Raw genomic sequence first — 60,948 nt, forward strand, 5'->3', positions numbered from 1 at the left:
ACGGTTGTAGTATTTTTACGATGTCTGGATATGATTTTACAAGTAGTCAAACATTCAGGGAAAGTAATATCGTTTATTGGTAATGGGCGGTGTATGAAGCAACGTGAGTGTAGCGCCATCCAGTGGTGGAATAAAGCAATACCCGTGCTTGTGTCAAACCACTGCAGTAATTCCGTTTCTTTAAATAAATCACTTTATGACGTTGTGGCGTGTGTTACCCCAATCAGAATATATTTCTTTATTTGCCATTGGTATTTTCAATGCAGCGGATACACTTTTGGGAAAAAGAGTGCTAACAGAGATAACAGAGATTTCAGAGATATCACATTAAATGACAAAGGTGCCAGGTGCCTTATATCAGCTACAGTGATCCAATAAAATCCCTTACCAGGCAAGATCACGGGATAGACAACTGTGGAAACATTCACCTTCAGTAATATTCACGGTAATTTACACATCAATGTAAAAGTCAAAAAACAGTTACTGTGTGACATGTACTGTCTTCAGTGCAGACCAATGCAAACATTTGACTGCAAACCCCAATGGACCCTTTCACCGCGGTGTCATGGTAGAATAAACACAGGTGTGGCTCACACCCCTCATTATGGATCTGCTCCTTTTATGTCCTAGCACACAGGTGGTAGACCTATCTGCACTAAATGACTCTTCTAATTGGGCCCTGGCAAATAAAGGTAGCAGAGCCATTAGGAGTGCTAGGAGCCTCACCTGTGTGACTCATAAGGACACCTCTGGGAATTGGGGCTCTGCAGAGGGTTTAGACAAAACAACGGATTCCCTGGAAGCTCGCTATCATCAAGATAGGTGAAAAGCGGGGGCCTTTTTTACCTGGACTGGATTTTCTTATCTTTTTAGGATCAAGGGACTGGTATGGGCAGATATTTTTTTAATGTGTCCAGTATTGAGCAAGAACGTAATCTTAAGACACAGAAACAGACAATGTAATGTTTTGGGCGGTTTCTCCCCGCCAATGTGTGCCTTCTGAAAGGGCTTATTTTTGCTACTGAACGGCTCACACCACCTTATATCATACGGAATGAACCCCTACAGAGAAATAAAAGTTGTTGATTCATTTTGGCTTGATCACGGTCTGTTTGTTCTTGTGGGTTGGATGGACACGTGGGTGAGAGCCGGAGAGAACGGTGATTGTTGTGTTGGACTACAGAAAGTATAGCTTAGTGTATCTAAAAGGTCTGATCGAAGTTGACAGTTGAGATTGTTAAAAACAATAGGGAAATATCCTTCAACAATGCAACATGATTTCAGAGACTCCTTGAGCCAGAATGGGTCGGATACAATAACAAACAGACCATATCCAGCAAAAGGTAAAGAAACTATTTATTTTCATTATGATAGATTATAATCTGAGCCGGTCAGTGGCAAATGGGGGATGAATCAAGACCATATAGTCAGGAAACAATATATTTTTTGCTATACATAACATCTACAGACCTATTCATGAAAGTGTGTTACACAATGTAAACACTGAGAAATAGACAGACAGTGAACCTTTGTGGTTGTTGAAGTGCTGGTCAATAACAGTGATGTCACTATGGCTTGCTTGCTCGGGTATACTGAGGTACTACTAAATCGTTTTAATAGACACAAGTATCCCAAATGACTTGCAGTAGTTTTCCATTAAAGCTAAGGTTGGCAATTTATTATAGAAACATTTGTATAATATTTGTAAATTGTCTTCACATAATAACGGCAACCAAATCAAATACTGACAAAAAAAAAGAAAAATCTTGTATCTGGTGCTGTCGCGGGCCTGTTAAAAGCCTGTCCCATCATTTTAGTGTCCCATCATAGTGGGGTGAGAGTCAAACACCCCTAGACTAGATTGCAGATAAAAAGCAAGAGCTCCACTCTTAACTATGGCAGTAACCACTAAAACCCCTTCTGAGTTCATTTTAATAAGTTCCCCAAACATGCAAGCCAGTGGCAACACTTTAAACTTTGTCTATCCTTTTACAAAACTCTGAGCCTTTGGATCATGTGTTTGAACGCAATTGCTATTTCTTTCGGTAAAGAGTCGCTGTATGGGAGTCCCCTTAACAAAAGTGCCCATTTGTGCAGTTAAAAGTGATTATTGCGTAATAAGTGATTAACCATGGTCATGAAACCAAAGTTGACTACTCTGATCAATACCGGGCATTATTGCAATGAAGTATTAAAATATGCGAATGAAATATACAGTGGCATTTGTTATTGAACATTAGATTAAGACACAAAGAAATATTAAGAAATAATTGATTTCCTCATTCAGGGTGACCTCATAGACACTAAAATGTTTAAATTATCTTGGTAATAAAATGCCTGAAGGGGATACCAATCAGTGTAGTGAGTAGAAGTCAGTTAGATGAAACCCTGTATGATTGGCAGTGTAATCTGAACCATTCCATTTTAGTGAAAAGAGCTCCCCGGTGCCTACGTACTGATGACCAATTTTGAAAGAAGTGCACGGATCTGCGGAAGTGGTATTAAAAAACCAAGCAAAAAAATAAACGGTATTTCTCGTACCAAAGAGTAGAAGACGAAGGGGTACTGCATTATAAACTTGACAATACCTCAGTAGTGAACGGTGTGTACAAGAGATGGATCAAATCGCTGCTTGGTGCAAAGGCAGTTGTGAATGGAGGGTGTGTTGTTGTGAGGCCTACACTGTGAGATTGAGATCACCTGTAGAAACCATTCAAATCAATATGCACAAAGAGTTTTTTGACATTCTGAACCAGTATAAGTGCACATGTAGAGATTTTGGCCTTTAAATTGCGGAATTCAAGCACCACACCATTTGTATAGATTATATTTCAGAAAGTACAGTGAGTTGTATGGCTTTCGGTATGCCATAAAAAAACAAGCCCTTGACAAGGACTCAAGTTATGTTAGTTTCCATATCACCTGCCAAGTTCAGTCCACAAAAATCTAACGTATCTACGATTCAGTTTCCTTAAAAAAGACAGGAGGCAGAGAGAAAGGTTTTAAATTGTGTCCAGTAGAGTGCAAAATTTAGAAAAAGACAAAAAAAAAGTACGTACAGTTTATAAAAGCCTCTATATATTACAAAATGTTTCAATTGTTGTTTTCTCTTTTTTATGTTTGGTAATAATTACAGTTTTTTATACAAATGTTTCACCCCAGTCCAGCTGTAAAGCGTTTCCTCGTTTTGACATACTTCCATCAAGTCATAAAGTCAAAGCTGTCTATGAAATGATAATTTGCTCTTTTAAAACAATCCACATAGCCGCCCATATACCCGGATAAAGAAGAAGAGAGAAGCCCTCATCATCAAAAGCGTATTCATCAAGTTCCCCTTGCGGCCTTTCTCAATGCACTTTCCTTGTCGCTCTTCCCTTCCACCTCCAGTCCACCAGAGGGCGCTATCCCCTTACCCTTCTCATGGCCCACACAGCCCTCCAGGCCCGCGTATACAGCCACAGAGGTTCGTCTGAAACAAAGACGGGAGGGGTCCGACCACTAGCAACCTCCCCACCCACCTCCTCCTTTCCTGGGTTTGGAAAGGTAGAAGAAGAAGAAGAAAAAACCCAACATGGAGGAAGGCTTAGCGAGGATTATGGGTTCGCCACCGGTTCCCTGTTTTCCCCTCCTCCATCTCCTTCTTCTTCTTCTTCTTCTTTCAGAAGGGCACGGCCCATCCAGCAGGTCTTGTTCTGCTGCAGGAGGTCCATCATGGTGTGGCTGAGCGGGCTGGGCTCGGTGAAGCGGCACCACTCCTCAAACAAGGGCTCCACGATGTAGGAGATGAAGCCTGAGGAGAGGGCAGGGAGGAATCCAATGAGGGCCCCGTCCCCAGAGAAGAAGGGCCCCCCACCACCAAGTGGGCACGTCTGACCACAACAGGCTTATATACACACACACACACACACACACACACACACACACACACACACACACACACACACACACACACACACACACACACACACACACACACAGCCTACCTATCTGGATGGAGGGGACAGAGTCTTCCTGCTGATTGCACAGAGGGCTGACCTCGAAGGCAAATTTCTTCTCGATGTCACCTGACAATACAATGGTGTTGTTCAACATGGGGGGTTCATTCAGCTCTGTGTGTATTATATTACATATTGTTCACACAGATTTAAATGCAGGTTTGGATGTTTCAGTGTGGGGACCCACCTTGCCGGTAGAACTCCTCACACACCCTCTCACTCCACTGTCTGCTGAGGTTCCAATCCCGACACGGGTTGCACACATCTGCACACTTCAGAGCAATCTGAGAACCATGGCAATTTACAAAAAACACATTGGTTTTCCAAAGCCTTGGTTGGTTTTGTGTGTATATCGTTGTCAGTGTATGAATTGGATATACTTATGTACCTCTGTGTGTGTGTGTGTGTGTGTGTGTGTGTGTGTGTGTGTGTGTGTGTGTGTGTGTGTGTGTGTTTGTGTATATAGCCCTGTGGATGGTATACCTGCAGTATAAAGTGCCTGTGTGGGGCTTGATGGAGGTCCAGGCTCTGGTGGTTCAGGTGTTCTCTGAAGGTGGACAGGAACTCATTCTGTCTGCTGATGTCTGTGGCCAGGATGAGGGAGCCCAGCTGCTGCTCCATGTCCTGCCTGGGGGGGCAGCACTGAGTCATGAAACCCACCCACAACAACACCTGCAGTGTCTATTTCATCAGATTGTGTGTGTGTGTGTGTGTGTGTGTGTGTGTGTGTGTGTGTGTGTGTGTGTGTGTGTGTGTGTGTGTGTGTGTGTGTGTGCGCTTTCTGGACCTCATGCTGAGCGGCAGGTGTGACAGCAGGCCTGACTCTCGGAGCATGCCCACCGTGGACCGCCAGTGGTGGCTCTCCAGCACCGAGGTGTTCTGTGGGGCGGGGGCATGTGTCAATTAGTTACCATGGCAACAGAGGATTTTATGGTCGTGTCCGCCACCAACAAACAAAAGGGTTTTCAAAAGTTAAAACAAAAAGGTCCATAAAATGCACATATAAACAGGTACAAATATATTAATCAAAACGACAACCAAAAAAAGTGGTCAAATACAATTCATGCCAACAACCGTCCAACGCGGAGGGAGGAGCCCCAGGGTGCACCTGGTAGAGCGAGGCCAGGTGGTGGCCCGTCTTGATGAGGAAGGGCTGGTTGACCCCGGGGTGGTCCACGTCGTGGGCCGCCGCCGCCAGCAGACCCAGGAACACGTCGGTGGGAGTCAGCAGCTCTGCAAGCTGCACACAGGGACACAGTGACACAGTGAGGCAGGGACACAGTGACACAGGGACACAGTGAGGCAGGGACACAGGGACACAGTGACACAGTGACACAGGGACACAGGGACACAGGGACACAGTGAGGCAGGGACACAGGGACACACTGAGGCAGGGACACAGGGACACAGGGACACAGTGAGGCAGGGACACAGGGACACACTGAGGCAGGGACACAGTGAGGCAGGGACACAGGGACAGAGGGACACAGGGACACACTGAGGCAGGAACACAGGGACACAGGGACACAGGGACGCCTTGTTCACACTACATGCATCCGTCGGCGGATGGCCGACGGACGGATAGTTGAACATTTCTCAACTTTTTGACACAGGCCACGGAGCCAAACGGACGGACGGACCCACAATGCATTTGGCGAGCGCCCCATGCAAAGTCAATGAGATCCGTCGACGGACAGAGGTAGTGTGAACAAGCCCTGGCAAAGTGACACAGTGACACAGTGACACAGTGACACACTGAGGCAGTGACAGTGAGTACTGTTCACTACGCTGCTACTACTGCCTCTGGCAATTGAGGTACGCAAATTTAAAAGGCTTAGCTGAAGAACAACGTTTGTGTTCTCTATGTGATCAAATAGTAGCTATCAAACAAAGCTGATATTAACATGCCGAGAATGACGTGGTTGAATTTGAATAGTTTTGAATCCTAATGGGTTATTTTCTAGAATCCCTGTGTGTGTATGTGTATTCAGGTGTGTGTGTTTGTATCAAAGAACCTTTGATTCCTTCAGGTAACAGTACATGGCTTGTGTGACATCTGCAGCATGGAGAGCATTGTGATAGGGATTGTGGGAGTGGTAGTCGTCTTGCACCATGCCTGTTAAAAAAAGTTAAATACTTTTTTTTAAATCAAATCAATCCCATTTAATTTTGTCTTTAGCATCAAAATATTCTTTGGGATACTGAAGATGAAGCAAATGGTTTAGTCCTCTAAAAAAATGGACAAAGTATGCGAGGATTACACATTTACACATTTGAAGGATTACTTCAACACATAACACAGATTACCCAACCAATAGTCGAAGATGTTCGGCTGTCAAAAGAATCACAAGGATAGGATAGCCATACTGCTCGACAGAAAAGATTCAAAGTAAGACACCAGTGTTCAAAGTAGAGGTGACCAAAGGGGCGTTGAGCTGTGGAAAGTTAAAACCTACCCAGAAACCTGAGCAGTTTGACCATGTCCAGGTGGAAGTGCTGGATCAGATCATAGACGTTCAACAGGTGACACATCAGAGTGACCAGACTGTAACCTGTAATATGTGCACGCGCACACACACACACACACACACACACACACACACACACACACACACACACACACACACACACACACACACACACACACACACTGAAGTAAGTTCACTGTGTGGGGTTCTGCCTGAGAACTGAATTATTACAGTACTCATTAAGATCTCCTGGATGAGATGGAAATGCATTGTAAAGGAGCGTGATTAACAGCAACAGATTAAAGGTTTAGGTATTCCATCAATCCATTGATCATCAACATTAACCCGGTCATACAAATTATAACCACAAAGGTTTGGTGATCATATTTCACTCCTTCACTCAATGGGACTACTTGGCTCTGAGCAGTAAAGAAATAGCAGGTCTTCTGCCGTTGGAGCTGTCCTCTATCTAGGGTGAATGGCTGTTGGCTGTTGTTGTTCTCACCGTTGGTGAGACGCTCAAACAGGAAAATGTCAAAGTTCCAAGTGCCCACCTTGGAAAGCATGTGCTGTAAGAGAAACAAAACATTATGCACTTACACAGTGTAGCAGCTATATAACATGTGCATAAGAATGTGTGATTCTGTTAATAAATTTTGAGTCGACCAAATACTACTAAGTATATTCATCCAAATATTCTACTCTAGTCATATGCTCAATAGCGGTATGTAATGATTATTCAGCAATAATAGTGTGTGCACGTGTGTGTGTGCGCGCGCACACACACGCGCACACACTATAGATTATGGTGTGCAGGTACATAAATGTGCATATATGTTTATATGTATGTGTGTGTGCTTGTTTGTATGTGCATTTGTGTGAATGTGTGAGTATGTGCGTGTCTGTATGGATGTTTGTGTGTCAGAGTGTGTGTTTACCGTTGCCTGTCCCAGGTAGTTGTGGTCCAGCAGGTGCAGGGACCCCAGGGCACGGGGAACCTGCCCCCTCAGCAACCGTGAGGCGTGACAGTACCTCTGGAAGCTCAGCTGACGCTTCACACTCCTCCTGGAGCCCGCCTCCAGCTCCCCCTGTTGGACATTGGCTGGAACGACACACCAGTTACACACACGCTATGGACTTAACACCAATATGAAAACAGACTTCAGAATTAGGAAAACGATGGAAACATATGGAGCTCGGTATATTACAGATGTGTTTAAGAGTGTATTAACGGTTTATGTTCTATGTTAAATATCCCACAGAGTTAAAAACCCAAGTCAGCCAACAGGTGTTGAGAGAAACCACCCAAGCTCATGACACAACTAATCCACCAGATGGCCCTAACGAGGAGCGAGTCTCTAGAACGAAGCAAGCCTGTGGTAGAACTGAAAGTACTGAAGAATGATAATTTGCTCAAACGGCCAGAGACTATAAATTGGGGACTTACTGTTGAGGATGCGCAGGTCAATCAGTGGGTAGGAGCCTCTTCTCTCAGCCAGAAACACACCTGCATGATCTCTGGCCAATATGCCATCAGCTGGAGGGGGGAGAGAGAGATGGGCAGCATTTTATGGTGCAATGGGTTTTCAGACCAGCAAAGGCGATACATTACGGACCTTCTTGCTATATCAATTTTTAATACATCATCAATCAATTCATATATACAGGGATGTGGGTGAGAGATTGACCCAAGATGGAAGCAAGTGAAACTAGGGAAAACAAACAGTTCCACTGTCAGGCTGGCAGACCCTTAAAGGCAGATTAAGAGTCCTACCCACTAAAAGCCCCAAAGAAACAAGGGACCTTTGACACCGCCTGATCACCAGAGAGCATCATGACGCTCATCTGAGCCAGGCTGAAGAGAATGGACTTCCTGTGCTTGTGAGTGTGTGTGTTGTACTATGACCGAAACATAATCGACCCACAGTCTGAAGCAATGTCTTGAAATGTCTTCAATTATCCCTAAAAATAAACTCACATACAGATAAAGAAACAAATGGTATCATGTTCTAAAAAGCTGTGTGTAGGTTTCAAAGAGTTTGACACATTTTAAAAAAAAATGAATGGAGAGTGAACGTGTGTGTGTGTGTGTGTGTGTGTGTGTGTGTGTGTGTGTGTGTGTGTGTGTGTGTGTGTGTGTGTGTGTGTGTGTGTGTGTGTGTCTCTCTCCTTGAAGGTGAGCTGTGTGCGGGCTGTCCGTCTGTCCGGTGGACAGCGTGGAGGTCATGCTGACCCACTGCGCTAAAGACTGACATTGCATCAAGGCCTGTGACCATGGACACAGCACGCCCGTCTCCAAGGGCCCACACTTACATGTACTGTATACACAGATATGCGTAAATGTATCACAGGATAACAAGTGAATAAACACACACAGTCAATGAAGCCCATCAACAAAAGGAATGTTTAATACACACACACACACACACACACACGCACGTTTCCCAGCATACGCACCAGACACACACACACACACGTTTCCCAGCATACGCACCAGACACACACACACACACACACACACACACCTTTAACCAGTCGTACTTAATAATTTACTAAAATAAGACGAGAAGAATTGGAACGTGTCAACTCACATGGAGGCTGGTCCTTCAAGACATTCTCAGCTCCCTAACCCTTTATAAAGATCCTATGGGATGGGCCCCCAATAACCCGGGCCGTATACTCTGCATAACTCCTTATACATGTCAGTGACTGCATGTGAAGGGATTTTAGAAGTGCGTGTGTATGTGAAGGATTATCCAGGTCAGGAAGCCATGCATTAAACATAGCCAGGAGATGGGGAGAGTAGAAACAACATGCACACAAAGAAGGCCGTGCACTCCTATATACTGCATTTTAACTGACCGACGACACAAGTGGGTGAACAGGCATTTCTAAGAGTGCACAGAAAAACGGGGAAAACCGTGTTGCATTGTGGGACTCGTCGGCAACCAGGCAGAGAGAGGGAAGCAAAACACCAAGAGGATGAGAAGATCTGGCGACGAGTGCAACCCAAAATACCCCCGCTGACTAAAGTGCAGTGGGCAGGCATGCGTGTGTGTGTATACACACACACACACACACACACACACACTTCTGAGCATTGCCAAACTCTCCTTTGTACACAGGGACAAGCTAGACAGACACACACACAACTGCCACCTCAGTACATTCTCCCATCTTCTTTCCACCATCATTCCTTCCTTTCCTCTTCTCTTCCTCTTACTTCTCTCCACCTCCTCTACTTCTCCATGAGCCAATCTCTCCTTGTCTCCCCCGCTCTCTCTTTCTCCTCCATCAAGCTCACCCCCCCCCTCTCCCCCCCCTCCCCTCTCCCACATCTTGGCCCAGCACTATCGCCTGCTCTTTATCCTCTTGTGACCATCTTTCCTCTCCTCTTCATCTGCCTCCTTCTCCTCCACCGCGAGAGGAGAAACTGGGTCAGTGTCTGCAGCGTGAGCCCAGCCAGAAGTGGGTCGTATGGAACGTGAGTCAGCCGACGTGCAAGTGGTTAAAGAAGCAGCGGTGTGCACACCCCCCTTGTCATCCCACCTCTCCATGCACACACACTCAAACACACACATGCATGCCCACACACACACACACACACACACACACACACACACACACACACACACAAGAATATTTGCACATACATACAGACAGGAAAATTCGGTCAAATCACCAACATAAAAACAATATGTTAATGTTAGAAATAAACCCACAATATTTCCGCCCGTCGAATCCATAGCTTCAACCCATCTCCCACACATGACACATGCTCTCCACACACACACACACACACACACACACACACACACACACACACACAGGAATGCTAACAGGAAGCAATAGAAATGGATAGGATGCACGCCTTCAGCGTTCTGGAACAGGGATTGTTTACGCAACACACACGCACACTGGGTGGGTGGGAGGGTTCTCTCGGAGACAGGAACACTGAGCAGAGCCACGCCGCTCTCCAGCAGAGGCAGACCACATCCGGTACACAGCGGAAGAGGGCGCACAGGAAATCCAACTCACAGCGAGATCACACCGCAGTTTACTGTCTTTATTGGGATTTTATGTGGTTGGCTCCTTGTTACTTTCAATGTATTTGTGTTTTGGTTTAGTGTCACATGTTCAAGGGGGGAGGGATATGATAGGCATGTTCATTGTTTTGTATCAACAAATCATTTTTACATATATATTTTTTAAAAAGAGTATAAGCTACAGCACTCATCTCAGTGGCTTGCATAGGATGACAGCCACAGCTTGGCAGAATACCCTGAATGAGCTCATCCAGTGAGAATGATGGCAATATTGACTCCGCCCTGGGCAGTGAGGGCTGCCTTGTAGTCTGAGGTCCCTATCTGTTGATCTACACGGCCGGCGGGAATAAGGTTAGCTCAGTACACTCTGGAATAACCATCTATCTGCCTAACCCAGGAATCTTTTTACATGCACTTTCAATGAAGTATAAATAATAATTTATTATCGGTTTTATTTATTAATCAATGTTGTTAAGGTGCCTTAAACTACCATCACATCGCTACTTATATTTGAGAAGTAACTCAAATATTGACATATCTTCCATATGCACCTATCGAGAGACTTGTGAGGTAGGGGTGTGTGTGTGTGTGTGTGTGTGTGTGTGTGTGTGTGTGTGTGTGTGTGTGTGTGTGTGTGTGTGTGTGTGTGTGTGTTTAGTAGAGAGGTGAGAGCATGGATTGATTCAGGTCTTCTCTGAGGAACCCGTTGAACCGTTATCACAGGTCAACGGGTTCAGTCATTCAGTCGGGGAAACTCCCACTGATCTACTAAAATACAAATCCGGAAACGTCTGCAAGACGCCATCATCACGCATTCAACCAATCTGTTTGGCAAGTATGTATTGACTACCTTTAAGATGCAACAGCTCAAGTCAACGCTAACGACGGTGCACATGCGTGCAAGGGTTAAAACGCACGAGTGGGACACATAATCGTTGGTACACTTTTTTTTATTACCACGTAAAAAATAAGTTGAATCATCCACTACAGTTTTGTGTGACGGTGTGCTTAATGAGAATATACTGATACACAGTCCAGTTTACCACTACCGCATCCTCCACTGAATCTCTAGCACCAAATAAAAACATGTTGCTGTTATCCACGGGCACGTGCGTTCTGACTTGGCAGCCACACAAGAAAAACCTATGTATATTCATTTAACTAGAAGAAAGAGGCAATTTTAATAAAAAATGGATCATGTGGATCATCATCTGTTATCTTTTTGGATAACTCTTTGTAGTTCACAGTGGATCCTAACAAAGTTTAAACTTTCTTTTTTGCCCTTTCCCACTTACCTCTATCTCTAACAAATCGGGCACAGGAGCTTTCATTGTAACCCCTCTTGTATTGAATTTTCAATATCCAACTAACGGTCCCGATCACATTATCCAAAGAGTCCCTCAACCAATCTGCTGGCTCTCTGCTCCTATGTTACAGGGAAGCAATATGAGTTGATAGCCATTGTGCACACCAGACATCCCCAGTGGTGTACACCAGACATCCCCAGAGCAGGCTGTCACAAGCAGCATGCAGGATGCTAGCATTAGGCTCCCTTTCCCAGCGCGTGTGTGCTCTGTACACACACACACACACACACACACACACACACACACACACACCCACCCACCCACCCACAGGGTAAACCATGAGCAGAAATTGCTTTTTTGTGTAAAGTCAAAAAGTCAATGACAAAGAACCTTGTGACAGTCCCAACACCATAGTAACATACCGGTAAATGGGATTCAAAGCCATCTCTGAAAGACATGCTCAGGTATTCCACATACTCAAACATACCACACACACAATTCACACTGAAAATGATCACCTATCGCCAAGAACAAATTGGGTATTTAGAATTGTTTTCCTGAGTCACATCAATAACCTTGTTGTGTTACTGTAAACTACCACCACTACTAATAACAATGATAATAATATAACGTGTCACTGTTACCTGCCCGCTGTGCACCCTTCTCTTCTGCGTCCCGCTCCAGCTCTTCCACCTCCATCCTCCAAGCTCCGGGTGTCTGACGTTGCTCGGGCCCCTGGGGGCCCCCTCGGCGGGCCCTCCAGGCGGCCCTCAGCTGCCGTAGGAGTGCGGGCAGTTCCAGCGCCACGGACAGGGCGCCGCAGGAGACTGGCGAGGAGCCCAGGGGCCCCCACACCGGGGAAGGAGGGCCCTCGTCCTCCTCGTTGGAGGTGATGCCAGCCGTACCCTCGGCCCCCACCCCTTGGCCGGGGTCTCGCAGACCCAGGTCTTGAGCCCACAGGCCCCCAAGGACCGGCATGCCTGGCCCCTCGCTGGGAGATGGGCAACGCAGGATGAGAGAGAGAGACCAAAATATTGAGCGAGAGAGAGCAAGAGCGAGACAAAGACAGTGAGAGAGAAAGAGAGAAAGACAGTGAGGCAGAGACAGAGGAACGTCAGGAGACGGTAGGAGATGTCCTAAGTGTGGGAAAGGAAAGACGTGCAGAAGAAGAGATAAGTCAGATAAAAGCAGGGGAGAGGACGGAGAAAGACCATTGAAGGAGGTGGAGATGGAGAAGAGGCGGAGCAGCAGCAGGTATGGAGCGCCAAGAGAAAGTGGTCCTAGACCAGCAGGAGGCACAGGGAAGAGCCGCGCACAACGCAAAGGAATGTCAGGCAGAGGAGAGGAGAAAATGAGCGTGGCTTCACTCTGCTCCACTCCACTCCGCAACTGATGCTCAGCCTGCTACTGCCGCATTCTCCCACTCTCTCTCCCTCTCTCTCTCTCTGTGTTGTTGACTCTTAAGCCCTGCCTCTGTTATTCTATCGCCAGCACTACCACTACCACCATGTCTGTGTCTTTCTCACACACACACCAGCACGCACGCACGCACACACACAGAAAAAATAAAGAAAAGAAAACAAACAAGTGATAACAGAGTAAGCAGGTGGAGAGGTGGGTTCATGGTCATGTTTTCTGTCTGAACGACTAGTAGGAGCACAGCCTGCGCCTTCGTGCGTGCCCACACACACACACACACACACACACACACACACACACACACACACACACACACACACACAGGAAGATAGTTGGTTAGATCAGTGTGGGAGATCAGAAAATGATAAAACACATTGTCCTTGAAAGACACACACACACACACACACACACACACACACACACACACACACACACACAAATAGGGCCACTTACATCTTAACATTGATTCCCATTCATGAAAATTATTAACAGTAATGGTATATTAGGATTAAGCTCATACAAAAATCCTGATATCAAAGATTCAATTAGCTTCCCTATGATACACCTAACGTGACAAACAAACGTGACAAGAATTCCAGAGACTTCAAACTAATTGACTATACAACCCACTGTCTCCTTCACTCTGAGCTCACAGGCAGGGATCATCCCATCCACCCTCTAACCCTTCCTGTATCCACTGAAGATCTGGCTTTGATTTACCAAACTCAAAGTCTTGGGGGGGGGGAAAAACATCCTCCGGGATGGAAAAACATGTTTTGTGTCAAAGCATAAGCACAAAGAAAAATATCTAAACATAGAGTGAGTGATACTCTCTGGAACACATAAAAAAGAAAGAAAAAAGGAAACACCTGATGCGCGCGCGCGCACACACACACACACACACACACTTGAATCTCTCATATCAGAAACAATATGGTGTGTCTGTGCCTTTATGGAAAACATAAAATGATTCTCTCTGGTGTGGAAACGAAGACAAGGTTCACGTGAGAACGAGGACACATTCAATGAGACTTTCTTCTGTTTACCTTGATGCTTCTGAAGGCACTTTTACTTGAAAAAGAATAAAGATCTTTTTTACATGTTATAAGGAATGGCATGAACTCTTTCTATGTGTGTGTGTGTACGTGTGTGTGTGTGTGTGTGTACGTGTGTGTGTGTGTGTGTTAATACAAGTCATGTTTTAGTGGTTTTCTTAGCTTAGTAAAGGACCAAACACTGTGTTCCTGTGACCCAGGGCAAGGCTTGAAGCTAGTTATCAATTTCCCACAAAGAAAAAACTGTTTTCCATCCCAGTAAAGTCTATTATATAATAAAACAGTTTTGTATTATGTATTGAACCCTTTGTTGCTCATCCCCACTTGGCCTGAACTTCTATTTTGCCCAATGTGCAGTATGTGAATGCTCTATTAGTCTGACCAAACATTTACCGATATAAAAGGGCCTGGAAAGAACATTCAGTCTGACTCCAGAACATGCCACGTGAGAGGTTGAGAGCAGTATTGTCAGTATTGGCTCTTACCTAGCGTATCACTTAAAGGGGCATTGTGGTTCGGCCTTCAGAATAAAAGTCCTCCACACCTCTGTGAGATAACACTTTTAATGGAAAAATACTTATCAAAGATCTTCCAAAGGTAGGCTGACGAGAACTTTTAGAACACAACATTGTGACATTTCAATGTGTGCCCAAATAAAAATAGTTAATATGTAAGATACAGAAACAGATCGTTTAAAAGCCTTTTCACAGAGGTGTCATCATACAAGGGCACGCTTTGTAGAGGATCTTGACTAGTTAAGTGCACTACACTCTGCCGAGCTTCAGTGAAACGGGATATTAGCAGTTTAAAGGGGACTGTGGCAACCCGTTGCCCCGAATGTCAATGCCCGGTAGGAACCACACAGGAATCGAGGTTTAAAGCCGTAGTCTGCGTTTATTTTGAGGCCGTACGACACTCTAAGAACAATTATGGCTGAGCTAGGGTCTCCGCGAGCCTCGTAGTCTCTGGCGCTCTCGTGTCGTCCTTGTCTCCGTTCTCCTTGTGTCAGTCCACCGCTCCCCTTTTAGAGGTCTGTGTCCACGTGTCCTCCCTCTGGCCAGGTGTCCCTCATCCGGCTGATTGGGTGGAGGGTTGTGCTGCTCTCTGTCGCCGGCTGGTGGATGGCGGTGGTATACGCCCTCCACCACAAACCCCCGGACCCTCCCGGTCGGGGTCGGGATGCCACAGGACATATTATGAAATCAACACTTTTCCTGGGATGTGGGGTGTTGTTTTGGGTCTCTGGTGCTCCCACAAGCATACAAACTTTGAAAAAGTCTGCAGATCATTTTTTGAGCGAGATATGCATTTCTGAAAGTACCCCGCCTACAGTTTCCAAACGAGTGACGCAGCTTGCCCACAGCATCCGTCCGTCAACGGACGACGGAAGGCGTGTCTGACGGATAGAGGAGTGGTATTTGCCGACGGAGCCAGACGCAGCCACGATCTGATTGCCTGACGGATCCGTCGCAGCCTGAAAAGTTAAAATTTTCTCAACTTCTGAACGCGAGAGACGGAGCCGACGGAACAGACGGACCCACAATGCATTTGGGGATCGCCCCATGCAAAGTCAATGAGATCCGTCAACGGACGGATGCAGTGGGCAAGGGGTGTGAGTCAGATTCAGCGCCCCCTCCTACGTAGGAAGGGGCACATTTGAATATTACCTCCCACTTCCCCACCCCCCTCAGAGCATGGCTAAGATTTTGTGGACGAGCGCTGGGCGGAGATGTTCACACTTTTCAGAAGCAGGGTTATTCCATACAAAAATAGATGTCTAATTTGTCAGTTTGCCATGCGACTGCCTGGCAGGGAGTCCGGTGGAGCTGCCGGAATGCCGCCGAAGCTCTGGCTGCAGTCCGGCAGCTCAGCTCCGGGAGTACAATCCATTTCTCCGCCGGAGCCGCCGGGCCTCCCCCCGGCGGCTCCGGCAGATATTTTTTCCTAAAAGCTATTTACAGCAAACATAAGAACAACACATACTTCAAAAACATTTCTTCTGGAACTCATCTACTATGTTTGCTTGTTGGGAGAACACCATAATATGTCTCCTTTAATATGGTTAATTATGTGACAGCGCAGAGCAAGCAAGCAACCTAAAAACACAAAATACATTGGCTAGCACACCTGGTATTATATTCAGTTTGTATCAGGTGTACTACTGACATCGGACTATGCAGAATACTGGGCCACAGAAGGCAGGTTGAGAGGGCACCTCTACAGTAGGACTCCATTCGTTTCCTGTTAGAGATTCTCCTTGTGTGCCACCCCTGACCTTTACAGACATCAAGTAGCGATCCACGCTCACACCTACTGTTAAGTTGGACAATGGCAGGGCTCATTGATATTCTCAATGACTGCAAGATGCAAGGAGGTAGCTTGTGGGTGCTGACCGAATAGCTAATGACTGCTATCCAATAGCTGGGCTGGATTCAAACACTTGTGCCTGGCATAGAGTACCCATTCATCCCACATCAGTCAACTGCTGATGGAAAATGCCCTTTGAGCCAAGGTACTCTATTCCGAGTACCCCTGTTTTGTTGATCCGGTCACTAGGGTCAGGGGAGGGTAACAGACTACATTTCCCAGCAGTCCCCTCCAATCTTCAATATTGATAGAAATCTTCAAGTCTTTTTATTCTAAGCAACGTTGAATTATAATTGCACAAAGAGCTTGTTTTGAGAAAATGTTCACAAATCCAAGACAGACGTCCAAACACACTCGTTCATGTTGTCATTCCAGAGACCAACTTGACAGACCCTTATGACCGCGTACTGGAGAAATACAGCGGATGGGTAGGTCATCAAAGTGCTTCATCGTAAAAAGAAGGAGGATTAATCACCAAGCATATAAAGGCTTTAACTAAATGTTGGAAACAGAGCAACCATGGGGAGCGGTTAAAATCACTCAGTCCAGGTGGTCATGGCATGTTTAAAACTGCTTACTGGAAGTCCCAATTTTATCTTTGTTTTTTTTCTGAGACAGAGCAGACGTACTCCATTTAATCTGAATCACCGATAATCCATTGAGGTGACTGATATGCCGATTCATTAGGCATATTATTTTAAATCGATGGACAAAATATTAAGAACAATATATAAAGTTAAGGTGTTTTAAATGTTTGAGTTTGGCTAATATTGTATGTCCTTTTCAATTACAGGTTTATAACTAGGCCTATATACACTTCTCTAAACATTAACAAATAGTAAACAAACTGAAAAGAAACCAAGCTGTCAATACACTGAGCAGGTGTCATAGCAGAAACAGCCTTCATAGAACTATACAGCAATCTTTTTCACATGCCTTAAGTGACTTTATTTTTAATCTGCCTTGTTTCATTTAATTTTTACAGCGAGTTCAAATAAAATGTAAAAAATAATGCGATCAACCGTCTGACACTGATACATTTTCCTTGACCTAGAATTCCGTCTCAAAAAACAATATTCACATGCACGGTAACCAGCACAATGTTTACGTGAGGTCTAACACCTTTATACTTTATTATAAAATCTGGAATATTCCAGTGGTATTCCGGTTGACTATTCCAGTGACAGCACAAACGGAAACACGCGCTTGTGTAGTGAATCGATCAGGGAAATTGTCCTATGGCATCTTATCCGGTGGATATTTAACACTGGTGTCTGGCTATTCTCTTAAAACTTGTGTGTTTATGTGCCTGTTGTGCTTTGAGTATTTACACTTCAATGAAACGTGAAATAACACTTTTGTATATATTATGAGTGGGAGAGATGGGTTCCAGAATACTCTTTGAGGTTGTTCTTACTGTAAATATGCGTGTGCATGTGCGTGTGTGTTTAAAGACAAATAAAGTGTAAGAGTGAAGAATTTACAGAAAAATATTAGGGTAAGAAGAGTAATTATGTATAAAAGAAGTCTATTTTCTCTAAGGTCAGGAAAATGCCACAATATGACTTGGTTTGGTAATGTCTGTGTTGGCATATAGAAAAGTTATTAAATTGCCTTGATGGTATAAGACAGTAACCAAAGTATACACTTTAGTTATAGTTCCACCTTGTGGCTAGTCAGTGTAAATGTTGAGTATAACTCCCTACCTTTAGCCTTGATAAATGCCAAATCTATATCGTCTAGTGATACGTTAACCAAGTATTCGCAAGGTTAAAAGCACATGAGAATGATGCCACAATGACCATGTTATGTTAACGTGGCATACATTAAACCAGAGAGAGGGAAATACAGAGAGACAAAGCCAGAGTGAGCCAGAGACAGAGATACCTGCTATCGGTCTATGTGGCAGCTTCTCCAGGTTCCTGATGGCCTCGCGTTGCTTCTTGGTCCGTTCTCCAGATCAGTGTGTAACTGGCACCACCATGGAGCATGCCAGCTGGGCCTGAAGCATCTCATAGCTCGTTTCTGCCCTGGGTGGACCCTTCAGGTATGGCCGTTCAAAACATTTGTATTTCTTATGAATCATAACATAAAGAATTCTCAGCTTGTAGGGAAACATATGAAGCATAACATTTTAAGAGGTCTCAGCAATAAAAGGCGATACTGTAACAGGTTAAGTGCCTGTCTACGACAGCTCTAGATCTACTTTAAGAGGGGCTTCAATAGAGAGCACTACGAATGATGGCCTATGCATTATATGTGGCTAAAGCTAATACAATGTGTGTGGTGTTTGTCAATGTTTTTCTTTCATTAGTCTATCCTATTCACATACTTTGCATTGCTCTTTCCATGGTTTCCTTCTACAAAACATGTTTGCGTTGTTTGTTGTTTTGCCAGTTAGGAGAGGGACACATAACTAATGTGGATGAATCAACAATTCATTTATGTACATGTAAACATAAAAATTATCCAGACGCTAGCATTTGCATAGAATAAATCCATATCTTTAGAAGCCTCAACTCACATAACCAACATAAAAAATATAAAAAAATAAAATACAGCCATATACAATCTGACATCATTAAAGCACTGCTTCAATAACAATATTACATGTTTCATTCAAACCGTAAGCCGCACACAACATAAAACCAAACAAAAATTTGCATGGCAGGAAAGAAGATCCCATTATAAAAACAACTTTCTCCAGACATTGAGTGAATCGAACAATAAGCCAACATTCAAACTTTCCTTACAAAACAAAAGTACCTTGTTAAAAGACACACCTCATAAACATGGTTGGTGGGGGACATCTGTATCTGTGTCTGTGTCTAATGTCTGTGTGCTGCTGTGACCGTTTGATGATCATCTAAAATCAGTAGTAAGATAATAACCATTTCACAAGTTTAGAGGTGGAGGCGCCCCCGACTCCGTCTGCTTGGCTGAATGACCTAAAATAAATATTAAAAAGTATCTTGTAAGAAAACACTAGCCACAACAACAAAATACGCACTCTATGATGAGCATACCTTTGCTAAAATGGTAGAACTACTGTGACTAGTAAGCACATTTACCACATTAGCAAAAGCTAATTAAAAAGACATGTTCATAACGTTCCTCTTTTTAAGGAATGTTTTAGTGTCATTTTGTCCTACTTGAAGCATGAGGAGGGGGAGGAGGAAGCACAAACTCGTGGGAACTCACCCGAGGGGATTCTGGGCTGCCGAAAGGCGAGCTCTCCATTGAGTTCTCTTTGTCGGAGGAGGTGTTGTGGAGGTGGTGGGCAAACTTCTTCCTCAGCGCCTCGGCGATGAGGGAGGCAGGGTCGCTGGGCAAGGCGAGGCTTTTACCTCCGCTGCGTCTGGGTTTCACCGGCCTACCTCCTGGGGACCTGGGAGCACACCAGAGGGAGAAATATTCAATCAGCCGGTGAAACTCTTCATGGCATGAGATGTTCATAAATTAATTTAAACAATAGAATGCCTCTAAAAATATATTTTCCTGTGTATGTGTGAGTATACGTGTGAGGTATACTCTCCATAAAGTTCCCTCAAGTGCAAATTAAAAATCTATATTTTCCTTATCCCAAATACAATGTAATCAATAGCTATTAAAAGGCTTGCCAACGTTGCCTTGCAATCTCCATCCTCTATCGATGACCCGGCTTACCTCTTCACAGAGCGCAACGTAACACTGTTCAGGTCCTTAAGGACATCTAGCATGGAGGGCATGGACTTGGCTGAGACAGAGCCCAGGGCCGGGTTGTTCCCCTGGGCGTTGTTAGCCTGTCTGCGCTGTCGGATCAGGTGCGACAGAGGCAGCGTCTCATCGGGAGCCCCGGGCCCAGACGAGGGGGGAAGAGGCGGTGGTGGTGGCGGTGGAGGAGGAGGAGGAGGAGGAGCAGATCGAGGTGTGGAGGTAAGTTGAGGAGACAACGAATGTGTACCGAGCAGAGTCTGGCCCGGCGTCAAACCTGTGTTGCAACATAGATGAGAGATTGAGGGAAAACGGATGGGCGGTAATGATAGAGAAAAAGGAACACAAAAACACGCACACTTGTCAACGACACGATACAACTGAAAGTGAGAGCAGCAGGATAAGAGATGAGAGAGAAAGATGATAACCTAGCCAAACTACACATTGTTCCCAAAAAAGAGCACATAAACAATCATGGGTTGTGTCTGGGATGTCTCAGATTATATCCGATGTGAAAAGGTGTATATTTGTTTGGCTGTACTCAAACCTTGTGGCGCGGTGACAATGATCGCTATCTGGGCTCGTAGTTTCAGGAGCTCATCCTCCAGGAATGTGATTTTCCTCAGGGCCTCCGGGTCACTGTTCTGCCCCAGCAATGGAGCTCTGCTATGGGCTCGGCTCGGCAGCCGCACTGGTCTTCCATCCATGTCCCGATGGACAACACTTTGATTTGACGGAGGCAACCGGTTTCTAATTTTTTTTTATAAATTAAAATCAATAAAATATAAACAACTTGACTCAGGCAATTATAATCATCATCATTATTATTAAAAACCTGCTTTGTTTGTAGTAGTATGGTGAGGTAAATTCACTGTTGTCACAAATGCATATTATTTGTGGGCATGTATTGCACTCACCTGATCTGGGTCAAGCTGTCGCCCTCATCCTCAGCCAGCCACAACACATCCGCAAATGAAGGTATGGCGTGTGTGTCCATTGTAACATCAACATAGCCATGAGACCGGTAAGTGTGCAGAGGGATCTGATAAAGAAACAGTCAATCAATAATCAGAAGAAAATACAATACATTTTTGTAACGCATCGGACCAAAACAAAGTCTGCAGCGTTGTTTGGTTCGGTTCTCGTTTGAGTTGTTTTCCCTATTTACTGAACACAAATATAGCATCAAATGTATTACACTATGTGGCATTGTATACCTGGAAGTGGACCCTGGGTGTAGGTGTCATGGGAATATTGGTCCCAATCATACGGACAATGCTTCGATACTGTCCACACAGCTCACTGTCCCACCCTGGCACCAACTAAGCAGTAGGGGTATGAGCAAGGAGGTTGAAAAAGCAATGTCGTTTAAAAACATTTACACAACAAACAATGTACATATATGACAACTCACCATTTCTTGGGGGAATCCGAAATACTCCAATACGGTGCGGAGCAAATCCAAAACATCCTCTAGAACCGACATTGGAAGAGCTTGCTGCGGACTGCAATGAAGTGCCCTTTTATTTCTGCTGACTAGGAAGCGCAGTTGTAAATAAGCCAGCGGTTAACACAGAATGAAGGTTAAAGTCAAGTCATATGCTTTGCACCTGGAAAGCGAAGGTACAAAACAGGTCAGACTAATTAGAGTGTGTTGTTGGCAATTACACCACAGTACTCAACAATTCAAGGACAGATCTTCTATAAACATGTAACCTTGCTTTCTTTATATTGGCTCCGGTCCGGATGCTTTATTGAAAAGGATGATAAGCGAGATTGGAAATATGAAATAAACAACATGCAGCGAACATGTAATTCGACGAAAACTTACTGTTAAGATTCGCTCATCTAATCGAATTGTTTGCTTAAAAATGTTTTTATGATAAATACAAGGCGTGGGCCATCCGCATCTCAGCAAACAGGATAGTTCCCTTTAGCAGCTCGTGCCAGGAGATCGGCGTCCAAGTCAAATAAAGCTCTAGCAGTAAACCGTGCTCTGATTGGCCGTCTAAAACCCCACCCATATTTGACCAATGGGAGCGAGGGACTCTACGACACGAGCAGTTGGGGTTCTACCAATGGCACGGCGGTAAAGCTCCATGCAACGAATTTTGTATTTTGGTCCGCACGAGCCATTCAAGCCAGTAGTGAAGTGACAAACCAACGGTACACAAATACGTAGTTTGCAATCCTTGGTCGAGTATTGTGCTTAACGTTTCTTAATGTTTTTATAATCCCTATCTAAATATCTATGTCTGTGACAGGTGTTAGTCAACTATCATTTGATCACGAGCGCCGCTAACGTTAGCTTGACTACTAGCTTAGCTAAACGCTAGCCTGTTTCGGTAGATATGTCACAACAATACACTGAAGTTTATGTGAATATATGTGTTGGCCTACAGTGTCAGCGCTCCAGGGTCATATCGTGACCTACCGTGACATGTTTTTCAGTATCGTGTTGCTTTTTTATCCGTTGTCAATCTGTTGTAAATGTAGTGTTTTGATGACTCGTGTGTTTTCCAGCTGACCACGATGAACGACGCGCTGTCCGTAGTGGGTCAGCTGCGGGACCTGGCCTCCGAGCCGCAGAACCGAGAGGCCATCGTCCAGGACCAGGGCTGCCTGCCCGGCCTGGTTCTGTTCCTGGACGTGCAGGACGAGGATGTGTTATTCGCAGCCCTGCAGGTGAGGCCGTAGTAAATTGGTAGTCCGACCGTAGACTGAAAGACTGGACTACTAAAGCGGTCGACGTCCAAAACAACAACAAAACACATGGCTGGGTAACACTTTACAATAAGGGTATAATTATTATCCGTTAAATAACAATAGTAAATGCAGTTATAAGCATGAAATCATGGTGTATTAATTTGCTTATGGTGTATGAGGCCTATTAAATAATGTATAAATGAATGCCTTAGTTAACACAAACGTCTTACTTATGGTTAGTTAATGCTTATTACTGCATTTACTAATGTTAATCAATGGTTAATTATTAAACTCTCATTGTAAAGTGTTCCCATTTCTGTTTTATATTTTCACAATGTTGTCTATGTGCGATTCATTAACGTGAGACACACACAACTAATGCCAAACCATACCAATCCAGCTCAGTGAGATCTAGTTTCCATTGTTCTTCCATGCTACTTCTATTTTGTTATCTAGTCTGTAGTAGGTGTTAGTCTGTAATAAACGGTGGTTCTTCCCCTATCCCTTCTATGGTCAGACTCTGCGCTACCTGGCGGAGCTGCCCTGTAACATCCCCATCATGAGCAACGAGCTGGGCATGATGGTGAGCCTGGAGAACCTGATGGAGAGGTAAGGACCACTCCCTGGGTCTCCCGCACCCTCGTCTTGCACACCCCACTTTAGATAAACATTTTCCATGTGTGTGATGAGATATTGAGTTGTCTGATTTGTATATTTAAGTAAAGATCTTTGTTGGGGATATTTTCTTAATTTATAGATGTTTTTGGATTAATCTGTTGCTAATGTGTCCTTACTTTGCTTACTTTGGCTGAACGGAGCCACATCTGCATTTCAAATAATTGGCAGCAGTTGTTGATTACCGTTTATCAAACCATTGTTTGGTTGCCTAATCAAATGTAACAATCTTGGAAGATTCAGGGTGGAGAGAGGCTTGGTTATATAGAAATATAATTATTACCAAGATGCAAGTTACTCGAGGTGAACGATCACTAACTGGATTCCACAAACCACAAATTGAACCATGCGCGTTCCTCCTCGAAGGGCGGGTTTGTCTGGTGAAGTCCTGTCCCTGGCCAAAGAGGTGCACGGCATCCTGAGCGCACCTGTGATCCGCACACCAGAAAGGGAGAGGAGGAAGAAGCCCCAGTTCTTCATTAACGCCACCAACAAGAAGGCCAAGTCTGTTACCCTGCACATCCAGGGACTGGACAGCACTGTGAGTACATCAGACTCTCAGCCTGCTGATCCCTTTGGGCTGGATGATATTTTAAGAGACCGTTCAAATAAAACTCGGTGTATTATGTAACTTCTCGAATTAGAATGAGATGTACTTCATCGATCACAGACTGGAGACATAGGATATCATTTGTGTAATTGTAGAATATGATTTTTTTTTTCTTTCTGAAAACATGAACTGTCTTAATGTCCAAGTGAATCACTATTCCCCCCGGTTGATCCTTTTAGGACCAGCGCGGCTTGTGTGAAGAGGCTCTTCTCAAGGTCAAAGGAGTGATTAGTTTCACCTTCCAGATGGCCTCAAAGCGATGCACTGTCCGAATCCGCTCAGATCTGGCAACCGAGGTATGGCAGCATCAACACATTTTTAATCAAATTTAAGTGTACTGCATTGGTTGGTATTAAAGGGAAATACCAATCCCAAAGCCAATTTGAATTCATCTTAAAGGCATAAAATCGAATTTATTTTGCAGACGCTTTTGTCCAATGTGATTTTAGTCAATTTAGATAACGTCTTTAAATAGCGAACTAGAATTGGATTACGCTATTACATCTTTCTCCTTCTCTTCCCTAACAGAGTCTTGCGTCAGCCATCGCCGAAACCAAGGTTCTGTCAGCCAAACAGGTGGTCAGGAACGAGGCCGGGGAAGAGGTGAGTTTTTATGTGTTTTTTTGAATAAAAAAAGATTCCCGGGACACGAGACCTATAAATAACAGAGCTGAATTGAGACATGTTCTCCCCTCTCTTCCCGGGCAGGTCCTCCTCGCCCTGAACCCGTCGGGAGTGGAGGTGCAGCAGAACAGTGCCCTGCCGGACTACCTGCCCGAGGAGGAGGAGAGCCCGGAGAAGGACCTGGGCCGCGCCGTCTCCCGTCCCGCGGCACAGCAGGACGGCAGCGGCAGCTGGATCAACGCAGCCGCCAGCTTCCTCTCAAAGAACTTCTACTGGTGAAACCAGAGAGCCGCTCAGAGCTGCTGCTGCTCCGCTCCGAAGAACAGGCCGCGGCGCCGGCTGTCGGAGCGTGACTATCTCCTGGAGAAACGATGGGTGGTTTCTCTGATTCTTTGAGAAAGATTGGTTGGTTGCATCATCACTGCAGTTCCGTGGTGTTGCACATTGCTGGTTTGTTTCATGTCATTTGTAAATATAGATTTTCTTTCTTCCTGCCTTTTTTTTTATATCTTGTTTTATATGTTTACATTCCCCCATTACTTTGTCTGAATAGATGTCTTTGTACTGTTTTTTTTCGGAAAATACATTTGTAGTATGTCTAATGTGTACTGGGGTCATTTCTATTTGTAATGTGGCTCTACAAATGGGGTGAGGTTATCGACACAACAAAAAGAAAATATCAGCATCAATCGTGACCAAATTTAAAGACTTTATTAACATGCAATAAAGCACAGTTTGGGAATGATTCTTTATGGACAGTGGTTAAGAAACTAAAGCATTTCCAGTGTGCATCCCCCACCCTCATCTAGGGTTAAGAAGCTCCTCTTCATGAATCTGCAGAATAAAAACATTTTATTTACTGCATTTCAACCACTTTAAACCAAATAACCTTAATAACCTTGCATTTCAGTATAGTAGGTTTTGTTACAATTGATAGTATAAACAAGTGTTTCTAAATACTCAATGGGCTATACTGTAAGATACAAAACTGTTTTAAGTGCAAAGCTTTTGAAGCGATGGGTCTGATCTGGGGTGAGGCTGGAGTTGAGCGTTAATTCTCAGGATCCTTTTCGGCTCACTTCTACGGTAAAACATGTCTACACAAGCCTAATTACATTTCAAGTATTATTGCTTAATAAGTACCAATGACTTTGTACACCCCATACCATTGAGATGACAAGAGTCATAATTCTCCAATAACATTCCAGTCAATCCTGGTTTCAATGCATTTTATATTAAAGTGGTTTTGAAGCCATTCTATAGAACGGGAGCCACAATAACTAAACACATTTAGTCCAGGATTCTGTAAACGTGCAGCCAGGGTCAATTCCACATGTTTTATTCTCACCCCTTGGTTTTTAAAGACTAGGTTGGGCCGAAGTCCACACTTGGCCTCATTTGGGATAATGCGGTAAGGCAAAGGAAGGTCAAAAATAGCAGCATTTATTCCTTAATCAACTCGCCTCCATCTTTAATAGGTCATTTCAGAGAGCATGCATACGTTTCACTATTTAAATCTCACCCTTGCATGGTTTTCTTCTTAAAAAAATAAAACGAAGACCACTCTTTATTGACCTTCCTTAAAGTATATTTTTAACCCAAGTACCACGGCCCTCGAACACTGCCAATTTGGACCAGCAAAACAACCTGCCCTTGTTTTTAAAGGGGAAACTAGAAAAGGAACCATTTAATCAAAGAACAAAGAAAAACGAATAATTGGGTCTTAACAGCAATTTTTATAAATCTATACAAATCAGTTCTTCCCATATAATTATTTGCTGAGAGAAAATTCTCTTTGAATCCAACCATCAGCCCTCAACAACTCTTTAAAATCTTCTAAACACAGCAGCAGAAACTACAGTAAACGGGAGCATCTCAAACCGCTACAAGTTCATTACATAGGATTCTTTTAAATTAACACAAAGGACTGTCTGCGATCAATGACTAGGCCACTCCCCATTCTTTATTTCCTCTATTATTTCTAAAGAAAAGCGTGATCGGTAGAATTATGAGGTTTCATTGACACCGGGGAAACCTTATAATACTTAGGGCACAGAGAGAATTCCAGCTGCTTCCGCAAGTCGCGCTACCCTCTACAGCAACAGAAAGTATCAAGACTTTTCATGATCTTATTTTACAGGAATTATACGTTATAAACACACCCCCCACAGCCATAGCCACCGCAACATATACGGTGGGAATCTCCAATGCTGCTGCTGTTATTTCAGGGGTGGCACGACCAGGTCATCAGAAGCAGAGGGGAGCGGTGATGGGAGTCCTACCAAAACAGACCCCACACACTGCGCGCACGGAGGCAAACTAAGTGTTGTGGTCGGAGACGGAGAGACGATCCTCCTTGACTCCCGGAGTGGAAGTCTGAAGTATGTTGTTGAGCTTCTGTCAGCTTCTGTTGGGGATGTTTTGGAGAGTTCTTTGGAGAATGCCAGCTTTGGGAGACAGCTACGGTGCTCTTCAGATCAGCAGGACGCAGGGGAAGGGAGGTGTGTGTGTGTGTGTGTGTGTGTGTGTGTGTGTGTGTGTGTGTGTGTGTGTGTGTGTGTGTGTGTGTGTGTGTGTGTGTGTGTGTGTGGGGGGGGGGACTTCATTACCTTGGGGGGCGTGGCCTTAGAGGTGGTCCCTCGCTCCTTATTTCAAGGTAGACACCCCCCCCCCCCAACCACTCCAGTCTCTTGTGTGCCGTCACTCTGTCCTTCCGACCGCTCTGTTATGTGTGTGCATTCGCTGAGCTCCGTGCACACACTTCAGGCAACGTCTAAAATATTTTAGGAAGGAGACAAAGAACTAGATGAAGCCGACACTATTATTGTCATTATCGTGGGACACCGTTCCACCAAAGAGCTTCCGCTGACCAAGTGAATGCAAGGCAGTACCACGAAGGACACACACTGACCTGTTTCCTGTTTGGCCGTGAGGTCGTCCCTCCCTCCCAGAGGCTTGAGGAGGCCGTTCTCCCTGAAGGCAATAACACGGTCCCTCTCCTCAAGGGGCTGCTGCTCCTCCCCGGGGGGCCGCTGCCTGGAGCCGGGGGGCAGCGTGATCACCTCCTCAAACTCCCCGTTCTCGCTGCCAGGGAGGACCAGAGGGAGGAGTAGATCGGGCGTGGGTTAAACTCCGATTTCTTTTCAGAGTTCTTGCAGCTAACCTTCTCGCTTCTACTCTTTATTGCACGTTGATGTTAAAACTCAGAGAGATCCTCCCTGTGTTCTAATACCCGTACTATTTAGTAGTCCAGAAAAAGAGTATAGTGTAGAGTATAGTGTCCCAATATATAGTATGAAAAAGGCAGTTTGCCAAAAATACCAGGATGTTGTACTACATCTGGGTGCGTTTCAAAGTATGCAAGCCCGCATGCTTTTTTGGTTATTCCGCCCCACAATCCATTGTGCAGCAGACGATGCGTCAGTGAAATCACCTGCAGTATGTCCCATGTCCCAATCCTCATCATGTGCACACAGCATCTACTACAAAAGTGCTGAATGGCCCTCCCTTAGAGACCATGGCTTCAGTGGTCTTTGCTCCTACCTGCCGTCAGGGGGGGTTGAGATGCTGGTGTCAGGAGGGGGGGCCAGAGTGGCGTTGGGGGCCGCGTGGCCGTTGCCGTTTTGATGCTGAGCACTGGGGGCCGTCTCCGGGGAGGGGCTCACTGCTGCGGAAAGGCAACAAATCAAACTCAACATCAATACCTTATTTAGAATACGCTGCTAACAAAATAAAAAAATTAAAATAAAGCATTTTTCAAGACACCCAAAGTGCTTTAGATTAAGTTAAGCTCTAAGCCAACAAATGCGACCTGCACTAACAGTATACTTTTGTTACACCTGTTTGTACACAGGTGGTTCTAGATTCAAAAACAGCCAGGAGCTCTGTTTTTAAGAGCCACGGTGGAAGCTAAGAGCCAGGTGGAAGTGGTTACCTGTATCGCCTCCGTTGCTCTGAGGTGTAACTTTCTGGAAAGGAAATGACAGACAAAGTGAGTCAGTGATTGAGTGTGCTGTGGTTCATAGCCGTCTTGTTTTGCCATAGAATCGCGGTTTCTCACCTTCTCTGATGGATCTGAACGTCTCGTTCTCTTCATGATCTCCTCGAGGCGCTGGAAGGAGGAGAAGACAGTGGTCATTTTACAGAAATAGAGAACAACATTGAGTGTGTGTTGGTGTAGGTTTGTGTGTGTGTATATTACCTTTTTCCTCTCATTGCGCTCTGCTTCCTCTTTCTGGAAATGTTTGTCCCTCTCCTGCTTCAGTCTTTCCCCCTCCTCCTTCTGCCGCGCCTCCTCTTCCACCCTCTATTACACACACACACACACACACACACACACACACACTTTTCAAACTACAGCATTGTAGGAGGAACCAGATTCATTGAGTTCCAGCGGGCTCTTGCTCTTACCTGTCTCTGGAGTTTCTCCGCCTCCTCCTTCTCCTTCTGAAGTCTCTCCTTCTCGCCTAACCTCTCCTCCTCCTCCTCCTTCAGTTTCCTCTCCTCGGCCTGCTTCTGCTCCTCCTCCTCCCTCCTCGCCCGCTCCTCTGCCTTGCGACGGGTCATCTCCTCCGTGGCAAGTCTAGGAGGCCAGACACACACATACCTTATAGAAAACTGAACCCTAGACTGGTTGTTCACACCCTATTTTACACACACACCCCTTATAGAAAACTGAACCCTAGACTGGTGGTTCACACCCTATTTTGGGCTGAAGGGAATGATTATGAAAAATGTTGCAACCGTTACCATAAGGATATTTTGTATATACTAGATTATAAGCCGTTTTCCCACACAGCATACAAAAAAGTTTCACACAAGCAATTGTGTGATACTATATGGATATAAAATACATATCGGAGCTTTACTAATGTACTGTACATGGATGTTATTCTCAAACAATAAAGCAAATGATAAATAATAGCGATGATGTTGTAAACAGGAACACCTTTCAATATTTCCTTTAACTCCGTTACTGGCGACGCGGTAAACTAAATCAGGAATACGTTTGAAATCCCACAACACATGCGACCTCCACCTCCAACCCCTCCTGCTCCTTCTCCACCTCCTCCACCTCCTCCTCCTTCTCCTCCTGCTCCTCCAGCTCCTCCTCCTCCCCGTAGCACAGCATACCTCTGCTGCTCCTCCTCCTCCTCCACCTCCTCCTCCTCCAACCCCTCCTCCTCCTCCAAGCCCCCCTCCTCCTCCTCCACCTCCCCGTAGCACAGCATACCTCTGCTGCTCCTCCTCCTCCACCTCCTCCAACCCCTCCTCCACCTCCAACCCCTCCTCCTCCAACCCCTCCTCCTCCTCCTCCTCCTCCAACCCCTCCTCCTCCTCCAACCCCTCCTCCTCCTCCTCCACCTCCTCCAACCCCTCCTCCTCCTCCAACCCCTCCTCCAACCCCTCCTCCTCCTCCAACCCCTCCTGCTCCTCCTCCTCCTCCAACCCCTCCTGCTCCTCCTCCACCTCCTCCAACCCCTCCTCCTCCTCCAACCCCTCCTCCTCCTCCTCCTCCACCTCCTCCTCCTCCAACCCCTCCTCCTCCTCCAACCCCTCCTGCTCCTCCTCCTCCTCCCCCTCCTCCTCCTCCCCGTAGCTCAGCATACCTCTGCTGCTCCTCCTGCTCGCGGCGCTGCTCCTCCTCCCTCTCCCGCTGCTCACGGGCCAGCCGCCGGTTCTCCGCCAGGATGCGGCTGGCCTCCTCCCGGTCTGTGGTGCCCGCCGAGGGCCGGGGGGCCGCGGGGCTGCTCGCCGCCGCCTCTGAGAGAACACAACCAACCAGCCCATTAATAATAATACTTTTTATTTATAACGCACTTTACATCAACTTAATGACCTCAAAGTGCTACAATGCACATTAAAAGAAATACAACATAAAAGACTAACGAGATTAAAAAGAAAAAATAACAGGGGAAAAAATAATCATTTAAAATAGCAGTTCAGCCAAAGGAAATTGGCTAAACTTGGCATTCTTGGCACTAGACCCCTCGCAGGTCAGAGGTCGTCTGGGGGAAACGCTGCCCACCGGGAGGCCTCTCCGCATTTTCCACCCGGGTGTCATTATTTGAATCATCAACGGTTCCGATTCGTTATTTTCATTGCTTTGTTTTGTTATTTTATTGGTTAAAAGTTTACTTTTGTTTATCAATCTATCCCACTAATAAAATGCGACAGAGAATTGAAAGAACTATGAGACTATGAATTATTTAATGGCCCTTAAATAACAATGTTATGTTAAATTACCAATGTTAAGTTACATGACCAATGTTAAGTTAAATGACCAATGTTTAGTTAAATGACCAATGTTTAGTTAAATGACCAATGTTTAGTTAAATGACCAATGTTTAGTTAAATGACCAATGTTTAGTTAAATGACCAATGTATAGTTAAATGACCAATGTTTAGTTAAATGACCAATGTTTAGTTAAATGACCAATGTTAAGTTAAATGACCAATGTTTAGTTAAATGACCAATGTTTAGTTAAATGACCAATGTTTAGTTAAATGACCAATGTATAGTTAAATGACCAATGTTTAGTTAAATGACCAATGTTTAGTTAAATGACCAATGTTAAGTTAAATGACCAATGTTTAGTTAAATGACCAATGTTTAGTTAAATGACCAATGTATAGTTAAATGACCAATGTTTAGTTAAATGACCAATGTTAAGTTCAGAAGCTGTGGCTCAGGAGGAGGAGGACCAGTGAGGAACCGACCAGGGCTGGATGTGACTGGAGGTGGTGCTGTTGGAGCCTGCTCCAGGCTGCTTCTGTTCTGGCCCACCGGCTGAGGCCGAGCCTGGGGTGGACTCAGCAGCCGGTTCCCCTCCTCAGCCTCCTCCGCCCCTCCTTTCCCGCCTCCAGCGGAGGTCGGGGGAGGGGCGACGCTGATGTCGGGGGTCAGCTTCACCGGACGCATGTTTCCGGGGTCGTCGGCCACTGGGGACTTGATGAGTTTGGGGGTCGGGGGTCGACCGATTGGTTTCTGTGGAGGTCTGTTAAGGGAGAGGACACATTTCACAAATGGCAAATGTCTTTTCAAGTCACACTGCATTTGACTGTTGAAATTAGGAAGAGGTTTCGGAACATGAAATTACACAATGATAGTGTTTAAAAAGGCGTTGTTAGCGAGATCTATAAAAAAAATAAGTGCTAAAATAGCTCTATATCCCAACAGCTATTGCTGTCATTGCAGTGTTTGGTTAGTAGCATTGGTCTCCCGATCTCTCCGCGCTGCATACTGCAGTAAAATGTTTCGAGTATCCCGTTCCCTCTTTATCCAATCAGGAGAGAGAACGCCACAACGAGGCGGTCCCCTCTGTACCTTCATTGGCAGGCAGCAGGATTTAAGTGTTGACTGACAATGGGGGAACAGGCGAGGCTACAGACTCCAGGAACGACCCAGTTACACAACCAAACACAATACCAATAAAATAAAGCTGCCCGCAAAAAGTCATGCAGGAGCCCCATTTAAAATCGGATTGGCCTTCGATCGGTCAGAAAGCAGGTGGTGACGTGGGTGAGACGGAAGTGCAAACTGAAAAAAGCTGGCTGGATATCAGGTTGGCGGCCTTCATGTGTGTCATTCTCCTACCTGACAGGAGAGGGCGACGTGGTTTTACTCTTCTTCTTCCCTGGGGAGGACGAGCGTTTCCTAGGGGCCACGGACAGAGTAGGAGCCAGCGGAAGAGTCAGGTTGCTCCAGGACTTCCTGGTGAAGTCACCCTCCTTGTGCTGCTGCGGACGACAAGCGGCAGAACAGGGATAGACGAAGAAGGGAGGAGACAATGGTAAAAATGACAAAACAATAAAATGCAATGCTACCGTGTACCCATACACGTCCAAATATACATGTCATATACATATCTATAAACTTTTCCATATTTATTTAGGTTGTTTCCTGGCTAAGAATAGCCTCCCTTGACACTGTACAGTGACATTACTGACGGCAGTAAACATTACTATATCAACGGAAGGATGACGCTCAGAGCGTTCAGGAGCAAGCGTCTACTTTACATGTCCGAGTCCATATTTGTTGACAAAGTGCAGGTGCCTTGCCAACTGCTTGGATAGAGTGGCTTGTGCCCGGATTAGCTGACCATCCTCTCTATGACCTGAGCACTGGAGTGACTTCTGCCTCCCAGGCTGCCAGCTCATGCCAAAACCCTTGCCGACGTCCATAAAGACTGAAATCAATTGTTAAACATCCTTGCATAGATCAGGCACCACAGCAATACAACACTCTTACACTTGACAGACATCTAGTTGGGCCTCATGTTGATGGGATTGGACACCAGTGACAATAGGACAGTGTGTGTGTCTGTGGTTTACTTTCACTGTCTTGTAGGTGTGGGTGTGCGTGCATGTGTGTTTGTGTGTGAAAGGACACACGGGGTGATGTTGTAGCTTACGCGATGTCCTCTTTTAAATACCTTAATGGTATAAGCTGTAGGACAGGAGGACTGGCAGGACAGATGGCCTGTCTAGCAAAGGGAGCGAGCGGCGCATTGGGAGATGGACGAACATGTCCACACTCATCAGCATGTCCCAAAACAGAACAGATTGGGAAAAAAACGAAAACTGCATGACTAAGCATCCCTTGATGAAATATGGCTGTTTGAAGGCCGTGCTTTAATGCTACACATCAAGTTCTGAGGAAAACTCAGGATAAGTTTAAAGAAAAACTTAACATTGGCCACACTTTCGCTCACACACCCTTGCCTCTGTCTGGGGCAGGCTATCAGACGGATTGTACAGGAAGTGAGAAAGTAAGAAGGTCGTGCAGGTGAGGAAAGTAAGAAGGTCGTGCAGGTGAGCCCATGTGCGTCGCTCCATGTGCGGCAGCCATTTTGTGACACGCGTGCCTTGTTCTCGCTCCGTTTCAGGCAATCATATGGCATAAATCACTTCTGACAATATATAGGCAAAATACACCTAGCGGCTCCAGGTTCTGTGTTTCCGCCAAAGGAAGGAAGCTGTTCCCACACCTGAAGTGAGCCTTGATAGCGACAGTGAAGAGTGTGGTTCTGAATATCGTTAGCTATGCTAACCTTTGGTGCACTTCTCTCTCTCTCTCCCTCCCTGATTGTGCAATCACATTGCAACCACATTAAAACAATAGTATAGGCAAAAAAAAACACCTTGGTGCTTGAGTGGATCTTAGGAAACTGAAAATGTAATAATGATTCAAACGCACCAATCTCCCGCTACGACTCTGACCCTATTTAACACAGTGTGTGATGTCCCAGTAGGGTGGGTTCCATTTAATGGCTTACAACCTAAAAATAGGATAGCTTCTTAAATTTATACAACATTCTTAATTGATCCCAGACGGGAATTTCAGGAAATGACCATCACACCTGGGGATGAAAAAGGGTTATTAACAAAGCTTGCCTTTTCCAGGCTGATGAGAGCATACATCCGTCCACATCCCTCTACCTGCATGGCGCCGAGGTTCCTCTTGCAGAGGGGTGGACAGGGGGGCGTCCCGCGGCTGAGGTTGCGGTCGTGGCTGCGGCAGTGGGGCAGTGGCTGGGCCTGCAGGGCCCTGAAGGACATGGGGCCCGTGGGCTGGCAGGACACTGAGCGGGGACACACAGGCAGGGCTGGGGCGTTACGGACACGGGAAGGAGGTTTGGGAGTGGCGGGAGCGGGGGGTTTCCAAGAGTTATTTTACAGCATGGGAGTATGAGGGTTAATGCAAAAAGTGAGTGTGAATAGGGAGGAGGATGCACGGATGAGGAGCAGAATGGAGGAATGAAGGATGGAAGGATGGAGGGAGGGTATTTAGATGGATGATTAGCAGAATGAGCAGGAGGAAAAGAGGGGCGGGATTTGGAAGGTTGACAGGAAAGAGATGGGAAAGATGAAAGGAGGAAATCGGGAGGAAAGATAGAAAGAAAGATCATTAGAGTTAATTTAAATCTTATTGAGGGTTTGTTATTGTGAGATACGTGCAGCATCACTAGAGTTTTTGATATGACTGAGAAGTCCACATCTATAGAGGAAAATTAGAAAGTATTTGGGAAAATATGCTGGATGAAAGACTACTAGGTGTATCTCCAAAACCCTAGTATTAATTTAAAACCTAAGTTAAAACCATGCGTCAAATATCGTTGATAACCTGTTCCTTTAAATAAACAACATCTTTGGCGGTTACGGGCCCACACTTAGCATTTGGGGCATGTCTCTTCCACTTCTTCGACAGAGTTCAACAAACTAGTCTTTGAGCTTTTTGAATAGAGAACCATTGTTACGGTCAAAGCCCTTCCCATAGAAAAAAAGGAGGTTGGAGTAGAGAGTGGCCATAACAGACAGTGGTAAACATAACAATCCACACAAAGATAAAGCTTTGAGCATGCAGAGAAACACACGTGCACTAGATAGCACATGTTTATCCAACATGGGGTATGAATGCGCGAGAGAGCACGTGGTGCTGGCAAAAGGCAACGGGCAGTGGCAGACAAAACATGGCTCGAAAAGTGGAAATGGGTCAGAGATGCTGGGGCGACAGAGAGAGAGAGAAAGAGCCAGCAGTTCTGTCTCCCAGCCAACTGTCAAAGCACAGTGGTTCCATGATCATCTGCATCACTCAAAGCCAACGATATGGCCTAGGCTGTTGGAGGCAACCATGACTGTCCTAGATTAAATAATATATTCATATTGCATAAAATGTCTGACATGGATTTATCTTAGATTTTTCTAAGGACACAGTTGGTTGCATGATGGTTTGCAGTGCAGGTTACGTTATTTCCAGCATGCAGACCTGCATCGACATTGACCGTGTGAAAGTTGTCAACTGCAATTGGGCACCTTGCACAGTTGCTATGGTAACAGCAGGGGGAGAAGGAGCCCCAAAAAGGGGGAAAACTTCCTTAACAGTTCACTTGTTTAGGCCTCTGATTTAAGGTTGTGTAAGAGGGAGTGTGTGGGAGTGTGTGTGTGTGTGTGTGTGTGTGTGTGTGTGTGTGTGTGTGTGTGTGTGTGTGTGTGTGTGTGCCTGCGTGCGTGCGTTTACACCCTATATGTTCCAGATACAGGCTGGTAACTTAAGTACAAGTCAGCGTAATGCTTTTTAAATCAGGCTTAGTCTGATCACCCAGACTCCAGGTTTCTCTGGTTTCAAAAGTTCAAAGTACACATTCTTGCACGCGTACCTTTTCTACTACAACACAAGTTTCAGCTCAGGTGATTCACAGTTTCAATGAACATGCCTTTGTCATGGCTGTAGAAAAATCATCTTTTGACAGGTAGAAAGGAAAACGACAGGGGTCCGTTAGAAGATTGTGCGTGTGAGGTTGTGTGTGTGTGTGTGTGTGTTACCTGTTAACTCCTTGGCCAGGCTGGCTGTGCTGCGGCTGCGTGCCAGGTAGGAGTGTGTGGGCTGCTGCAGGCGGTTCACCATCATGTTCTCCCATGGCGACAGAGGCATGTGACGGAGACCTACACACACACACGCACAGGCACGCACACACACACACACACACACACACACACACTTTGATCAGTATTTGAAGAAGCACTTCTATAACTTATACATGTGCCTCTTAGCAGACCATGCAGAAATAATAGATAATACATAGCTGCCAAGGCACATGCCATTCCACTCGCCATGAACGGGCCGGGCCATTCACAGCTGCATGCAGTCTGCATGATCACCACAGCCATGAGCAAACAGCCTGGGTTAGACCTCAGACAGTCAGATACAAACAGGAGGAGGAGGAGTGCAGTCAAATAACACAATGGACACCATGCCAGCGGTGTCTGACAAAACACAGAACATGCCCTACCATTCAGCTTAGGCCTGTGCTAAAGGTAAACGTTACCTGTTCTGCCGACACTTATCTCTTATTCATGTTTGGGTGTTATGCCTGACAATGTACTGTGGAATATTTCAAATGTATTATGCATTATGATGTATGTTTTATTTATTTAATACTTAAAATGTCTTAAAATTTGGTAGTGTTCAACTGTGGCAACATGTCAACATGTACGCAATATCAATATTATATCATGTATTCAGAGTGGTTTCGTAGCAAAACATTTTGGGTGATCAGGATATTAAAAACAGAGCAAAGCGTTCCCAAAAAAACTAAAGATTAACCAAGAGGATTAGAGAAAGGGGTCATGCTGGAGTCTGAGGAACGACATTCTAACAGAGGCCAGCACAGCTCTCTCAAGACGTTCACCATCTAACCCTAAACCTGGTAATGCAAAACAATGAATGTCCTCGCTACCATGCACAGAAATGGGAATTCCAGATTATCAAAAAATCATGAATAAGTAATCTTATTATTATTCAGCATGTTGGCACGTATGGATCGACTAATAACTTATTTTCTTACTTCATGTCCCTTAAAGTGTGTACAGTATGATGGCATGCACAGGAAATAAAATGGCTTGTGCACTCGTGTTTTCCACCACAACGCCATCTTTGCAAACGATAGCGCCCCGTTTGCAACACATTTGTGATGTAAACGTTTTCCGCTGTTATCATTTGACTAATGATTCAGAGTTGGTTATGAGTGATGATGAACGTGGATGACATCTTCGACAACAAGCTTCCCAGGCAACACCTCTGTTTCTGTTGTGGGCATTCTTCCCCTGGTGGAGGCGGAGTTTGGATTGAGAGCTGCTAAGGACAGGAGAGGAGGCTGTCCTCGTTCGCAAGGCTGTGAGTGACAGACGAGACGGCCAAACAGAACACACTGGTATTCACAACACGCAGGCTACTGAGAGCACTGAAGGAGACAAATCCGTTGTTTAATGGTGACTCAATTCTATATTTTTATGAGAATTGTATTCATTTGACAGGACATGGAACCCTAAATATATAAATTTGTAGATATAATTATAACAATTATATTAATATTTAATTAGGTGCTCATAATTCATATGAATATAAGTGCTATCAGCGTCAAACCAAGGGAGATAATATTCATATTCATTCTAAGGTGACGAAAACACAATCAATTCTTATTTTCAGCTGACTTCTTATACACCAATTAAAAAATATGTCTGTATAACATTATATTCCATGTCTGCAAAGTCTGTTTAGCTAGATGCCACTCATCCCCACACACACTGGACCTTTAATGATAGCAACAAGTTAGAATGAACCCACACTGCGGATAAAAACACAGTACCTTTCGCTTGGGTCAGACTAATGTCCTCCCCATGTTTCTCACCTCTGTCTGGCGAGTGCATCAGTGTGGCGGATGAGTGGGACAGGCGCTTGGTTATGATGGGGTCCATGTGCTTTGACAGATTCATGGTGGAGACCGCCCGCCTGTCTGAATCTACACACCACACCACAAACACAACAAGGACTTAGGTTCACACGACCTGAGGGGCATGGACAAAGAGAGAGAGGTGGAGGCAGAGAAAGAGAGAGAGGTGGAGGCAGAGACAGAGAGAGAGAGAGAGAGAGAGAGAGAGAGAGAGAGAGAGAGAGAGAGAGAGAGAGAGAGAGAGAGAGAGAGAGAGAGAGAGAGAGAGATGGTGGTAGTGTGTTATCTGTTCTATGAGCTGTGTTTCTTGTTAGATGGGGAAAATGCAGCAATTTCTTAGGACTAATAAAGGACCTGGGGAATTAGGCACAACTTGATTCTATGTTATCTATACATCGTTCAATATTAACACAAGTATTCACACTCTGCATGCTACACAAACCCACTGAACGAAAACACCAACTGGACTACAATGGTAAAGCCAGCTTTCTACAGCTAGCAAGCTAGTCGGCTAACCGCTAGCTAGCGTGTTCATATATTCACATTGTGAGGCCATTCCATATCTGCGCGAGTGACTGTAAGCACCCTGCAAGTGCTCCAGCCCTGCAAGGTCAAGTTGATATAGGAAAGCTGACTCGACAAATCCTGGACCAGGAGCCAGGAAGAGGGAGGGGAGCAGAGAGAGACAGATAGGAGAATGAAATTAACATCAAATCAATATAACAACATTGGTGTGCGGTGGTGAGGGAAACCTTGGCGGGTAAAGAATTAAAAAAACAGAATTGGTTCCACAAGGTAGAAGTAGCCTACAGTACAACAAATATTCAGGAAATGCCAGTGAGTGAATGAGGTAGAGAGAGGTGGAGGACGGTGTGAGTCAGCATTAACAGGGAAGTGCAACTCACTGTACAAACAACAGCAAAGAGAAAACTGTCACAGAGCAACAACAAAACTACAAAAGGACCACGTAGGCGCGCGTGAGGGCCTGGCAACCTGACCGGTTTCCATTCATAACACATTATTTGCATTTTTTAACCATTACAGTCAAAGCCTAAATAAACATCAGTAGTAAAACAGCACCGGTGCCCGATGTGGCAAAAACAGCCAGTAAGAGTTCATCATGGAGAGAAAGCAGGTGTGTTTCGTGCTACACCACACTGCATCTCATAGGTGCCTCAATAGGTGCCTTCAGGCGTGTTTTGTTAATTAGTTTTTATGTGTGTGCTATAGGCGTGTGTTTGCGTGCACATGGTACATTTGTGTGTGTTTTTCTGCATGAGTTCATGCGTGTGTGTGTGTTTTTGTTTGCATGCACGTTTGTATGTCTGTGTAGTAAGCGAGTGTGTGTGCACGCGTGTGTCATCTGTGTGTATTAACTGTGTCTGTATCACATGTGTGCATCAACTGTGTGCTTGTGTGTGTGTGCACACAGGTAATACTACATGTATTACATGTGTGTATTACCTGTGTGTGTGTTTGTGTGTGTGTGTATCACCTGTGTGCATCACCTGTGTGTGTGTGTGTGTAAGGTAATACTACATGTATTGCATGTGTGTATTACCTTTGTGTGTTTGTGTGTAGTACCAGCCTTCGTGCTGGGTGTGTGTGTGTTTGTGTGTGTGTGTGTGTGTGACCTGCGTGCGTGCTGCGTGCTGTGTGTGTGTGTGTGTGTGTGTGTGTGTGTGTGTGTGTGTGTGTGTGTGTGTGTGTGTGTGTGTGTGTGTGTGTGTGTGTGTGTGTGTGTGTGTGTGTGTGTGTTACCTGCGTGCGTGCTGGGTGTGTGTGGGGGCAGGGCCCCCCCCCAGGACCAGCGGTTGGGCTTGGGTTTGGTCCTCTGACTCCGCTCCGTGGTGCGGCGGATCACCGCCTCATGGCGAGCCTATCCCATAATGACCCCGCATTACTTTAGGGCCTCCATAAAGGAAAGGTTATTCAATATTGATCCTCCACTGTAAACATGATGTGACCGCGGGGTCTCGGGATGAGGTCACCAGCAGGACGCAGGATCCGTTACACCAGTGACGCCGTGGAAACCAGTTCATCCAGCTGTTATGTGCTGAACATAATCCAGCCCACAAATGTCAATACGGTTTCAAATACAAAACCTAATAACTTTTATAACATGTCTACAGTGTACGGAGTTTCCCTGATGTATGTGACCACTGGATATGTGTTCAAAATGATTGAACACATGTTTTATTTGTAAAAAATGATTTCTAACCAATTAATAAATTGAATTGATGAACGACTGAAACGAGGCTGTATAATGATTTTACAGATGGTGACATCTGTGTCCAACACAAATACACATATTTCTATGCATGTTCATTTACGCACACATACACAGACACACACAGACACACACACACACACACACACACACACACCTGATCTTCCTCTAACTTCTTCCGCCGTTTCTCCTCCACAGCGATGCGTCTCTTCTCCTCTTTGCACCTCTGCTCCTCCTGCCGCCTCCTCTTCTCCTCCAGGTGCTTCTCGTACTGCTGGCGGGCGCGCTCCTCGCGCTCCTGCCACTCGGCCTCCCGCAGTGCTGAAACACACACACGCACACACACGCACACATTAAGATCATATGCAGAGGTTCAATGGATTTGAATGAAGTTAGTGAAGAATTACCACAGCTATCAAAAGGCATTCAAGGAGGTTTATTCAATAAACAAAAGGATACACAAACTGGTTTGTGTAGAAGTAACCGCTGTGAAAGCTGGAGGTCATACAACTCTGCCATAACTCTCGACACAAAGACACGCAAACAGACACGTGCAGAATACACACCATTTTGTTTCTCTTGCAGTTCGCGGCGTTCTCGGGCCAGCTTCTGTCTCTCATCGATCTTGTTGTAAAGCAGAGAGTCTGCACAGAGTAACACAAAGGGAAACGGGTGAGGCAATGAAACGATTCCAATCAATCACTCGTGCAATGGCCATGAAGGGGATTTGATTAAAGCACGGCTGAACGAGATTATATTAGGGGCTATCTGTACAGAATATCAAAACATAAATATATACACTACGTCATGATATGCTTATGAATGGATCCAGTTCAATAAGTCCAACTGAGAGCCTATGGAGTTTGTTTGCGTTATCATTATGGTTAAATCATACTTCAAATTGATCATCAAATTTATTAATAGTTGAGACACGCCAATAAAGGTATCTTTAATTGACGACAATGGAACACCAATCAAAGTCTATAACCGATAACACGGAATACTAAAAAAACATCTCGAGACGGTCCCCCCATCTGCGTTCCTTCTAGTGGTTTCTCCCTTGATAATTATGGGAGCATGCACCTTGTGGGGGCTAGGTGGGGGGGGGTGTCATATATACGTGAAGCCTTTTGAGACTGTTGCTCTGACTGAACGCTATCCAAATCAAACGGTCTTGGATTACGACCAGGTCCCCCTCAATCCAACTAACTCTGAAAGCCACTCAGAAGAAAGGGCTGCTGTGTGTGAACTCCACCTGCTCTGTAGGCCGTGCTGCCGTTGGGGCTGCTGCTGGTGGTGCCGGCGGTGCTGAGGGTGACGGTGTACGTCTGGCCAGAGACGGAGGAGATCCCCCTGGAGGTGGAGGACGCTGCGCCCTCCTCCGCTGTGCCCTGGGAGGAAGACGCTGCAGGGAGTGAGGGAGAGAGGGAGGGAGGGAGAGAGAGAGAGAGAGAGAGAGGGAGGGAGGGAGGGAGGGAGCGAGAGAGAGAGAGGGAGAGAGGGAGGGAGGGAGGGAGGGAGGGAGAGAGGGAGGGAGGGAGGAGGGAGGGAGTGAGGGAGGGAGATCGATAAAGACAGAAAGACAGACCGACAGAAAGAGAAGGAGAGGAACAGACAGGCAGGAGACAGAAAGACAGGAGATTTGAGGGTCAGCAGGGAGCAGAGAGGAGACAGACAGAGACGGAGACAAAGAGATCCAAGGTGTTACATTTTTGTATCAAAACACAGACAGACAGTCTGTCTGTAATTGGAATAGCTGAAGAGGTTTCCAGGAAGATTCCAAACACGCACACACACACACACACACACACACACACACACACGAAAGAAAGAAAGAAAGCTGGTGCTCTCGTTTGCAGACACCAGGATGTTTACAATTTATTTGTAGTAAAACCCAGACACAGACTGACACAGACACACACACAGACACACACACGAGTCAGAAGTCTTAATGGAGGCTTAACAGAATTGAGAACCGCAACAGATTGATAGAATACATCCCCCCTGCATAATTAATTGTTTGAATATGAGTTAGTACATTGATTATATTTGGCATCATACCAATACATATGCAAAACTATATAAAATATAATTATAACTGAGCACATTTGAGAGGTGTATGGTAATGAATAAGAATGTCTTGGCTGTATATTTCTTTCAAAAAGTCAGTCAGTATATAATAAACACAACCATCTTGTGTTAGGGGGTAGAAACAGTTATCAACAAACAATAATTGAAACCAACAATTTAAACTTAACTGGCAAAAAGAGTGTGGTTGCCTTTTTTGTTTTGTTAAAGTAATATTTGAAATATCAAGTGACATTTTGCCCTCAGCCGGTCCTGCTCCTTTATATAACCTCATGTAGCTCAATACGGTCCACTGAGTCCTGACAGCTCATACAAAACCACTTGATAAACGACACTCTCCGCCCAAAGATGACTCAGCACATTTCGGCAATTATCCCCATTAACACTGGCGTTGATCTCATTACAGCTGCATGCACTGGCCAACATTAGAACAGCAGTATCGGAGTACATATTTTTGACCCCATACATCTCCAGTAACCCAAGAGAAATTCAGTGGCTATGCATCTGGTATGACAGAGGAAGGACTGTCCCCGCAGACACCAGACTGTCCTAGAAAAAACTCAAATAATAAAACACTGACAGATCGTGTGACCCAGATTAGCATTTCACCCATATCTGCATTCCTAGTGCAATGGCAACCACATATTTCACCAGTTTACATCCAGCCCATAGTGTCGCTTCAATGAAACCGGTTTTATGATTACCCAGGACAACAATAGAGACAATATCTGCAGACTCATCTTTCTTAAAGATAATAATTACCATCTTTGGAAGGAGGCACACTGGGCACCTTGGTCAACCTAATAAACATACATCTTGTTGTCAGTAGGCCCAAATATTCTGCTCTGGCTCTTTGCGGCTCTCTTTCAAACTTACTTTGAGAATTATTGGTAATCTTTACCGCAGGTAAATCCTTTCACCAAGGGCCTTTAATAATGAACAGCTGCACATAATAACATTTACCAAAGCAATACAAATACATGCAAAGAAACACAAATAAACCAAAGCTTATTGCATTAACATACGATGTATCGAGCGATGATGTAGACAGACCATGAGATTAGTTTAGAATAAAACTAAAGGCATTTTTGAATGCCTTTATTTAATTCTATGAAGGTTACTGCATTCTTCCATTATATCATCAGGGTTAAATTATTATGATAACGTTCCAGATATCAGTGTATTTATCTTGACGGAACAATTCCAGGGTTAAGGTGTTTTTAAATGGAACCAGCTGAAGGGGAACACAGGGTGGTATAACCTTTAGGACGTTTGGATAATAGCCCAGCAGGAAGGATGGTGTGTAAATATTGAGACAAACAGTGACATCTCAGGTCCTTCCACATAAGGGATGCTTGGAAAACTAGAAGATGGCACATTTATGAGATTGCGGTCATAAGCTATAGATGGATATTTGTCGATCAATTTTAGCAAACATAATCATTTGATTTTAAAGGTCTCATAGATGTCCTGTATATACACAAACAGACTGCCTTATGATTCATAGCCACGAGAAACCCACTCGTAATCACTTAAGTGTGAAAAAGAGTGATGATTACGTTCAACCTGACATTGTTGTTACCGGCAGTCCAAACTATGTCGACCACAGGGGGCGACCTTTCAAGGTGACCTCCAGCTTGTTTGGAGCTCACCAGAGGTGCAGTGTGGCTCAAAGACACGCCAAAACAGACGCCATTAAAGGAGATGAGGATTGAAGCAGCCACCTTCCAATGTACTGCCCGATCTCTACATCTGTAATCTGGGGTAACAGTGTGGAAAGTGCTCCCCTGTTCGGCTACTGGATGACCCCTAAACACCATCATCGCCCCTCACTCCTGCAGCTTGGTGCACCAGTTACCCCTCCTTCTGTCAAACACTTAATTTGTTTTTTCATATTTCGGTCTAGATCTAATATAAATATTATGCAAATAGATTATGTATATTGTTGGTTTATGACAGGGTGTCCAAACAACCCCAATATACTGTAGGACAAAGTACTGCAGTGTTAGCTGATGACCTAGTCACTGACCAAATCAAACAGTGGATACTTATAGTTTACCAGGCTACACTGACTATTACTAATAGAAACAATTCACAGAGTCTGCTTTTAATTTAATTTGTTATAGTGTTGTAGCAAAGTTTGAATAATCAATGGTCTTAAAACGATAAATCGTACTGTTTTTAGCCATTACCTGGACACTTAAATCGGGACATGATTCCAAGCGGGGGGGGGAAGCAGTCCCCTCCGATGGGTCAGATTGGTGGGTTCATATCAAACATGGTGCCCACTAGCGGCATCCTCCAAAGGGGAAGATAAAGTCCAGTAGGGAATCCATAGTGTGGAAGATCACACGCCACAGAAGAAGGAGATAGCCTCCAGCAGTGTCAAGGGACTCCAAAGTGAAAGGGAAACCAGATCGAGAGAGACAAGAGCGGTCAAAGCGTGTCCCCAAATGTTGTTGAAACTGGTTTTGTATGTCGTCCAATCTGTGGCTTCTCTCCAACTCCAACCACCCAGTCCCTTCCTTTACCCTGGGAATGTGTTTATTTGATAGAGAAAGAGAGAGACACACAGATAGAGAATGGGACAGTGTCGAGAGTGACTCTTTAATCTGCCCAACCCTCTCCTATTTCTAAAGAGTGTGTGTGTGTGTGTGTGTGTGTGTGTGTGTGTGTGTGTGTGTGTGTGTGTGTGTGTGTGTGTGTGTGTGTGTGTGTCCCATGTAGTACCAGCGGCAGTCAGATTAAATGTTCAGAGTTAGCGATTAGCGCCGAGTTGCACTGGCCTATGGGTAGCAGGCTAACACAGCGGTGGGGGGGTGCTTCATGCCTATCCTGCGCCCTGAGAGGATTAGCTGGCGCTAATGCTAAGCTAAACGCTAAGCTCCAGCCGGTGAAGGCTAGTGGCCAGAAGCAGGGGTGTCTCTTCCTTCTAGGCCCCATGGGAGGCACCCTTGTCCTGGCTAACAGGTAAACAGCATAAAGGTAAGAGCATGTTAGCCCTAATCAAAGCACAGACTAGCCTTGGAGACTTTCGGTAGACACACCTGCATCCCGAGCCTGGGATGAACTACATTGAGCTCAAGTTTGATGCTTTGGGGATAAAACGTTGCATGATTAAGATTACGAAAACGGCAGCTGCCATTGATTATTATAAATAAATAAATAAATAAATAAATAAATAAAAACATTTAATGGCGCTTTGGCATGAAAGTTCCGTATCTATCCTGTCTTTAGTCTCCAATGCTCTCCATTATTCATGTTTAAAGTGCTAGGCATACTTCTGTGTTCATGCCCCCTGGGAACACTAGATGGGACTGTAACGTCCAAAGCATTAACATGAGCCTTGAACTCTGGTTCAGCCTGGTGATGGAAAAAGTTAGGGAGATGAAGGGGAAATTTCATCATGCCAGGAGAGCATTTGCATCTTATGATGGGCGAGTTGACAGTCATGCCCAAATCAACAACTTTATTAGGATTGTGTCAAAGCTGGTGTTGTTCCCCATATGGAGTGACCCAAGAAGGTTGTCTGAGAGCCAAGACCGAAAGACATCGATGTTCCTGTGTAACCGCACCAAACCGGCTGCACCACCAATAGCTCCCTGCTCAGGTTATTGATCCTCATCGAATGTCAGGCGAGACAGTAGGACCAGACACTAAACGGTCTGCCAAGAAATAATCCATAACTAATTATGACTGAACATGAACTTTGTCTGAAAACAAAACTTTTTGTCTCTATCTTAAAAATAAATAAATAAGAATAACAATGGCTTACAACCAAGAAATGACACAGTCACACAAATAATGGCTGAGTGACAGCTGTGCTTAGCCATGCACTACATCCACACAAACACACACACACACACATCAGGGAGGGTGAATCCCCACTCTCTCCCTTGCAGGGTGTCAGCCACTTTCCACCAGCCAGCACAATTGGACCAGACAGTTACTTGTCACTACAAACGTCAACAGAGCTCCCTGAAGGCAAATGGATGCCCTCAATGGTGTTTGCATTTACCACTTTCTACAAGTCGAGCACCGTCAATGAGCAGCCATGCATCACACACAAAAATCCATTGGCATTTACACATGGTTCATCGTTTTAAAATGGAAATTACAATAACACTCTCGGGGCTACTTTGAAAAGTTGTTAATCCATTTCCCAGATACCTTGCCAGCAAGTCTGCCAGCCACACACACACACACAGCAACAACATAAATCTCGATACATACAAACCACACTACGGGCCAGGACGGCAATGCCAACCCACTGCCACCTGTCACTCAAGTGTGCATCCTCCCGTCTCCATCTCCTCTACCTTTTTTCCTCCTTCTGCGAGCCCCACGCTGCTTCTTTCCCTCCTCTTCCTCCCTGATGGTGAAGAGGGAAGGGATGGCTGAGCGGCTGGCTCCCTTCCTCAGTGTGATTTTGCCCCGTGGACATCCACCACTTCCTCCTTTTCCTCCTTTTCCTCCTCCTCCTCCTCCCGTTACTTGTCCTTTACTGTCGGGCATCACCGGCCCCTGTCGCTAACCCACTAGCGTGCTGGCTAACTGTGTCACCTAATCCAGCCCATTCCACCCCGTAGTGTCGGTAGGGGGGTACGATGGAGGCAGGTCACTGGAGGACAGTGCTGGAGGATGACACTGGGGTGGGTTGCAAGGTGGTATCTCTCTCTCTCTGCAGGTTATCTCCCCGACCACCACCACTACCTCTTCTTTCCCCCCCCCCCCACAAACAGCCTGGCTCTATCCTCAGCAGCAGTGACTTGGCTGCTAGCTGCAATGCTAACACTGCCGCTACTTGTCAGCCTCCGACAGTGTGGCGAGTGGGAGAGAGAGCGCAAGAGTGGAAGGAGAGATAGCGGAAGGAGAGATAGAGGGAGAGGCAGTAGAGAACACTAACAATGATGGAAGTCAATAAGGATGTGTTTGAAGGAGGGGAAGAGAGGAGGAGAGAGGCAGAACGGCCGATTGAAAGAATTATGAAATTGGAGTATTGAAAAGCGGGAGAACGAAAGAAGAGACGAAACAAACAAAAAAGGAGCAACTCACTGTGCCGTATCCATACTGACTGTGGTGGTGAGAGAGAGAGAGGGAGGTACAGAGCGAAACAGCAAGAGAGAGAGAAGGAGAGGGCGAGAGACTTGCAGGATGATGAGCCCTGGTGCAAGATGAAAAAACTGTAATCCTGATAACTGGAGTGGAAGTGCGAAGTCGCCTTGAGTCCCCAAATAAATCTCTCTCTCAATTCAAAGGACACTATTCCTAATCTTTCTCCTACACACTGGTAAAACTACAGGTCTCTTTTCTTTGCCCTGTGTTTAAACTGAGCTCGATCTACGATCCCTCAGTCTGTGAATGCAAACTCTGACAAAAACAGGACTTGATGCTACTGGCTGTAAGGGTGCAGGCAGGACACACAGATGCAGCCGATTTAAATATTTAGCGGCGATAACGAAAGGGAGAGATGCGATACCAGGAAGGGTAACCCTGATGACAGCAGCACGTAGACCAATGATGTCAGAGACTCTGTGAGGGAGTGAGCGAGCGACCTTGATGCGGAAAGACTAAGCCAGCAGTTACCACAATGCATTGACAGACACGCACGTACTACCAACACACACACAAATAGCAAACCAAACAGGTCTAGCTTCTGCTAGTGTCTGTGTACAGTGTTTGTTCACAGGAAAGGTGGCTTCCGACTCCACCCACTTTTAGTGGTGTCAACACTGCAGAGGCTCATTCCCAGCATTGTTTGGTAAATTTGCTGTGTGTGTGTGTATGTGGGGGGGGGGGGGGGGGGGATGTATGTGGGGGGGCAAGGAGATGTGCTGAACTCTCAGTTTAAGATGCAGAGAGAGAGAGAGAGAGAGAGAGAGAGAGAGAGAGATTTGGCAGACTCTATGGCAGCTTATGCCCCCCCCCCGCCACACAGGACCACTATAAAACTAGCCTGGTCTTTATGCACATTGTGTGCAGTTGTGGGTGCATGCCGATTCCTTGCATCACTCTGAAAGTGTACATTGAAAGTTTTGCATACACAAATGGGCCTGAGGATGCTGCATTGCAGAAATATCATGCATTGGGTAGACCTGGCATTGCGTATAGAAGAGCTGTGATGTGAAAAAATACATTTTATATAATCCACACTTGAATTTGAATCTTCATATAAAACCAAGGGGAGCCCAGGGCTTTCCAGAATGTTTTTTCCAAAACGTATTGCAGAAGCTATACTAGGACTACACACATTCACAAAAACAGTCAGCCAATCTTTGTTCCCACAGTAGTCTATGGAGTAATACTGTAATCCTACACTAGAGACTTTAACCCGATAGTCTTGGCTCCATGCCCTTCTCTCCCTCTCTCTCTCACACACACACGCACACACACACACACACACGCACACACACACACACACACACACACACACACACACACACACACACACACACACACACACACACACACTTTTCACCTAAACAAATCCAGAACAAATTACAGGATTACATCTTCTCACCGCAATAGCATAACGTTGCACCAATGACTTGTTTGCCTAAATTGTAATTAATGTAATTAAGTTGTCACTTTTAGAACCTGTCTTTAGAACATTAACATTCCCATTCAGACTATTCGTTCATCACAGTTGATCGCACCAGTGTGGGCAACTTGTTTCAGAATCCACAAAGAAATGGACACGAATAACTTCCTTCCTTTCGTTTTACACTCCTCGTTCCAAAGTACATTTTCCCTCTCCCATCTCTGACCTATAGGACAGCGATTAGGGTGTTGATACGTTGGCAAAGTAGGCCAGCCTACGGCATGTTTGGGTGTATTACTATTGCGTGTCTGTAACACCTTTTGTAATTGCAGCGTTTTAGAGAAGCTTCTGGACCCTTTGTACACACATTCACCTGTCACGTCAGTCCAACCCGATGAATTTGAAGCCCTAGGGGCGTTTTGAAAAGCTGGAAAAATGTCAGCAACAGGTGTCTACTGACAGCGACATGTACAGAAATCCCAGTAGAAACAATGCTAAACAAGACAAACTTTTATCAACAGACTCGAAAAACAAGGTTGAATCACTAAATATAAACGACCAGGGACTAGGTTGAGAGTTAATCCTATTCCCGTGACCCGGTTTGCGCTCCTTACACCTCACCTCAACTTCTGGTAAGGATTCAAAGCGAATGAAAAAAGAAAATAACACCTTCTACTTTGACAATGTTGACCTTATTTGTCCCGAGCTTATACCATCCACAATAGTTCGTCAAGTCAACTTTAATGCTGATAACAACTCACCTTGGGATTCGGCAGGAGATGCGTCGCTGCCGTCCAGGTCCGCCATTTCTCCTGACGTGAGCTGAGATGGATTAGCAGTAGGAAATCGAGCGGACGTAGGAATGGTTCCGGGAATTCTGGCGCCTCCCTGCGGACAGGTGGGGGACTATATGCTAGAATGTGAACGCAGTTTCTATTTTTGTGGACGTGTGTGCACCTGATCTTAGGACAGTACACCATAGCTTCAGTTACTGGCTGCTGTGAAGTAAGTTTTATGTTAGATATTGGTTTGATAAGGAGTAACGATATAGGCTACATTCAACATGGAAAGGCCGTTAAGCTCCATTTCACCATGGCATGTGAGCCAATGACTCCTAATCAATTACTGTACAATAAGACACAACTTATTATTGGATATTAGAACTTCTATTTTATAGGAGTATTTTAATGGAAAATGCATTCCTTCAGTGACTCAATAGCAATACCAGATATGATTACACTAAACCATAAGGCACCTTTTTATTGGAGTATTGTTATTCTATTTTTTATAGGGGATCTTCTGGTATCGCGATAATCACTGTAGTCCATAATGTTGACAACTGCAATTATGTTACTGTCCCATAGGGGGAGGTATAGTAGCCCTCTTTATTATCTGATGCAGTTATTTGAATGCGCGATATTCCGTTATGCATCCGCTTCTCATTTTTCTACATTATCCTGGAGTACAATATCAATAGCTTTACTCGATGGTGTTATCTGTATAAGACGAACTCAAAACGAACTCTAATTATTCATAGTGGCAAATAAAGAACGACCAAAAAAATTAATAAAAAAAAGTGAGTTGGTTAAGGAGTAAATGAACACAGGTATAGGTGTTTATTTAGAAATCATCACTTAAGGCAATTATGAAACACTGCATATGAACTAATCGGTGCACCGGAGGGATCTCTCAGCAGTCTACATAGGTTTCAATGCTCCTCGTCATGGCAACCTGAAAAAGTATTTTACTTGCATATAATATTAGTTCACAGAAAGATGAAAAAAAAAACGACAGTCCCACATATTATTTCCCTCCCCAACAAAACTGACTAAATGCCACGGACAAGTTACACATTCAAGATACAAAATTGTTCTATGTAATAATTACAAAGAAAGCACTTCTAATCGATGTCCACACAGCCACATTAGAAAAATAACTAAACTATAACCGTATAGTCCACTTTGACATAAACATGCTTATTAAAGTGTCTAGTTTTATATATAGATTTTTTTCAAGTAAAACCATACAAAAAAGACAACTAGATTCACAGTAAGACACAGCAATCGAAAGCGGGATGAAAAAATAACGATCAACTTCCCAAATTATGCTTAAAGACTCGAGACAATTTAAGACAGAACGAAGGTGGAAGGTTTGGCAGTAAGGTTGAAGGAACAAACCAAAGATCACAATCAGAATGCCGTTAGAAACCCCATGATGGCTCGTCATTCATTGGGTTAACATGGGCATCTTGCTGTGTTCAACGGCCCCTAGGGGTGTGATGCGGATCAGCCAATGTAAGCCACTTGTGCACTGGTGATCGCACGTGGCTAATCGTTTTTCTATTATTATTATGGCTCCACATCACCCCTGCTGGTAAATTAAATAGGGGCGTTTAAGAACGATTCTACTCCATAAGTTTGTCTGAACCGCTTGGATCAAGCGTAACAAATTCAGGGGTGTCATAATTGGTAGAAATCGTGTGGCGATACCGTCAATGCTTAGTTTGAGCTTATTAATGACATAATGGAGATATGTTTGTATGCAATATCATTTATGTCAACTCCAACCCCCCAAAAAATGAAAATAAAAATCTGTTCATTCCTGAGGGGTTTTGAATACATGTGAAATATTTAATTAGATTAGCATTCACTTAATTTTGTACTATATTTCCCACAGTCGATAACGAATACAATTCCATATTTTTTTCCCCCAAGATATCATTTATACACTGACCGGTCTCATGTCATTTGCATACTGAAGAAGAACTCCAAAGCTACACAACATGATTAAAAGGACAAAGTTAGGACCACCATATGCAAAAGCTATTCGAAAATGTTTTTTCACGGATTTGAAATCCCAATAGCAACCGCTTGAATGAGTGGATGAAAATGTGTCTGGAGCATAACTAACACTCCCTTCCAGACCTCAGACTCTCAAGAAGGGTCCTGACCCTTCAAAAAGTACAAAACCTTCTCATCAAATCCCAGAAAAGAAATCCTAGGTGCCGACTCATTTTGGGAAGAAAACCAGCTGGTCATTAACGAAAGGAAATATGCGTTTGGCAGTTTTCTAGAGTCTTGTTGAATGTGTGCCGGTAACTGGCGTGGTTCTATCAGCTCCAACTAATACAAAGGGACGACAGATAAGAAAGAACGTTCAATCCTCTCCTTTCACATCTCTGAGTCTGAAGGCATCAGATGATCTTTCAACTGTTTGCCTTTCCTCCTTGACTTTGTAGCGTTCTACAACAAGATTAGCGGCCACGGTCGGCAAAAAACAAAAACAATCAAACAATATAAAGGCTTTGTGAAGGAAAATATAAATACAATTTGCTGGTAGCTTAGTTTTACTGAATTTAATCATTCATACAATCTCAAGTTCATGGCACACAAAAATAACACAACAACTCAAGCGGCCTCTTCCTGATCCTCATCTTCATCTATACTGCATATCGACGCCGACTTCCTTCCTCTGGGCCTGTAGACTGCCGCCACTGGCCCCGCCCCCACCGCGCCCCGCCCCCAGGCCCATCCCCTCCTCCATGTCGTCGTCGTCCTCCTCCACCGCCTGGCTGCTGCTCCCGGGCGGCTGCACCTTGACCCAGCCGTCGGTGGCCAGGCCGTGCTTCTTCTGGTGCCTCTTGTAGTTGTCCCAGTGGCCCGTGGTGTAGCCGCACTCGCGGCACTTGTACGGCTTCTCGCCCGTGTGCCGCAGCATGTGCCGCTTGAGGTTCATGCTCTGGTTGCAGCTGTAGCTGCACACGGCGCACTGGAAGGGCTTGGCGCCCGAGTGCACGCGCTGGTGCCGCTTCAGGTTGGCCAGGTTGCCGCAGGCGTAGTCGCACAGGTGGCACTTGTACGGCTTCTCGCCCGTGTGCACGCGGTGGTGCCGCTTCAGGTTGTCGAAGTGCGCCGAGGCGTACTCGCACTGCGGGCAGCGGTAGGGCTTCTCGCCGCTGTGCGTCTTCATGTGGCGCGCCAGGTGGTTGGGGTAGTGCGTGAGGAAGGGGCAGGCGGCGCACGTGTACACCTTGTCGCTGCGCTCGCCGGGGCTGCCCGGCGACGACGACGACGAGGCGTCCTTGGTGAGCATGTCCAGCGTGCACTTGGCGCAGATCTGCGCCGTGGTGCCGTCCTCGTCCTCCAGCACCACGCCGCACAGCCGGCAGGTGTAGGGGAAGAGGGGGAGGCGCCCGCCGCCCGCGCCTCCGCCAGTAACGCCGCCGCCGCCGCCCGCTGGCGGCCCCACCTTGACGGTGTGCGAGCTCATCCTCCGACCGGGGGCCTCCAGGTGCACAGGGGAGGGCCGCAGGTTGGGGGCCGGGGGGTTGGGGCTGGGCAGGAGGGCCGGGGGCAGCGGGGGGGTCCCCTTTAGGCTGTTGAAGGCGGAAAGGTAGTCGCTATTCTGGGGACCTGGGTTCAGGTTGGAGGACGGCCTGGAGAGCTCTGGGACAAATAAACACCATACAGTCAGATAATGGAGGGCAACAGTAAAGAGATCTCGTGGTTTGCAGAAGAATGCCACAATGGGTTACGACGGTCTGAATATAATGAATGTACCCCATTCCAGACGAACAACACAACACCCTGACTGCTGGAGCATCCTGCTCCTCTTAAAAGTAGCTTGGCTTACCTCTGCTCGACGCGCCAGGCTCCTCCTGGCCGGCCCTGGGGCCCCGTTCGGCCCCGGGCCTCTTCAGCCCGTTCTGGCCCCCGTGCGGCGCGGGCTGCAGGGGCTCCGGCGCCATGGCGCCCCCCGGGAAGGAGGTGAAGTGCATGCGCTGGTGCCTCTTGAGGTTGCCCAGGGAGCTGCAGGCGAACGAGCAGCGGTCGCACTTGTAGGGCTTCTCGCCTGTGTGGATGCGCAGGTGCCGCTGCAGGTTGACCAGCTGGGCCGAGGCGTAGGTGCACAGCGGGCAGTTGTAGGGCTTCTCGCCGTTGTGCGTCTTCATGTGCCTCTTGACGTGGTTGGCGTAGCGCGACGAGAAGCCGCACAGGTGGCACGAGTGCAGCCGGGCCAGGCCGTCCTCGCCCAGGAACGCCTTGTCGCCCGCCTCGCTCCCGCCGGCGCCGTCCTCGTCGTCCTCGTCGTCTTCCTCCTCCTCCAGGTGCTCGCGGGAGTCCTCCGAGCTCATGCCGTCCATCCCGCCCGCGCCGCCGCCAAACGGCGAGCAGTAGTCGCCACCGTGGCCGCCGCCCTTGAGCTCGCGGGAGGCCTTGCAGCAGCGCAGGCAGTAGGGCCCCACCAGGTCGATGCCCGGGCCGAGGGGCTCATCACGGAGCTGGCCGCAGCCCCGGCAGGAGAGGTAAGGGGGGAAGGCGGGCACGGGCTGGGGGAGGGCTCCTCCCCCACCTCCCCCTCCCCCTTGTCGTCGGCCTCCGCCGCCGCCCTCCTCCCGGCTCCGGTTGTCGTCGGCGCCGTGGGAGCGTTCTGCTTCGCTGTCCATGCTGAGGTGGCTGTAAGTGGGGCTCTGGGCATACACAGAGAAACCGATCTCAGCCGCTACTTCTGTATGGTTCAGAAACATGCAGAGAACAGTCAGTGGGGCGAGTCACAGAGCAGGGGACACGATGACAACCGTCCCGGTTATTCATCCTTGATACGTGGATTAAGACCACAGCAAGAAGAAATAGAAAACACACAAAAAAAAAAACACACTAGGTTTGTATATTTAGAAAAGCATATGACATACTGCATCTGAGGCATGCATTGAGCAACACAATTATATCATTGCAACGTTGACTGGCTTCTCATTGAAACAATACAATAATGGATTTTACGTTGTCAACCTGTCGGAAAAGTTAAACAACACTAAAACCACAAAATGAAAGCAGATGTTTCCCGTTGACAAAAAAAAAAATCAGCTACAACAATTCAGTGGGATTTGAGATACGGTTCACTAAAATGGAGCGTTGACAGCCGATCACAAAGCTCTTATCAATATATTCCTAGAGCAGACTGTGCTGACCTCACCAAGAAAGACCACACATACAAACACACACACACACACACACACACACACACACACACACACACACACACACACACACACACACACACACACACACACACACACACACACACACACACACACACACACACACCTGGCCATGCAAATGGAATTTCCTTCAGCTTTGAGAAAAAAAAGTAATTCTTTCACACCAACCATATAACCAGTAGCAGCATTCTTTCCTTTCCTCACCTGAAGTTCAACAGGAGACCCAAAACCAAAACAAAGGGGGAAAAATAGGAAAGAAAAATTCCTTTCCCAGTCCTAGGAAGGCATACCCAGAAAGCTAAAAAACAAAGCTTCTCTTCCCCTCGCTCTCGCTCTCTCTGAACGAAACAGCTCTCTCTCAGCAGACAGTCAGGCAGACAGCAAAGCCCTGATCTGCTCCTCTCCTCTCTCGTGCAGGGGCTAGTGGTATGTGAGGCAGGAGAGGAGCGGGGGCTGCCCTTATATGCGGCAGCAACAGCCCCCTCTGGAAGCCCCATGTGGATGATTACTGAGCCCTAATGATAATGATGATGACCGTAATGGCAGGGCCCCGATGATGATGATAATGATGATGATGATGAGGGGAGATGATGATGATGATGATGATGATGATGATGATGATGATGAGGGGGAAACGATAATGGCCGCGTGGAAGCGAGAGCCAAGACAGCCGATGATGATGATGATGATGATGATGATGATGATGATGATGATGATGATGAAATACATGCCAGCCGTGTAATGGTGTCCTTGATGGTAATGGCCATCTCTCTCTCCCTTTTTTTTATGACCTTATATAATAACAGTGGCTCGACTGCTTTCTCCACTTTTCCACAATTTTTTTCCCTCTCCCCCTGCCGCCCTGCTTCCCCACCCCCTCCGCGGCTCGTTCCTTCTTACAAAAGGGCCACATGGGGAGAGTCTGCTGCCGTGGCAACTTCATTTCTCTTTGTGTGTGTCACACGAGACACAGCTGCGCCGTGTTTCATGCGCTGAGAAATGACAGGACCCTGAAGAGCACCACTGGCCTTGCAAGGGGGATTGGCTGACCACATTTGCCTAAATAATCAATCAATAGGTTTTGTTATGGATATTATTATTATTATTATTTGGGGATGTGGAGGGGGGGGGGGGGGGATTTGGTTCCCTGGTCAACATTTGCACTGTTGATGGTGAAACGCAAACACGGTTAAAAGAAAATCCCCATTTACAAAATAAAAACAAAGCCAAAATATTAGGGAGAATAAACTAAAGAAACAAACCTGAGAACTTGTCAAGGCCTAGCAGTTTGCTGTCGTGATCTGCGTCATCGAATTCAAGGTGTTGTCCTAGGAGGAAGTCTGCTTCTAAAGTAAGGTTTCCTGGAACAGGGAGGGCTACACCATCTTCAGAGTCCACTAAAGTCAGGAGAGAGAAGGAGACAGGAGCCGGTCAACCACGCGCGCACTAGACAGCTAGTCGTTACCTGCCACCCTCGCCATGGAAACGGCATGTGAATCCTAAATGCACGCCACAAAGAATCCATGATGGATAAGTGGCGAAGTGAGGCCAATTGCTCACATCATCATAGTCATCATCGGCACCACCGCCACCGTCATCATCATCATCATCATCATCATCATCCAAAATGACGGATGATGGCTTGGTTGTAGAATAATGGTTTTCAATGGGAACATATCTAATTTTATTTTAGCCCGTAGACCAGCAACCAGGGTGAATTCACAATACATGCCATCCCGGTGAGCTCCAATAACGCCAGTAGACTTCGCAACCCGAAACAGAAAACTGTTGCAACTGGTGAAAATATTGCTCCAATGAAGGCGAACACCATTTACCAGTTCAGCAGCCAACCAAAATGTGTTCTCGGTGGCGTCTAATCAGCGTGTGTTCTGCAGCCAAATAAAACTAACGGCTACCGGAGGCTCATCCGTTAGACCCGGCGCCACGATAAAGGGCTGGAGTTGGAGTTTAGGGAAATAATAAGACACTGATACGGATGACTTAATGGATCCTGGAGGAAATTATTTAAGAATGAGGGGTATGATCATTCATTGAACGTTCAATGACTTGCAGCTCGAAAAGACCCAGCATACACCAATTTATTATTGCACATAAACTATACAAAATTCCCCCATAATATAGATTCTGAGGGCCCTCTGCTTTGTGTATTTATATGTATATCAATTCTAAAATAAGCCAATATTGATCTATTTGATAAAAAAATTGAACACTGTCCTCTTTTTGGTGGTATCGCTAACTGATGACAGCAGCCACAGATTGTACTGTGTCATTAAGAAATATATATTTTATTTTGTATATTGTTATTATTAATCTACGGAACCCGTAAAGGGACATGGGGTAAACAAATTTTTTTTAACGTTTCTCGTGAGCACGAGAAAGTATCTGGTGCGCACGAGAAAGTATCTGGTGCGCACGAGAAAATATGTCGTGCTCACAAGAAAGTATCTTGTGAGCACGAGAAAGTATCGAATGCATATCACTGGCAGTGTCACTGGCCCACACACACACACACACACACACACAAACAAGCACACGCACACACACACACAGCCACTGATATGCGTTCGATACTTTCTCGTGCTCACGAGATACTTTCTCGTGCGCACCAGATACTTTCTCGTGAGCACCAGATAATTTCTCGTGCTCAAGAGAAACGTTAACATTTTTTTTTTTTTACCCCATGTCCCTTTACGGGTTCCGTATTAATCTAAAATTTGATTTTATTTATTAATTTCAAGCGTTATATTTAATTAAGGTTCAATTTGCAGGCTACCATCAAAGGTTAATTCATGTTTGGAAGGTTCACATAGAAAATCAATCAATTAAATGATTAGCTTTTTATTTAGATTTCGAATTACATCTGGTAAGCCAGCTATTTTTTGTAATGCAACGTGTACGTGCAGATCAACAAACGACTTTCAACGTGACATAACTCATGTAAGACTAATGGTAGAGCTGGTAGAAGGAATGACATCCTAGGTGAAAAAGAGGGAAGTAAAAAGTACACGGTCATGAACTTCGAGTGCGTTCGAATACTTTCAAAGGATTATGGAAAGGTCTTCTTTATTTTAGCGAATTATATACTTGCATAGAGGTACATATAAATATATATTTGTATATACACACCCATCTGTTTAGTTTGCTCTGACCTTTTAATGTGGCTGCTGCAACACCTGCATCTCTAGGGATTAATCATTTTTATCTGATATTGCTTTGGTGATGTATCGTGGGATGTGCCATCAATGTCCCATAGATCGTGTCTGATTATTTTTTCTCTTATCTCTCACATCATTAACTACCAGCAACCTTGAAAACATCTGTTTCTTTAAAATAGGGAAAACGCCTTCACGATGACGACACAGAAGCGTTTGCACACTAAAATGCACACTACAGTTTCCATAGTACAATGCCGCCATCTAGTGGACAGTTCAGAGAAATACATGGAGAAACATTTGGGCAGGACAGCTGTTACTGCAAAAAAGGAAACACGCCTTTTTATGCAACACGCCTTGCATACTAAAATGCATAACTTACAATTTCTCTCTAGTGCAATGCTGCCATCTTGTGGATAGTTTGGATCAAAACACAGCAATTTAGAAGCTTCAATGAAGTAACTGCTGGGCAAATAGTATGTATAGCTGTTACTATGAAAGACTACACAGGTGATGATTGGAGGTCATAATGAGTGAAAGTCTCTATGGACATTTTTTGGATATATCAGAATCAGAATCAGAATCTCTTTATTGTCATTGCACAAAGTGCAACGAAATTGGGGTGGAGACGTCTTTTTAAACTCCCTATCCAAGTTTCTTCATAAAATACTATAATGAGGATCATTGAATTGTTCCATTTAGACGATCTTTAACACATTGCAGAGACGATTGACAAGAAGTTGTTGTGACAACACCATATGGTTACTCTATTGTTTGAGTTGCAATGCATAATATGGAGCCCCTAGCTGTAAGGCAGGAGTCTTTCAGAATAAAAACAACTCAATAACAGAATTATGTCCTCTCTAGCCTGCTCTGCTCTGCTCTGGTGGTGTTAGTAGGAGGGGTTCTGGGTGCATCGCCATCTATATTACTGGCTGACCTGAGAATATATCAGTTATAGGAAGTGATTCTGATAACATTATTGAAACCATTATCGATCAGCAATAACTAGATATGTCCAGGTAGTTTTAAGCTACAAGCTAGTTGAAATGTTACACATTGCACTTAACCATCCAACTAAACTTCGGGCTGAAGCTGATGATGTATGTTAGATGCAACAACTACCCAGTTAACTATACCAACTGGTCGGCCGAAAGCGATCAAAAGTCCCTATGTAAATAGGGGACCTTTGCATACATTCACACAATGCAGGCTATCTTTATAATATGCTTAGTTAAGCATATGATTGATACCATTTATTTTGGGGAGCAACAGAGTTATCCAGATTGACCGAGGAAAGTGCCACTTTCCAGATATATGGATTGTTATAGTGCTTGACATTTTACGGTGAGCGTAAATCACTTACATTTGACAGGCTGTGGATTCTGTTGTTTTTTTCTGGGCATCTTCCGGTAAACCCCTCTTTGTTTTGAAACCTCTTCTGGAAATCTCCCAGGATCATCAGGTCATTCTTATCTACGTCAAACCTATTTAATGACTCTACGAGGAAATAAAATGAGAACAATGTAAATCGGCCTGATTTAAGCAGACGTTTTAAATAGCAGATCGATAACAAACCAGGGTTTACATGCATCGTGCCATATCGATGGTGCATCATTGTAATTAAATGCAATCGACGTTAAATCTACAACGAGGAAATACATCCAATAAAAACATCAAAAGGTCAGTCGTAGATTTCAACAGTAGATGATTCAACCAGCAGTGACAAGCTACCCATCTCCACTGATAAACCTGATACCTCAGCTTGAAATCTTCAAAACGAATAGCAGACTTTAAAGACGTCGCTTCCGTGGGATCATGCAGGGCACCGTTCACACCAAAGACACCGTTTCCATTCAAGTATGGCTGCTAATTACACCAACTGGCTAACGTTAGCTGCAGCTAAACACATCACCGACTGCTGTTCAAATCAAACAGCGGCTATTTACTTCACTTAGCCCCTCAAGCTAACTCACCAAAATATATGTGCATGCTCGTCTCGATGGCGATGTTTACGCGCGTCGTTGATCTCGTTATTCATGCAGAGTTTTAGAGTTCGAATCAAGAGCACTGCGTCTGAAGAGCCGCCATTTCTTTATATGCCGCGGCGACAAAGAAAAGCAATTAATGGTGTTTTTCATAACTTAATTGATTTTGTGATATTCCTTGTGTACATTCTCTTCCGCTCAATCGGCGGTTTCCGCTTCCGAAAACAATTTCCGGTGGTCTGGTCCAATGCATCATGGGAGTTGTAGTTCTAGAAATCAGGCAATAAAATGAACACAAACAGATGAATTCGTTCGCAGAAGACGTCAAAGCTGGAACAACGGTAGTTGGGCATGTCATAATGGTTTAAATATAAATATTCAATTATAAATATTTATTATCCACTATTTTAACATCCGAGAACAAAAAACAATATGTTGGTATTGGTAATAGCTGACTGAATGTACTGTATAGTGTATATTGTAAATTACATGTTGTCTTCTGTATCTTTTGTTTTATCGTAACAATAAATGTACAAATACAATTCGAGTTATTCATAATTCTTTCTTCCACCTCATCTCACCTCTCCTCTCCTCTCCCTAGGAAAATAGTGCAGCAATTAACTGTTACATCCGTGCACATGCTATATGAAATATCATAAAGGCCTTTCAGTTGTTACTTAGCCTGAGGGCCTTCTTGCAACTAACATTGACCGTGTATGCTATTTGGGAAAAA

The 60,948-nt window shown here is 45.3% G+C and overlaps 5 protein-coding genes across 9 annotated transcripts; 1 reads left to right on the forward strand and 4 right to left on the reverse strand.

The window, feature by feature from the left end:
- Window positions 1-269: 269 nt before the first annotated feature.
- On the reverse strand, window positions 270-13,182 carry LOC307087516 (3',5'-cyclic-AMP phosphodiesterase 7B-like). The gene is made up of 12 exons (XM_079753113.1): window positions 12,461-13,182; window positions 7,911-8,000; window positions 7,402-7,565; window positions 6,969-7,032; window positions 6,452-6,547; window positions 6,011-6,111; window positions 5,104-5,235; window positions 4,783-4,874; window positions 4,479-4,623; window positions 4,183-4,279; window positions 3,984-4,064; window positions 270-3,790 (listed from the first exon to the last, which is right to left on the reverse strand). Exons 1-12 carry the CDS (start codon window positions 12,792-12,794, stop codon window positions 3,594-3,596), a joined length of 1,593 nt encoding a protein of 530 aa, XP_079609239.1. The 5' UTR covers window positions 12,795-13,182; the 3' UTR covers window positions 270-3,593.
- A 5,895-nt stretch (window positions 13,183-19,077) lies between these two features.
- On the reverse strand, window positions 19,078-22,294 carry mtfr2 (mitochondrial fission regulator 2). Of its 2 annotated transcripts, none has more exons than XM_079753229.1 (8): window positions 22,182-22,294; window positions 21,765-21,886; window positions 21,568-21,672; window positions 21,268-21,392; window positions 20,898-21,100; window positions 20,324-20,627; window positions 19,859-20,045; window positions 19,078-19,605 (listed from the first exon to the last, which is right to left on the reverse strand). In XM_079753229.1, the coding sequence occupies exons 2-8, from the start codon at window positions 21,834-21,836 to the stop codon at window positions 19,561-19,563; spliced, it is 1,041 nt and encodes a 346-aa protein (XP_079609355.1). In that variant the 5' UTR covers window positions 21,837-21,886; window positions 22,182-22,294; the 3' UTR covers window positions 19,078-19,560. The 2 variants fall into 2 exon arrangements, with proteins under 2 accessions (XP_079609355.1, XP_079609356.1); XM_079753230.1 differs by having other exon boundaries at window positions 21,765-21,855; window positions 22,182-22,290.
- Window positions 22,295-22,463: 169 nt separating this feature from the next.
- Window positions 22,464-25,529, forward strand: armc1l (armadillo repeat containing 1, like). Its single transcript, XM_079753873.1, has 7 exons — window positions 22,464-22,516; window positions 22,874-23,035; window positions 23,574-23,665; window positions 24,098-24,272; window positions 24,521-24,637; window positions 24,870-24,944; window positions 25,050-25,529. The coding sequence occupies exons 2-7, from the start codon at window positions 22,883-22,885 to the stop codon at window positions 25,242-25,244; spliced, it is 807 nt and encodes a 268-aa protein (XP_079609999.1). The 5' UTR covers window positions 22,464-22,516; window positions 22,874-22,882; the 3' UTR covers window positions 25,245-25,529.
- A 169-nt stretch (window positions 25,530-25,698) lies between these two features.
- map7b (microtubule-associated protein 7b) lies at window positions 25,699-49,909 on the reverse strand. 4 transcript variants are annotated; one of them, XM_079753870.1, is made up of 18 exons: window positions 46,835-47,045; window positions 41,683-41,832; window positions 40,994-41,071; window positions 40,585-40,748; window positions 39,959-40,076; window positions 38,156-38,266; window positions 36,291-36,410; window positions 34,407-34,573; window positions 32,563-32,702; window positions 31,686-31,963; window positions 30,575-30,728; window positions 29,376-29,547; window positions 29,167-29,271; window positions 29,026-29,076; window positions 28,900-28,933; window positions 28,509-28,632; window positions 27,877-28,049; window positions 25,699-27,738 (listed from the first exon to the last, which is right to left on the reverse strand). In XM_079753870.1, exons 1-18 carry the CDS (start codon window positions 47,028-47,030, stop codon window positions 27,728-27,730), a joined length of 2,346 nt encoding a protein of 781 aa, XP_079609996.1. In that variant the 5' UTR covers window positions 47,031-47,045; the 3' UTR covers window positions 25,699-27,727. The 4 variants fall into 4 exon arrangements, with proteins under 4 accessions (XP_079609996.1, XP_079609995.1, XP_079609997.1 ...); XM_079753869.1 differs by having other exon boundaries at window positions 25,700-27,738; window positions 32,563-32,705; XM_079753871.1 differs by having other exon boundaries at window positions 25,701-27,738; window positions 32,563-32,705; window positions 34,407-34,549.
- An 806-nt stretch (window positions 49,910-50,715) lies between these two features.
- znf513a (zinc finger protein 513a) lies at window positions 50,716-60,407 on the reverse strand. The gene is made up of 5 exons (XM_079753278.1): window positions 60,204-60,407; window positions 59,594-59,727; window positions 56,317-56,451; window positions 53,689-54,564; window positions 50,716-53,501 (listed from the first exon to the last, which is right to left on the reverse strand). Exons 2-5 carry the CDS (start codon window positions 59,631-59,633, stop codon window positions 52,492-52,494), a joined length of 2,061 nt encoding a protein of 686 aa, XP_079609404.1. The 5' UTR covers window positions 59,634-59,727; window positions 60,204-60,407; the 3' UTR covers window positions 50,716-52,491.
- Window positions 60,408-60,948: the final 541 nt, after the last annotated feature.

This window comes from Pollachius pollachius, assembly GCF_949987615.1.
Source record: "Pollachius pollachius genome assembly, chromosome: 16".
In the NCBI taxonomy this organism is placed as follows: Eukaryota; Metazoa; Chordata; class Actinopteri; order Gadiformes; family Gadidae; genus Pollachius; species Pollachius pollachius.

What these genes read in the sequence shown, in the direction of transcription:
- LOC307087516 (XM_079753113.1), bottom strand. Translation starts at nt 12,794, where the DNA reads ATGCCGGTCCTTGGGGGCCTGTGGGCTCAAGACCTGGGTCTGCGAGAC. An exon ending in CACCTGCCGCTCAGCATGAG is followed by an intron (nt 4,624 to 4,782) that starts GTCCAGAAAGCG and finishes CTGCCCCCCCAG; the next exon opens with GCAGGACATGGAGCAGCAGC. An exon ending in TGAGGAGTTCTACCGGCAAG is followed by an intron (nt 4,065 to 4,182) that starts GTGGGTCCCCAC and finishes TTGTATTGTCAG; the next exon opens with GTGACATCGAGAAGAAATTT.
- mtfr2 (XM_079753229.1), bottom strand. Translation starts at nt 21,836, where the DNA reads ATGTCGGTTCTAGAGGATGTTTTGGATTTGCTCCGCACCGTATTGGAG. An exon ending in TCGGATTCCCCCAAGAAATG is followed by an intron (nt 21,673 to 21,764) that starts GTGAGTTGTCAT and finishes CCTACTGCTTAG; the next exon opens with TTGGTGCCAGGGTGGGACAG. An exon ending in GACAGCTTGACCCAGATCAG is followed by an intron (nt 21,101 to 21,267) that starts GTGAGTGCAATA and finishes AAAAAAAATTAG; the next exon opens with AAACCGGTTGCCTCCGTCAA.
- armc1l (XM_079753873.1), top strand. Translation starts at nt 22,883, where the DNA reads ATGAACGACGCGCTGTCCGTAGTGGGTCAGCTGCGGGACCTGGCCTCC. An exon ending in CTGGAGAACCTGATGGAGAG is followed by an intron (nt 23,666 to 24,097) that starts GTAAGGACCACT and finishes TCCTCCTCGAAG; the next exon opens with GGCGGGTTTGTCTGGTGAAG. An exon ending in GGAACGAGGCCGGGGAAGAG is followed by an intron (nt 24,945 to 25,049) that starts GTGAGTTTTTAT and finishes CTTCCCGGGCAG; the next exon opens with GTCCTCCTCGCCCTGAACCC.
- map7b (XM_079753869.1), bottom strand. Translation starts at nt 47,030, where the DNA reads ATGCCCGACAGTAAAGGACAAGTAACGGGAGGAGGAGGAGGAGGAAAA. An exon ending in CCTGGCCAAGGAGTTAACAG is followed by an intron (nt 34,574 to 36,290) that starts GTAACACACACA and finishes GTAACGCCCCAG; the next exon opens with CCCTGCCTGTGTGTCCCCGC. An exon ending in GAGCAGGAGGAGCAGCAGAG is followed by an intron (nt 29,548 to 30,574) that starts GTATGCTGAGCT and finishes CTGGCCTCCTAG; the next exon opens with ACTTGCCACGGAGGAGATGA.
- znf513a (XM_079753278.1), bottom strand. Translation starts at nt 59,633, where the DNA reads ATGCCCAGAAAAAAACAACAGAATCCACAGCCTGTCAAAT. An exon ending in AGGCCTTGACAAGTTCTCAG is followed by an intron (nt 54,565 to 56,316) that starts GTTTGTTTCTTT and finishes TGAACCATACAG; the next exon opens with AAGTAGCGGCTGAGATCGGT. An exon ending in GCCTGGCGCGTCGAGCAGAG is followed by an intron (nt 53,502 to 53,688) that starts GTAAGCCAAGCT and finishes TATTTGTCCCAG; the next exon opens with AGCTCTCCAGGCCGTCCTCC.